Here is a 54,798-nt window from a genome sequence, read left to right as displayed (position 1 = left end):
CGTGGTTCGAAAAACTTACAGAGAAAAGAGACAACCTCACTCAATGATTGCCTGTTATGAACTGCCCTGTGCTGAATTACTTTAAACCTCAGGGGTTTATTTGGCATAAAATATTAACATGCATGATTTATATATAACAAAGGTAAATAATGAATATTCAAATATCAAAGATAGCAAATAAAAGAAATATATGAATATACATGGCAAATGAATAGTTACTATTGAATATTAATGAGCCTAAGTCAGAGGGAGAGAACTAAATAAGATTTGTTGCTCTGGGCTATGAAGCTTCAGGTGCTATGGCAGCTAACAATGAACACGGTCCCTGTGCACATAAAAGAACAAACGTTTACACCAATGATGCAGCGTGCATAACACATAATCCTTTATCTCCCCCCAAGTCTTTGGTGTGTATTGTAGAGAAGATGGCAATACGGGAACGAAGACTGAAGAAGTCAAACTAACAAAGATGATGCAACGTGGAAATGAGTCCATAAAGCTCCATGTATAAAATCAAGAACCGTGGGAATAACATAACTAACACTAAGGAACGCGAAAACAATGCGCAAAGTCAACACCAGTGCAAATAACAGGAAACTCTTGAACGCAACACTAATGTCAGTCGAACTGGCTGAAATCACATGGAATAGTCCGAGTGCCTGACGGGCTGTCTGGTGCGACGGGTAGAGCGCCGGGGTGCTGTAAGAGGAGTGCCAGGCGGAGAAGCAGCGATCAGTGCAGGAACCGTACCCAAGCAGGGGGCTGCTGGTGGTGTCTCAGGCGGCGTTGTGAGGGAGTCCTCCACGGAAGAGGGGGGATGCGTTCCACGAGGGGCATCCTTGGCTGCCTGCGGAGGTGAAGAAGCAGCAGAAGCAGGCTCACGGGGGCAGCATGGGGCGTCTGCAGTGCCGGTATGTTGCAGAGAAAGTAGCACCTGTCCCACACGGCCAGAGAGGGGTGCGGGTGCCTGATGATGATGTGGAGAGATGTCTTCCTCCATAGTCAGTGGAGGTGGGTGCTGTTGCACAGGCACATATTTCCGAAGAAATTTCCGGTTGCGTAGGGTGACTCTCCCAGAACCATCAACTCGGATGACGTATTGGTCATACTGTCGAACTTCGATCACAGTCCTGTCCCACGTGAGTGGGTGTGGTCCTGTCTGATTCTGGAGGCGGACGTGGTCTCCGACGGTAAGGGGCAGGAGCCGTTTAGTATGCTCGGACCAACGTTCTGCGTCCCTCATGTGATGGGTACGAAGTGCTTCTTCCCGAGCTGCTAGGGTCTCGCGCCATGTGTTGTGTGGTAGATATTTGCCTGGGGCAATGGGGATGAAGTCTTGGATCGGATGGCCAAAGACACACATAGCCTGGGAGAGCTTGGTGTTCCTGTCAGGAGTGTTTCGGTACTGCAGCATAGCCCGTTGGAAGGTATCAGTGTCGAGGGCACCTGCAGGGCTGGTGTTGGACATGATGAGACGTTTCACAGAGTTGACAGCCACCTCAGCACGACAGTTGCTATGTGGGTAAGCAACGGATGAAAGTCTGTGATGAATGCCCCAGTCCGTGAGGAAATGGCGTGTGGCAGCCGCTGTAAATTCAGGGCCACCATCCGATGCTAGTTCATCCGGGATCCCGAAGGTGACGAATGTCCTCCGTAGGCAAGAAATGAGTCCAGTTGCCCCTTGATTGGACCTCTCAACGATAGGCCAATTGGAGTAGCAGTCCACGATGACCAGATAGTTGCAGCCCTTGTAGTGAAATAAATCGGCACAGATGCATTGGAAAGGGTAGGCCGGAGACAGCAACGGGGTCGGGGGTGCACGTGGGTTGGAGGGTGCGACCCTGTTGCATTGGTTGCACCGGGCACGGAGAGCTGTAATGGCTGGAGTGATGCCAGGCCAAAAGACAGAGGACTCCGCTCTGGCAGTCATAGAAGTTACTCCTTGGTGCGCAGCATGCAGATGAGCCAATACTTCCTCCTGGAGGGATGGTGGTATGACAATGCGGTCCTTGTAGAGGATGACACCATCACTTGTATAAAGGTCGTCACGGAATGGGAAATATTCGCAGAGAGGTGAGGGGAGCTCATGACGAAACTCTGGCATGCCAGCTTCAACAGCATTGAGTAGTGCTTGCATGTTGTCGTCACTAGTTGTGGCAGTACGGACCCGGTCCCATGTGACTGACTTCAAGTGGAGGGATTCCAGGGCACACATAGCTGAGGAAAGCGTGCAAATCCCGACAGTGTCCTCTTGTGGGGCCATGGTTCGGAGGCCTGCCATGAGTGGTACGGAGTGCAGGAACATGGCAGGCTCACCGGTCGGGTGTCTCGAGAGACAATCTGTGGCACGGTGTCTGACACCTGGAATGTGGACCATACGGAACCTGTATCGCAGAGTCTTTTCCTTCAAATTCCTCAGGCGGGGATTTGGGATGTCTTGTAGGTCGCGATCGGCAAAGATCCTGAGAAGGGGCTTGTGATCGACAGCTATGGTGAGGTCCTCACATCCCAAGACAAAGTATCTTGCCTTGTCCAGGGCATCAGCTACGGCTAGGGCTTCGCCTTCCACTGGAGCATAGCGTGCCTCAGCAGCATGGGTGAATCTGCTCCCAACAAGGGTGATCTTCCAGCCCGTATTGCAGCAGAAGGGTTCAGTGTTTTTGCAGCTGCAGTGTTTTTGTAGGAGCCAGAATCCGATGCCATTCTTGGACCAGTCCGTCGCGAGGCAGGTGGGTTTGTCTGGATCAAAAATGCGCACGCCTTCTTCAATCTCACTGGCAATGGTGGCTTTGGACTCGTCGAAAGCTGTCTGGAGGGCTGGGGTCCATATGAAGGGTGTGTTGGGCTTCAAGAGGTCACGGAATGGGAGCATCTTCTCAGCCATACTGAAGGCGTAGGATACTTGATTGACAAGGCCAAACCAGGAGCGCACGTCTGTGATGCCAGTGGGTGGTGGGAAATCAAGGATGGCTTGTAAGTACTTCTCACATGGGCGAACGCCATCAGGAGTGATCTCAAAGCCAGCAAATTCTACGATATCCGCACCGAATGTGAACTTCTCAGGATTGAGGGTAATCCCGTTGCGGCCGCAGATATCCAGCCATTCAACAGCCTGGAAGAAACTGTCTTCCATTGTGTCAGCCCACAGGAGGACGTCGTCGACGCATTTCGTCTTATTTTGGATGCCCGAGACGATTTCATCATACCGCCTGGTGTATCCATCTCCGGAGGCAATGTAGCCCTGAGGGGCTGTCTTGTAACGGTACCTGCCCCATGGGGTAATGAAAGTGGTGAGGTGTCGGTCCTCCGGGCATATGGGGACGCTGTGATAACCATTCCATGCATCTTATACCGTCTTCTTCTTCCCGTGGGGGACAGAGCGGGCCTGAATGAAGGGTGATGGTGTATGGTGCGTTTCACGTGTAGCATGGACGTTGAGGGCCTGAAAGTCGACTGTTCGACGCGGTTTACCATCCTTTTTAGCACACACCACCATCCTGTGGCACCATGTAACAGGCTCCCCAATGGGTACAGGTTCCAGCACGCCCAACTGCACATCATGCTCCAAATCAGCCTTGACGGCATCACGCCAATGGAGTGGGACTGGCACAGGTGTGTGATGAGCGATGGGTTCCGCATCTGGGTCCACCATCAATTTAATCGGGGGACTATCCATGAGTGGCAAGGGCTGATGCTCACAGGTATTGAATGTGCTGGACTGGTAGTAATCTAGGAGATACTGTTGTAGCTTCTCACGGTTTGCGTCAGTGGCAGGAAATGGCAGTTTTGTAGGAGGCGGTGGGGGCAGTTGACGCCGAGGGCAGGGACAGGCGGCCCGCTTGGGAACCTCCTTGAGGGTGGCTGCTCTGTCTGATTGGTGTGCCCCTTGTGTCATGCCAAGATTAGGGAAGCTTTTTGAGATGATCCCCAAGGCAATGCAGACCTCTTTGCTGAGGAAGAGCTTATCAGAACTGTCGGTGACGTAAGTGAGTTGCCGTGACTCGACCATGTGGCCAAGAGGATCTTGGCCAGAGAAGCGTAGGGGGACGGCTCCGAGGATCGTAATGCCGCCCTCAGTTGCGGTGTGCATCGCCATGGTGACAGGAATGAGGTCTTGCTGACGTAACCCAAGGCGGCGGAGGACCTTTAACCCGGCGAGGCAGCTCTGACACCCAGTGTCCGCCATGGCTGGGATGGCGCTGGTTTGTGAGGGGGATGAAAGGTTAAACCCGAGGGCTCGATAGTCTTCCGGAACAGCCCTTACAGTCACATTGAGGTATGGCTGAGGAGTTGATCTCTTCCTGTGCCATGCTTGGGAAATGTCATCATATACATGGTGATCAATGGGGAGGCCATGTGATTGTCCTAGGTCACGGATAGTACAAAGGGTATTGAAGATTGCCCCCTCCTGCTCACCCGAGGAGGTCGACTGTGACGTTTTCTGCTTGACCTTGGTGCGGCAGACGTCCTCCACGTGGTGGAACTTGTTGCAGTGACCACATTTCTGTCCATAGGCCAGGCACTGCGTCTGGCGGACACGAGCTGGGGCACTCCGTCCATGTCCTTTCTTGCCACAGTAGGCACACAGTTCCTGTTTGTCCTTGGGCCCTGGGTGCGCCTGCTTAGCTTTCCTATAGGAGGAGCTGCTGGCCGTTTCCGTGTGTGAGTCGAGGAGAGAGGAGGCAGAGCGTTTACCAGCCTCTTTTGCTTCAATGAACTGGAAAACCTCTTCCAGGCCCATGTCTTGGTTTTTGTTCCCTAAAAGATCGAGCTGGATTTCAGAATCGGCAATCTCCCTGGTAAGCACATCCCGCATGATTGCGTCAGTGTAATTGACATCAGCATTACAAGCAGGGCAAGCTATGATGAATTTGCAAATATCTGCTTGTCCCCGTAGACAGGCTCCGAAGCTGCCAACTGTCTCGTCCCTGTCTTGACGCATGTTGTGAAGTGTCACGCGGGCAACCATGGTGTTCTCCTCTCGTACGGCAAGCTTCTTGATGGCTGTCAGCACCTCATCCTCAGTTTTGTTGGTGAGGCTGCCACCAGCAGCTCGCGTGAGGTCCTTCCGTAGGGGCTCGTCACAACACTCAAGAAGCTGTACAACCTTGTCTTTCCCAGTGATCTTAGTGGCATCAACGTAGTCGGACCACCGCGACTTGAAGTACGCCCATTCCTCGCTGGTGCCAGCAGCAGCAATCGTTGGTCTCTTGACCTTCTCGACCTTGGCGGCTTGTCCAGAGGTGTGAATGGTACTGTGGGCAGTTAGAAGGGCAGCTACGATGGCAGCATCACGGTCTGGTGTGGCGTAGTCACAGCCGGGAATTGGGCAGTTAACGGTAGGCATGTTTGAAAGTTGACCGTGTTCATAAATAAGAACCTTGTCTATTTGTTGCTCTTGGCTATGAAGCTTCAGGTGCTATGGCAGCTAACAATGAACACGGTCCCTGTGCACATAAAAGAACAAACGTTTACACCAATGATGCAGCGTGCATAACACATAATCCTCTAAGAACCAATCAGAGAATAAGAACTTAGCAAGAGTCAAGTATGAGTGAGCATGAACAAAAGAAAGGGATGGAAGAGTGAATCTGGCATGTTGAAAGGAATGTAAAGAAGGTGATGGAAGAAAAGATGGAATTTTGAGGATGATCAAGAATAATGAAGAACACATCTATAAAACCCTGTTCACACTACAGCTCTACAAACAATATCTCCTCTTACAAATAAAATGTCCTCATTTAAAATTGCAGTAATCTTCATCTATTAGGGAAAAAAAATATTTGACAATATAAAAATGTATGTTTTCAACTATGATATTCATGATATGATATCTGAATTAATAAAGTACATATCAAGTTTACATTTCATATCAATAATGGGGACTTCAAAATATAACGGTTTGAAGTTTTAAAAAAAATATATGTATTTTTCTTTCTTTACAAATCAATTCTGCAATGAAAGTTTTATATACCTTGATCAAAGACGTGACCCCGGGGGGGGGGGGGGGCACTCAGTATATAATGCATAGTGGGTATGTGCCGCGGAGGGGACCCCCATTTTTACACTCAAATTTCCGTTCAGAGGCATAGCATTTTTGTCTTATTGAGAAAAGAACCAAGAAAGCCGCTCCAAAGCATAACATTTATTTCTTCTCGAGAAAAAAGAAGAAAAAAAATCCGCTCCAGGGCTTCGCATATTTTCCGTTACGCCGTTCTGGTTGCAATTTTGGTGAAAAGCGGCCGCAGCTCGCTGTGCGACCATCGCCTCTGCGCTAGCGCGCCCGACAGTTGTGCCGCCGGGCTATATAGCTGCATGCACGTTCCATGGGGATGCATACGCACTTGCACGCAGGCGACCCGTTCCAAGGACCCCTGTTTTCACAAACATTTGTAGTTCCGAAGCCCGTTCCGAGGACCCTCCTTTTTACAATAAGCCCGCTCCAAGGCCCCCGGTTTTTTTTTGTCTCGCCCGAGGCACACCCCTACCACTTTTTTGGTCGAGTGCCCCCCCCCCCCCCCCCCCCCGGGGACGTGACGATCAATTAATCAACATGTTAAAATAACTGTTTCATCATAAAAGAGTATCTTTCAAATTCTATTATCAGAGAAAAACAAATTACATCAATTTGTCGAAGTCATAATCAATTTGACCTAAACTTTGAAAACCTTTTTTTTTATAAAGAGACTAAATATACATTTTTTTAGATACAATAATTATGTAGCATTGTCAAATTATTACCCAAGCAAAGTATTTTTTGTGGGGAAAGCAAACTTTTTCAAATTTCCCTAAAAATGACATTTTTATCTCAATACTTTTTTTCTAATTAAATATCACCTAAATTGAACTTTTCACAATTCAACTGACAAATCTAGTATATTACGTCATTCAAAATGTATCGAAGTTTACCTTTTGAGGCACCAGTCATTTCGATGGCGTGGGTTCCCACCGCTGCCACCAATTTGTAGAGTGGCCAGAGCAGTATTAAAAGGGCATGGTTCTATAGAGACAACCTCACTCAATGATTGCCTGTTATGAACTGCCCTGGGCTGAATAACTTTAAACCTCAGGGGTTTATTTGGCATAAAATATTAACATGCATGATTTATATATTACAAAGGTAAATAATGAATATTCAAATATCAAAGATATATCAAATAAAAGAAATATATGAATATACATGGCAAATAAATAGCTGCTAATGAATAGTCAGAGGAGAGAACCAATAAGAGAATAAGAACTTAGCAAGAGTCAAGTATGAGTGAACATGAGCATGAACAAAAGAAAAGGATGGAAGAGTGAATCTGGCATGTTGAAGGGAATGTAAAGAAGGTGATGGAAGAAAAGATGGAATTTTGAGGATGATCAAGAATAATGAAGAACACATCTATAAAACCCTGTTCACACTACAGCTCTACATTACTGTATCTGGTTTCCCATCCCCTTTATTCCATAATGTCGTTCGGCCTTATTTTCTCACAAAAGAAAATCAGTAGTCATTTCTAGTCAAATCTAGCTAAGATTAAGAAGAAAAAAAGAAGTGACCCTCCTAAGGATAGCAGCCGTGATCAATCCCCCGCCCCCCCAAAAAAAAAAAAAAAAAAAAAAATGAATGAATGTTTGCATTGATCATGGTCCTTTTTCATTAAGACGTGTTATAATAATAAATGCATACTCTAACAAGTTTACTATCAGCCAATCAAAATTAATGATCTCACTTGCTTTAAATTGTTATTGCAAATTGGTTGTTGCAACATTTGGATACTGATCAGTGACCGCTCGTGATTTGCCATAAGTTTGCGCGCACAAATAGCTTTCCATACTTCCCTTATACTGTACGCTTAACAATACAAACCAAAAAGGGAAAAATCTGAACTTGCATGCTGGCGGTCGACTCTTCTTCTAATAAAGTACAGTCTGCCGACTGGTGTATTCCGATACGGCGTGCCAATTTCCATTTGTTTCTCAATCCAACAAGAAACTCATTGGTATAAATGCAGATCTTTGCAATTTTTCCAATGTATTAATTCATCGGAGATCATTTTTGGTGAGTTAATTTCAGACAGTGCATATGCCAGCCATGGGCATGGTCACTCGTGATGCTCCCGCCCGCGCAGCGCGGCCGTGATCTGGCAAAACTATGTAGGCCCTAAGTCATTTTTGGTGTTTTTCAGTTTTTTGGAGTTTGTGCCATATTTTAAAGGGAAAAAATTAGTTTGTGTCAAGACTATGTAACTGGATCGCTATCATGTCTTTTTCATAAAAGACTTTGTATAAAAAATAAGTCAACAAAGACATGATCAGCATGATCAGTAGACCAAAAGCTTCGGTCTCTGTTATGTTGGTTGTTCAGCTGAACTCCGTTGGCTTCACTCACCAAATACAGAGACCGAAGTTCTAGCGCGATCTGTACAGGGGACTCAATGGCCATATGTTTATGTACTTAAGATCGGATAAAACGGGGAAGTGAATTTGCGCGACACCCGAGGTAAGTCACTGTTTTTGTTCCTTTTAACTTGATTTTTCTCAGTTTTTTGGCAATTGATGCCAAGAGGGAATATTAATTTGCATTTTGGTCGCGTGAATTTTCAAAATTTTTACTCATTAAAGACAAAAATTGAAGAGCCCCGACGGGGGGATTTTGCATTGCAAGTCCCCTAATGGTGGCTGCACGCTAGCGAGCCGTCTGTGTATGAGGAGAAATAAAAATATAAAAAAATGTTAAAAAACTCCTCGAAACAGACGGCTGCCAGCTGTCTACATGATCATGATGATAGCGATCCATCTTAGGCTAGCCTTAGCTCACTCACACACGTATTGCGAGGTTAGTATTAGTATACTAACCTCGAACCGCGTTTGGCAGTGGATTTCTAACTAGTGCCATAGTGGGTCGCGCGTGCTGGGATCTCACTTCTTGGGTCCACAACACACGACTTCTATGGCTTGATTTTTCTGTGCGCGGCGGCATGTAATGAACCCTGGCCTTGGGTGGCCTTAGCTAGGCCTATATATAATTTTACTGTTAGATCTCGATCTTTAACAAAGTAGATCTACTGATAGACAGAATCACTGATTTGTTCTTTCAGTCTCAATTTTTTCCATAAAAATCATGCGTGAGGTAATACATCCTTTTCAAGCGACCAAAATATTTCATATGCGAAGGGGGTGCGATTGGAAGCTGACATTGCAAAAAAAGACAAACGGATTCAGCAATTTTTGCATTTTTTTTTTATTTGTGTATTTTGGGTGAACGTTTGATGAATTTTATTAGAATAACTTTGATATTGAATTCATAATTGTTTACTTATACCAGGGACTCCCTGGTAATATGATCCATTGTACGTAGTTTTGCCCGATTAGACTTTGCAATTCGCAGGACATACGTAGTTTTGCCTGATATTGATAAAACTCTGCAATGCGCAAGGACATACAGTACTAAGTTTTGCCTGATAAAACTTTGCAATGCGCAAGGACTTCATAGTTTTGCCTGATAAACTTTGCGATGCGCAGGACATACATAGTTTTGCCTGATAAAAGCTAGTCGTCGATTTAATCAGGTAAAAGTACGTAAGTTTTAAAAATTGAAGAAAATTACAAGATTTAATGAAGAAATCAATTTTTTTTTGTCCCAATTCCTTATATATGTTCCACAGGACAAAGGAAAACAAAAAAGTCAGAAACATCATTCTCCATTTTTTCAAGAAAGCCAAAGAAGCAATTTTGAATTTTTAAACTCGAATATCTCGGAATCGCATAAAAGGAGATACGTAATTCTGCCAGATCACGGCCGAGCGGGCGGGAGCCCAGGGGCTTGCCTTACCGTGTATTTGACCATACTCACGGGACTAGCTAACCCAGGGAGCTCCCGCCCGCGCAGCGGGCGGGAGCCCTGGGGCTTACCGTGTATTTGACCATAGTCACCGGACTAGGGTGATTTATGGTCTAAATATTTCTCCAAATGAATTGTGAAAACAGAAAGTATACAATTACCACGATTATATGGATGAAGGTCTAACGAGTGGCAGTTTCCTGACATCTGGGCACAGACTGGAACCTAAAAAAACCGAAAAGTTCTCTCCTTTTACCCAGTCTCGATCGGCCATTTTGTTACGATTTTTAACAAAAATGGCCGATCGAGCAGGGGGTAGAAGGAGAGAACTTTTCGGTTTTTTTAGGTTCCAGTCTGTGCCCAGATGTCAGGAAACTGCCACTCGTTAGACCTTCATCCATATAATCGTGGTAATTGTATACTTTCTGTTTTTACAATTCATTTGGAGAAATATTTAGACCATAAATCACCCTAGTCCGATGACTATGGTCAAATACACGGTAAGCCCCTGGGTTAGGGACTAGCGTGATTTATGGTCTAAATATTTCTCCAAATGAATTGTGAAAACAGAAAGTATGCACTTACCACGATTATATGGATGAAGGTCTAACAAGTGGCAGTTTCCTGACATCTGGGCACAGACTGGACGTGGCAAATAGTTTTTGTGCCTAGTCTTTCCCTTGTAGTGTCTTTGATATGAAGATAAATCGCGCACCCTCTAGCTAATTAGACGAAAAATTTGGGAAATACAAGCAAGCTCCGTGTTTTGTCAACGAGAAGAAAATCATCGCTTAAATGACACTATTTAAGGGATGTAGAGGTGTTGTGACTCAGTGGGTAAGTCTCCGGACTGTGAACCACAAGGTCCGGGGTTCAAATCCCACCGCAGCACCGTCCTTTGGCAAGGCGTTTATCTACATTTGCCACTCTCGACCCAGGTCTAGTAAATGGGTACCCGGTAGGAAGAAATTCCTTGAAGTGCCCAATCAGGGTAGCCGTGCTAAAGCCGGGGTAATAGTATGCAGCGCTTAGAAACATTTGTATTAAGCACTATATAAATGTTGCATATTATTATCATATTCATCATATTAGGGGGAATTGACTTAACATCGTTTGGTAAGTTTCGTAGGAGGGCTTGATTTTATAAATCCTCTTCTGAAATTCATGGGAATTTGTTGCAATTTTGCATGTGCCGTGCCTTCAATTTTCCTGTACATGGCGGCAGTAATGCACCCATGGGTGCATTTTTCCTTTGCCTTTGTTTGGCTTTGCGGCGTCTCTCGACTCTCTCTGCAACTTGCAACTTGCAACTTTACAAGGCTGAGCTGAGTCGCTGATCTCTGGCATTGTGACACTTTTTTGTTAGACTTTGAGTTGGACCGTCGAGTGGCGCACCGCTGCAAAATTGTATAGAATATAGAGCTACATAAAATAAAATGCATGTTGAATCACATGGCAGAGACTAGACAGGAATAACCGTCGTTTCTTTGGATTAATTTAACAAGTTCTGACATTTTTCTAGACTATAAAATCCCCATTTACTAGTAGAGGCGCACGGCCAATATCAGAGACCCTCTCCAATATGAGAGATATTCTCCCATACTGGAAACTTGCATCACATAAGAACAAAACAAACAACACCAACAAAAGTTTTTTTTTCCACCCATGACCCCAAGTTTTGTCTCACTGAGGTCAGAAGCCCATTTGTTTTGTGTGGGTGACAACAAATATCCTTATCAAAATGAAAGTAGATGAAGTAGATGGTGAAAAGAGGTAATTTTTCATGAGGAATCTGCTGATCACATTTTTATTTGCCGCCAAGGTAATCCTTTTGCAGCAAATGTAAACAAAGGAAATGGGTCTCCCAAACTGGAGACTGTCTCTGAAATTGTGTATCTGGGGATAGACTGTTAATACAGCCATGAGAAGGGGATTGGGGGGGGGGGGGGGATGAGCAAGAATCCTACATAAAGCATGAGACTTGGTACTCGTCTTATCCTTCTCCATCCTAGGAAAATATTGGTACCTTCACTTCGGCTTCCAAGTAAAGTGATGCCACCATGCCTCAGCCAAAGATAGATGAATATTCAGATGTCCAGGTTTACTTCACAGCCAATGAATGGGCAGATATCAGCGATTACGAGAGGATTTGTATCCAGAATGTCAAGGAAAACTATGAGATGATGATACAAGTTGGTAAGTGCAGTAATTTGTCAATGGAGCTTTTGTCCATTCATTATTTCTGGGGAAAAAATGTTGAAAATTTGGGGGTCATGAGAGAAACATACTGTACAATAAGTTGTCAATAGGGCAATTCTATAATCAACCTTTTTGCACATCCGACCCCCATTTTTCTCAAGTTTTACATCACTTTATAAACTGACCAATTTATAATCATTTGAGAGCATTACAGACTGTCAGAAGAACACAAAATCAGAGACAGAAAATTTTATGAAGGTCCCACAAACATGGGGTTGGACATACATATTAAAATTGCCCAATAGAATTTTATCAATTGAGTCACTGAAGTTTGGTTCTATTATGTCTTTTCCATGCTCACAACAACCTAATGTATGTAAAGTGAGAGCTATGATGTCAGCGAACTAGAGTCTTATTTCTTTTGTTTTAGGAATCTTGAGGTGTTCTATTATGCTGCATTGGTAGTTCAAACCTTAAATAATTTGAAGCTAGGCCACTTTTCACATGTGTGAATCCCACTTCAGCCTAACGTCCTTTCGCAAGGTGTCCATCCGTACTGTGCCACTCTCCATCCAGGGCCCCCGTCGCATAAAAAGTTACCATTATGGAAACTTTGCCATGCAATGGTATCTTTCATGGATTCCTTGATTTTGATTGGCAGTTGATCATTGTTACCATTGGATTGCAAAGTTACCATATTGGGCCCAGGTGTGATATGGTAGGCATATGTGAAAGTCTAATTAGTATGCCTAAATATTGAGTCTAGGAACTCTTGTTGGAATACTCCCAGGGAGTGGAGAATGTGCATACATTGTGTGCAGGAATGAATGATTGATTCTATCGACAGGGGTAGCAATAAGTAAATCTGTAAGCGCTTAATAGATACGTTCAATGTATAAAGCACATTATAAATAATCAGATTAATTATCTTTTCATTGGAAATTTGTTTGAATAATATTCAATTTGTTTTTTGTTAATATTGGTGTTTCATACCAATGTTGATTTTTTTTTTTTTTTATATACACAGGGGTACAGGTCAACCCACCAATGTTCATGCAGCGTCAGCAGGGATTACAGAAAGAGATCTTAGAAGAAAGTGAGGATAAGGGGACAGAGTTAAGAGGTTTGTGAAATTACGGTTACACATCGTAATTCCGAAGGTTCTTTATTCCGAAGGTTCGTAATTCCGAAACACGTAAATTGCCTATACCTCGATGTTCATTAATCCGAAAACGTAAAAGGGTTCCTTAATCCGAACATTTGTGGCGTTATTACGAAGGTTCGTTATTCCGAAGGTTCGATAATCCGAAAACGAAATAAGGTTCGATGTTCCGAAGGTTCGTTAATCCGAAAACGAAATAAGGTTTGTTGTTCCGAAGGTTCGTTAATCCTAAAACGAAATAAGGTTCCTTGTTCCGAAGGTTCGTAAGTCCGAAAATGAAATAAGGTTCGTTAATCATTTAGTTTTCGGACTAACGAACCTTCGGAATTACAAACCTCATTACGTTTTCGGATTAACGAACCTTCGGAATTACGAACCTCACTTCATTTTCGGACTAACGAACTTTCGGAATTACGAATCTCATTTCGTTTTCGGACTAACGAACCTTCGGAATTACGAATGTATGCGGAAATTACCATGTTTCTACATGTATGTAACCTAGCAATATAAAATCAACAGAAGGTCACACTGTTAAATTGTGATTTGCTCTATTGACAGACATTGTTTTTGGCCGTTTATGCAAAGGTAAATTGTTTTTTGTGTACTTTGAAAATAAAATAATGTCACCTTGGTGAAAGTTACACACTGAACAGGGAATAGTTTTCCTGGCATAATTTGCTCCACATTTTTAAAGAGTGCTATGCTTAAAGTCTTTTGTACAGCATATTTTTCCATATGACTGTACATTCCTTAGTTGAGAGCTTTTCTCTTATGACAAAAAATGTTCAAATTTGTAAATCAAATTTACAAATTTGATTTTAAAGTGATTTTCAATTGTCTAAAGGTATAAGGTATAAAGGCCTATTTTATGAGTCAAGTGTTGTATGAAGGATCTCAATTGTCCAGAGTCAGAATACAATTTTTGCTGATTGATTGTAATTGAACTTGATTCATTGTTTGAACATGATGATTCCAGAAGATTATGTTACAAACAAATTGAAGTGGAGTATGTAATTTAAATGAGCAATGGCGACGGCATTAATTGATATTTAGATGCGAGTGCATTGGTAGGTTTTGTGGGCATTAGGTAACTATGGAAGTGTTAAACCAACGAGGCCCAGCCGAGTGGTTTTAGACTAGTTTCCATAGTTACTGCATGCTCAGAATTCCGACCAATGCACAAACAAACCTGTGTATCATTTGTTTTATATGATGATATAATTTTCTGGGGAAAACAAAAATTTGTACAACCATGCATAAGTAATTACCAACACCTGGCTTGCCATGCATCCGGTAAATAAAGCATGCATAAGTAATTACCGGATGCAAGGCTGGCCATGCGTCATTAATTACTCATGCATGGTACCCATTCTATAACAATATACTAGTATATATATATATATATATATATATATAGGCGAAAAAATCACAAGACGATTTGACGTTGCTTGGAAGACCACTATTTAATCAAGCTTTCGGCCTTAGGCCTTCTTCATGGGTTCTATAAACAAAAGTGAACGAAACATAATCAGTACTACAAAGGGAGGAACAGATGGACATATGGACATATAATACTGATATAATAACATATGTAACATAATCAATGGTACAGAGGGAGGAACAGATGAACATATGGACATATAATGCAGGTGTAGTAACACATGTAACAATGACGTCGTACGTATACAATATATGCAAATACATACATATACAGAATACATGCACATAAACATCTACATATATATATACATAAATATGTAAATATACACATACATACACATATACATACACATACATACACATATACATACACATACATACACAAGCCGAAAGCTTGATTAAATAGTGGTCTTCCAAGCAACGTCAAATCGTCTTGTGATTTTTTCGCCTAAGTATTTCGTACAAGACACAGTAGTCATGTTAAAGAGTGGATGCCTGTTTACATTTATATATATATATATATATATATGACTTTGTGAAGTTAGTAATCCATCTCTTCTTTTCTAGGATCTTCTGATGTTCATAATCCCAATCCATGTCATACAGAGAAGAATGAGTTACACAAAGAGAATTTGAATACAGTAAGTACGAGCATGCAGGAAAATTTATTTGCACGCCTCTGAGTTCATTGGGACAGATCAGGGCCCCGTCTTACAAAGAGTTACAATTGATGCGATCAATCGCAACTATGGAAGGCCAGCAACAGCAACATCTATAATTATTCATGTTTGTTTAAACATTTTTTAACAATGATGCATAGTCGTACATTCCTTGTTTTCTTGAAAACTTGCTGTACTTCTCTTTGTTTTCAAAAGACATTGTGCAAATTTCCTGTAGAAAAAATTATGACACTGATGGAATTCCATAGAGTTGCAATTGATGGGATCAATTGCAACTATGGAAAGCCAGCAACAGCAACATCTTTAATTATTCATGTTTGTTCAAAACATTTTTTAACAATGATGCATATTCGTACATTCCTTGTTTTCTTGAAAACTTGCTGTACTTCTCTTTGTTTTCAAAAGACATTGTGCAAATTTCCTGTAGAAAAAATTATGACACTGATGGTATTCCATAGAGTTACGATTGATCCCATCAATCGTAACTCTTTGTAAGATGGGGCCCAGTACATACTGAGCTGCCAACCATTACAAGATAGTACATTTTTTAATCAGCTAAGTTCTTGCTAATGCTTAAATAATAATCCCACATTTCTATGGTATTTCTATTCTTTCTTGCATTGTGTTGGTATACTGTTAATAGCATGTGTTTTTCTTGCATCAGTTGACTAGTCAAAATGTACTTCAATAAACATATTTTTGGAGGCTTTTTTTTCAAGTGTAAACTTTTTTTGTTGCCCTCCTTTTCTTGTAATATCAATTTATTGTATATGCGAATGTTAAATTTGATTATGTATTAATGAATAATCAAGAATAAATTGAATTTGAATCGTTGGATTTGAATTTGTCTGTTATTCTTAAGTTCTGCTGTAAACAGCGCAGACCATCCGAAAGGTACACCAATTCTTTGCGCCAGCACGCAGTCTACCCTGCCCTTGTACACAGCTCATCATATAAGGAACGCCTATTTCCTCTTTCTGTTTCGCCCTCCATCATAAATGGATGTCCAGCTACATGTAAATGCTTTTAAATCTAGCAATTTTTTTCACGTTTATAGCGCTCTTTACACATTTAGCAACTCACAATCTTACCCTTATGGGTTTTAGTATGATTTGTGATGTTGTCTTTCGTCTGCGGGTCCTTACAAGAATTTGATATTTTGTTTCTCTTGTTCCCAGGTGTTGCTTTGCATCTCATCAGTCATAGCAGTCTCCTGTCCCTTCTGCTCCCAGACAGAGCCTATGCCTTGTTACCTCGGGCAAACCTTTTTTTTTCTGATTCTTGTGCCAATGGCCAGGTGTCGTAACTTTATATGTTGCCCCAGAACACCATCGAGCAGTGCGGGTTTATTCCCCCAGCTCCATATCAGCTTCTGTCGCCGGTGTCCCCAAGCTCCAAGCAGATTAAGCGGTTCTTTGACTTTTGCTCCAGCGACAATTGCTCCGATGGAAAGTTTGCACATTAAACGAAACATAAAATCTAACCTCAAAAACTAAATAAACCTCAATCCTTATCTTTACATTATTCTGAACCAAAAACCCTATTACAATCCTAGCTCTAGTCATATGCCTTCTGAGATATTAAGACCGGAGCAATTGTCGCAGGAGCAAATGTCGTGTCACTGATTAAGCACATGCCCGCCATCCCACACTCTGGAGAGTCTCTGGTGATTCGTCATGAATTGCCGACCCACTCATCTGTACAGAAAACCCCTGCTAATACCGCTCAGCGGTTGAGCTTACTCCATTCTTGGAGCCCCGCCGGGCTTACAGGCACAAGCATCAGAGTTGAATGTCACTGAGAACGTTAGCATACCTCTTGTAGCTATGCTATCTCAGGTCAGTGAATACAGCCTACCACTGCGGCTGGTACGGCATGGTTCCCCTGATGGGAAAAGCTACTTTTTAAGTTGATTATTCCCAAGGGCATTCAAGGCTTTATCCCGGAGTCTCCCGGAAAGATAAGCACTTCTTCGGGGGAGGAGCAGCCTCATTTATGTCTCGCCTGCGTAGCGGAGCGAGACATAGGTATCACTATTTCCGGCGTCGGCGTCGTCAACAATTGTGTTGTACACCCAATAACTTTCTATATCTTCGAGGTGGGATCACCAAATTCATACCAGAGGTCCATCTCCTGAAGGCACAGGTCAAGTTCGAATATTAGTCGAATGTGAATAAGGTCAAAGGTCAATGAACTTTCCATGACTGGCACTGTGCTGTGTAGTACACACAATAACTTTCTATAGCTTCAAGGTGAGATCGCCAAATTCATACCAGAGGTCCATCTCCTGAAGGCACAGGTCAAGTTCGAATATTAGTCGAATGTGAATAAGGTCAAAGGTCAATGAACTTTCCATGACTGGCACTGTGCTGTGTAGTACACACAATAACTTTCTATAGCTTCAAGGTAAGATCGCAAAATTCATAACAGAGGTCCATCTCTTGAAGGTGCAGGTCTAGTTCAAATGTGAGCCGAATTTGAATTAGGTCAAAGGTCAATGCACTTTCCATGACTGGCACTGTGCTGTGCTGTACACACAATAACTTTCTATATCTTCGAGGTAGGATTGCCAAATTCATACAAGAGGTCCATCTCTTGAAGGTGCAGGTCAAGTTCAAATGTGAGTTGAATTTGATTAAGGTCAAAGGTCAATGAACTTTCCATGACTGGCACTGTGTTATATTGTACACACAATAACTTTCTATAGCTTCGAGGTGGGATCGCCAAACTCGTAACAGAGGTCCATCTCTTGAAGGTGCAGGTCAGGTTCGAATGTGAGTTGAATTTGATTAAGGTCAAAGGTCAATGAACTTTCACACTACTTTGTTCCTCTAGTGACATGAACTTTATAATTTTATACTTTTTAACACTAACATTTTACTTCAGAACTCAGTACTCTCTATACCTGAACCAGATTTTGTATTTTACTTGTTTATTCTTTAAAAACTGTTGTTATATATTTAATGAGCTATAGTTCTTGGCACCATTTATAATATTCACACAAATTTGCCAATGGTACAATAGAAAAGCTGTCAAAGTTTCTGAAATGTTACCCTTCAGATTTGACATGCAGTCTCTTCATGACTGCAATATGCAGGCGAGACAACGCTTGGCGTTTGCCTTGTTCAAAGAAGGGATCGATGGCCATGACCAGGTGCCAGGCTCATTTATAGGACTTCAAGTCTCCTGCCCATCGGCGCCTGTACCGAGGGTGTTCCCCAATTCCCGCGACTGCGACTGCTCTTACTCACTACGGGACTCTCGCCCCGTCAGTCTGCCAATCATAAGCCAGACCACAAGCTGAAGTTACCCATGGTGGCAAGGACAGAGGTGGGTGGTCAGCCATCACTTCGTTTACGCATGGGAATGAGTAATGCGTGACGCATTTGCCCTATCCGCCATATGGAACAGCTTCTTTTTTCTATAGAAGCCTTGTTCCAATGTCACGTCAAGGTTTGAGCCACCTCACTGGCATTCCCATCCTCCTCCAACAGTACATTGCAACTGAGGTCGCCATACTTCTGCAGTTAGGTTTTGTATTCATCTCCCATGTCTCGCTTGCTGGGGCATGGAGTTAATCATTCTCAGCCAGTTCACTCAACCCATTTCTGACTGGGTACGCTCAATCACAATGGCTGGTTTAGCGAACATGTTGTCAGACTGTCGCCTACCCTTTAGGCCATTCCAGAGGCATCTTCTTTGCCATTACAAGCCTGACGTAGACCCGCTGTTTTGGATCCCCCTACTGACGGTCATCCATCACAGCCTAGCCACATAGACCTGCACGCCGTTTGGCAAGTTACTTCACACTTTTCCCCCGCCCACTTTGGTGTCGACGGACTAGGGCGGTCACTATGTGGGAGAGATGGTATCGGGGATCTGATATCAGCCGCACACACATATGATTGTGCTGGAGACACAAGCTGTCCTCAGCTTTCCTTGACACTGTCCAGAAAATATTGGTTGGCTCAGGCTGGTCTGTGTTAATCCTCTCGGCAGACAAGTCTGCTGCGGCTTACAGAAACCGGCAGGACAGCACTAGTCGAGCTCCTTAGTCATGCTTGCCTGCCCTCCGAGAGTTCTCTCCACTTAGAGATTTCTTGATCGATCCAAGGCCTTTTGTGCTGCTGGAATTAGACCAGGTTGCTGGTGTTCTGTTCTTGGGTGAAAGAACAGAGACTGCCTTCATTGATATATTTTCCCTCACGGGAGGCATCTGAGATGTTTCACTTTCCTCTGTTTGCATCATTATCGCTTGATAGTCCCCATATGGCTCAGGAAATTGTGGTTCCCCCGACTCCTCTCCCTACTTCAGGGGGAAGCCTTCACCCTTTCCAATGAGGGCGGACCTGGTGTCTCAACCCCTCTCGGAAATTGTGCATCTGGAGCCAGCAGTACTTGGCTGCTCTCGGGGAGGATGCGGGGCCTTAGAGTTCTCCGAACAGGTGGCTTAGTTTTAGCCGTTAGCCCGAGAGACTCGAGTATAGGCTTATACATTTCTCGACCTAGTCTAGCGTCTCCTATCGCAGGGTTTCTTGTCAAGGTTTTTTTCGACAAAGATGGTTCGTTTTAGACCATCAATGGCTATTGCTCAGCCATTGCAGCCCTCTATGTCTCTGCTCCGAATTTTTTGTCTGGATTTTTTTCTCTTACGTCCGTCTAAGTTAGTTTTGCATCGTCATGGGGCCTAGAAGCCGTTCTTTAATCTTTGACTGAATTTCTTTGGAGCCATTGGCTTAGGCGTCTGCTTATTTTATCTGTCAAGACAGCCTTTCTTTTTCAAGCGCCTCCGTTCTGAGACGTAGCTCATTACATGTTTGTGGATTACACCTGGTGTCATTAGGAGGGAGAGGCGTGGAATCCGCATGATTCCCACACCTTCGTTTAGACGCGAACCAACCAGTCGCGCCTGGTTTTGTGGAGTCATTTTTTACTCCCCTACAGATTTTTCCTTCTCTTGAGGATAAATATTGGTGTCTGGTCTGGTCCGTTTTGGTACCTCGTCTAGACAGAGTTGTTCGTAATTGATCGACCCTGTCTTCTTTCGTCTCAACAGCTTCTCGCGGCTCCTCTCACGCTGTTATGAGGAAGCAATTAGATTGGCAGGCGAAGGCCCACTATACTAGGAGTATCGAGTCATTGTGAACCCCTTCCGTGGAATTCCACTTGACGATTTTTCCTTGGACCTCTGTTGGCATTCTGCAAATTCTTCACGTGTTTTTATTTTAAAACTTTCTGTCAGATGAGGCGGATCTTGCCTTCACAGCTATGAAGGCAGCGGCCTTCGTGTCGTAGTCTTCCTAGTTTTTGCGCTCTTACTTGTTAAGACACCCCCCCACGGCTAAGTATGTGTTGGTGTAGCATGACATGCAGGTGTCATCTGGTTATTGAAGTAAATCATGTCTCAGTGTCATGGACTCAACATGAGGAAGTATGTTGTTGTTGCTTATATGATGGTCTGCGTACAAGCACACGGGGAAACTGTGTTGAAGCAAAGAATCAGTGTACCTTTCGGATGGTTTGCGCGTAAACAGAACTTAAGCATAACAAGCAGGTATTTTCATAGTATTTTCATGTTTGGAATGTTTAGTAACTTGGTTCTGTTTTATTTTCTTTTTTCACATTTAGTTCACTATAAAAGTAGAGGCCGAGTATGATGATGATGGCAATCTGCTATGTGAGGCTAATCATGATGCAGAAGGGAAAATTACTGGTCTGGAATGGAAGAACTATGATGAAATTACTCAGACACAAACCAATCCAATATTATTAGGTGACCAAAGTACCAAGTCAGGTGATCCTATCTCTCTGTCATGTGATCAGAAGGCAGAAATATGCGAGGCTAATCACTATGCGGAAGGGAAAATCAATGATCTGGGATGGAAGAGCTATGATGAAGTTACTCAGGCACAAACCAATCCAATATCAGCAGGTGATCAAAGGATCAAGTCAGGTGATCTCATCTCCCCGTCATATGAACAAAATACAGAAATATGTGAGGCTAATCACAGTGCGGAAGGGAAAATAAATGATCTGGGATGGAAGAACTATGATGAAGTTACCCAGACACAAACCGATTCAATATCATCAGGTGATCAGAAGGCGGAAGAAGCTTCAGGAGGCAGCAAGACTCCAACCCAATTCCAATCCATGTATGAAAAGGGTAAGCGTGTGTGGCCTTAAACCATACCCTGAAAAAATGAATTTGCTTATGACTAAAGGGGCTTGATGATTTAGTCCATCTAATTTGGCTCTTAAAAACTAGAATGCAAGAGGAATATTGGGGTCTGGAAAACTAAAGTGGGAGGAGTCACATAGACAAAAGTTTTGGAAACTCTTTAGTTCAATATGTTATGAAATAAATGGTAATATGGGGTCATTATGGTCTTGTGGTTACTACTCTCGTCTTTCAATCAGAAGCATGTGGGTTCGAATTTTAGCCATGCTGTGTTTTCCTTCAATAAATATACCCACATTGTGCTGCACTCAATCCAGGTGAGGTAAATGGGTGTCCAACAGGATTAATTCCTTGAATGCAAAACACAAAAAAAAAAAAAAAAAAAAAAATTAATTCCTTGAATGCAAGAAGTGCCTTTAGCAACTGAATCTAAAGCCAGGATAATATAAAGTGCGCCATTGAATAGGCAACTAGATGCTATCATTAGTTTCATTATTATCAGAGAGGACTGGAATGATCACACACACTTGTTATCTGTGGAACAGATCAATTCATTGCCCTCGGCTACACCTCAGGCATCTTTAAAGGGGAATCCAGCCTTGGCCATAAAATGTTTTGTTGGGAAGGAGAAAAATAAATTAAACAGAATGGCGAAAGTTTGAAAGGAATCGGACAAGCAATAAGAAAGTTATAGCTGCTTTAAAATTGAGATCACTATTATATGTAGATTTCAAATTGGCAACTGGGTAAGTAAATTATGACAAGGGGCAAGGACAACTTTCCCATAGGCCATGTACTTTATTATCAGGGATTTGTGGTTTTCTCCTAAGTACCCATTCCCCTGGGGCAGTAATCTAAATATAACCCAGGTAGTATATTGCTTAATGTACTCATGAAAGAAAAATATAATTTGAAATAAAACTTTTGGGAAAAATGACATTTTAGCCATAATATGTATTGGAGTACATGGAAGAGTAGTCCTTGCCTTACATCACTATGACATCCCATATGCGGCCAATTTGAAGTCTCCATGAGTATAGTGATTACCAATATTTACAACTTTTAAAAATTCATAACTTTCTTGTTGTTTGTCCAATATTGTTCAAACTTTCACCTATCATCTTGTCTGATTTTTCTTTTTCTTATAAAAATAAGTTTTTGTTTGGGTTTGATTCCCCTTTAAACTGTTCTAAAGGGTACTTTGCTCCCTAACAAGAAGAACTCATGATACTCGTTGCGCAGGATTACATAAGTTAGAAATTGGCCTGTCCGCTGCATCCGATCTGGCGCACCGTATTGTGAATCCATCCATTTGAGTGCACTGTACAACCAATAGACCTCAGGCAGGTCATGGAAGGTTAAAGGAGAATCCAACCTTGGTTATAAAAAGTTGTGTGAAGTTTGGCAGAGAACAAGTTTTTCCTGTTAGTCCATTGGTCTGTTTGTAGGTTTGTTAGTCTGTTCCAAACTGTGGAAGTTTTTGTTCAACTTGCTCTTATTTATTTGTGAATCAGTTATGTTGATACTTGGACATATGATCCTTGGGTAATACACATTTGACCCCATGAGAATGATGGGGTCCAAGGTCATCTAGGGGTCAAAACGTCAAATGATATGAGGTCATGTTCATTCTTATTTAAAGTTTTTTGTTCAACGTTTCACACGTTTCTTTATTTCTGCATCAATTTTGATCACATTTGGTTCAAAGGATCCTTGGGTAATACCGCATGAGTGTGTTGTTGAGTATGATGGGTCAAGGGTCAACTAGGGGTCAAAATTACAAGTTTACTTTCGTATTGCTCTCATTTCTATATTTCTGCATCAATTATGTTCACACTTGTTACGTATGATCCTTGGGTAATACCGCAAGTTTTTTGCCGAGGATGATGGTGTCAAAGGTCATCTAGGGTCAAAAGGTCAAGTTTTTGTTCAAACTGCTTTAATTTCTTTATTTCTGCATCAATTCTGTTTACCCTTTGATCTTTGGGTAATACATGTACCACATGTGAGCCTGTGAGAGTGATGGGGTCAAAGGTAATCTACATGTAGAGGGCAAAAGGTCTATTTATATGAGGCACAAGTGATTGCTGCTGTCCTTCAGTGACGGCTTGTTTACGATCGGCTTGATGGGCGTCAGCTGCCAGCGCTCTGTTTATAAATGGATTAGCGGCAACGGTCTTAGGCCCAAAGGAGGGGATTCGTTGAATGTCCAGTTGGAGTAGGTCCATGATTATACTAAGCACCCAAAATTAAACCATCATGTTTTCTCATTAAACACTTTTATAAAAATAAAAATTTAGGATTTTTCCTGAGTGTCAAAATAAAAAATTGCTTGTTACAAACTTCCCCTTCCTTTAGACAAACGCCATAAATAAAAAGAATTAAGGACATCTACTTAAATTATCTGCACCTACATGTACATTCTCTGTTCCCTTTATATTGATGATAATAATAGGCATTTATATAGCGCCATCTATCTAGAAATATTCTATTCCAAGGCGCGTTGTTATTATTATTACCTCGGCTTTAACTCGAGCTGCCTTGCAGCGCTCTTGCATTCTAAGGAATTACTAAGGAATTAATCCCGCCGGGTTCCCGTTCACCTCACCTGGGTTGAGTGCAGCACAATGTGGATGAATTTCTTGCTGAAGGAAATTGCACCATGGCTGGGCTTTATTACCTGAATGCTGTGCATATGCTTCAAATCTGAGCACCAAACACAGAACTCTTGGATTCTTTAGTTGTGGTTTTGGTAGATAAGACAGAGGATGATGATCTGGGTCCCATTTCATTAAGACTTGTTTCTATGACAAATTTTGAATCAACCAATCAAATTGCAGGATTTCAGTAGCTTTAAAGTTGAATTAAGAAGGGGGTGAGTTTCCATAAATATGGGTTCCACACACAATATATAGTACACTACTCAAAAAAAGTTAAGGACCACTTTTTAAAACGTACATAAAGATTTTATACAAGGTGTTTTATTTCTGGAAATACCTCAGTACAACTGTCCTAAATGTCCTTAAACACGCTGTAATCAATTTCACGCATGGGTGGTTTCAGTTGTTGCACAATGTCTCTCGCATCACTGCACATCCTGAAAAGTGGGCCCCGAGGGGTATCAGCTACCGACATGAAGTGGTAAAAACGAATGTCTGAGTGTCTTTCAGGCAGTTCAGTAACGAGTGTGACCACCTCCTGCAGCAATAACGGCTTCACAGCGCTGTCTCATGGAGCTGATGAGGCGATTGATGTCTCTGACGTCCAGTGCATCCCATGCAGCCTCCAGAGCCACACCCAGCTGCTGCAGTCCAAGTGGATGGGCTTCGAGCTGCTCGAGACTCCTCCCCATCATGTCCCAGACGTGCTCTATCGGGTTTAAGTCCGGGGACCTCGCTGGCCACTCCATACGCTCAATCCCCTGGCCCTCAAGGAACTCGGTCACCACCCTAGCTCGGTGGGCACGGGCATTGTCATCCATGAAAATGATGTTTTGTCCCACATTTTCTGCAAATGGCACCACTATAGGTTCAAGGACCTCATCCCTGTACCTCACTCCTGTCATTGCTCCCCCTGGGACCACGTAGAGACGAGTACGGTTGGCGTAGGTGATGCCTCCCCACACCATGACGCTGCCTCCCCCATAACGGTCATGTTCTGCAATACAGGGGTCTGCAAATCTCTCTCCTGGTCGCCTCCAGACTCTCGAACGTCCATCATTGTGGTCAAGGGAAAATCTGCTCTCATCTGTGAACAGAACTCTACGCCATTGCTGTCTGGTCCATCTGACATGCTCCCGGGCCCAGTTGAGACGAATTCTTCTGTGAGCAGGGGTGAGTGGGACACACTGAGCTGGCCGTCTGGCATACATATTGGCTCTGTGAAGTCGGTTACGGATTGTTTGAGTGGAAACAATCACTCCAGTTGCTGCAGCGAAGTCATTGTTGAGGCGGCGTGCACTGTGAAAGCGGTTGCGGAGGCTGAGATTCGTCAAGTAGCGATCATCTCTAGGGGTTGTCGAAACTGGTCGGCCACTGCGGGGTCTCTCGGAGTATAGCCCTGTCTCTCGGTGTCTTTGATTTGCTCTGCTAATGACACTGTGTGACACGCCCATCATTCTGGCTACTCTTCGCTGACTGAGGCCAGCTTCCAGCATCCCTAGGGCTCTGGCTACATCTGTTTCACTTAGGTGGTGTCTTGGCATTGCTGTTGTAGGCAAGTTGTTGATTGTACAGACTAAAGACGGAAAATGCTTTGGAAGACACTTGTCTTATGGCCCACTGCAATGATGCCAGAGACATCATGAAAGAACTGCATGTGTGAAATTGATGTCATTGTGTTTGATGGCATTCTGGACAGCTGTATCTTGGCATTGCTATTGTCAGCAAGTTGTTGATTGTAGAGACTAAAGACAGAAAATGCATTTGAATCCACATTTGTACCACTTCACAATGGGCCCACTTTTCAGGATATGCAATAATGCGAGAGACATCATGCAACAACTGAAACCACCCATGTGTGAAATTGTTACAGGGTGTTTGAGGAGATTCAAGACAGCCATATTCGGGTATTTCTAGAAATACAACACCCGGTTTGAAAATTGTATACACACATTAAAAAGTGGTCCTTAACTTTTTTTGAGTAGTGTATATATCAGTTGTTCAAACAGATAGCATGTCACAAAAATCCTCTGCCTTCTCGATATTTTGCTTTGAAAGTCTATGAAATTAGCCACCTGTCAGAGCCCGAGAGACGAGTGTACAGAAAAATCTCTCTGAGTGTGACGTCACCGGGGGGAATTTAGTATAAGAGGTGTCCGGATATAATACAGAAATGCCATGCAGAGAGAGAAAGATGATTTAACTTTTTTTTTCAAAGCAACTCAAATTAAAAAAATAGGAATCGTATGTACAAATCTTTACTTTCCCTGTATAAAAAACAGTATAAATAACTATCATGAACTCTTAAATCATGATGTAAGATTGCAAACAGTGAGTTATTGAATGATATTTTCACTATTTCTCATTTATTTTATCACGATGTTCCATCAAGTGAGTAGCTGGAAAGTAATTCCGGCGGCTAGCTCAGCTCTGCGCGCGCTGCACGCCTATACAATACACACAACACCGCACATCACCCAGGCATTGAGTGTACTGTAGTGGTCTGGTACCGGTACGGTATGTCGACCCGCAGTTCATGACCATGCAGCGATTATGGCGATACCCTGGCGTATTTTTCTTCATTCCTTTTGTCTTTGACTCCATTTTTATATCCTCTGGATCATTTCCACTCATAGCTCATTCCACAGAACGATCTTGAATCAAACGCACTATTCTTCTCGGCCTTCTGAGTTGTTTTCTATATTTAATTACGCTAGAGGTCATCGTCACACATACAAACGCAATTCGCAAGTGAGTTGAAGACAGCAAGAAAGGTATGCGGTATAGTACGGTAGCTCGACAGCTAGCTGAGCCGGAGCGGGCGGCCGGTCGGCACAAAGCAATTCCGCAACCAACTGTGTTTTTTGCAAGAGCCGCGTCACACGCGGATAAATATGTCATAATAACACGTCTGCTACGTTATCGACTGGTGAGAAGATCTCGATCAAATTTCATATTATTCTTGAAAATCCTTGAAATTATTCCTTTAGGGTCTATGGTATCATTCTGAGGGAATTTACATATTAGGAATAATAGTACGGCCATAAACATACTTTTAATCATTTCCTCTTTGCAAGTTCTCCGGCTCGCAGATACAACTTCAACTGCAGTTTATTCCATTATGACTTGTTTCGCCACGGACCCAGTCCCGAACGAAAACAAGGCATTAAAATCGTCTAAAATCGCTACAAAGAAGAACAGTTGTTTTTAACAATGTAGGGATATATTATTGACTATATGTCTTTAAATAATTATTACTTCCTTTCAGTATCGTTTACATAAAATCAATAGCGATAAAATGAAGTTTTGACACAAAAGTAAATATGAAGGCGTACGTACATAGTACACAAAACGGCACTGCCTTGTTTACTACACCTGGACCGAATACCCCCCGGTGACGTCACAGTCAAAGAACACCCGTCTCGGTAGGCATTGCAGGAGCGAACTCAGGGAAAATGGGTAGGGATAAATCGTTCAATTCACTATTTTGACAAAAGAAAATGGGGGGTCGAATCACCTCTAAGTGTTTTGGGGGTTGTAAGGTTGCTATTAATGTAAATATCTCAATATTTGGAATCGTCTTCTTAATTCAACTTTAAATTGTTATCACAATTTTTTTATTATAATGAGCCTGATGAAACAGGACACAGTTTGGTATCTGAATTTCTTTCTGCACAAGTAGTAGGAAAACTTCTTAACTGCCCATGCCGAAGCTAAGCATTCGCGCTCAACCATGGAGTACCTTTGCTTGCGCTCCTTAACTACCCATGCCGAAGCTAAGCATTCGCGCTCAACCATGGAGTACCTTTGCTTGCGATCTAGCAGCTTACGATATGCATAGTTAATTGGAAACAAGTCTCCATCTTGTGACAAATAGACCAGTTCATAGTTCATGAAATAGAAATTTGTGGTGCAAAAGATTGTAGGCACACCCCATTGTAATGGCATGCATTTCATGACAAGCTCACGACGGTTACTCATACTTTGCGCATAGGTTAAGAATAGTTCACAAATGATATGCGAAAAATTGTTTGTGCAGACCACAAGATCAGTGTAAGAAGTCCTTATCAATGAACGTAGAGGGCGTCAACACCAGAATGTAGGAATATTGAAATTTTGGCAAACTACATCACAGAATAAGGGTGTTGGGGAAATTTGCTGAAAGCACGTGGGGACAGTGCATGAACATTGCATGAATAACGCGCAAGCAACGCGGAAACATGTCGTGAATGTGTCGGGACAATGCGTGCACTAATAAAGGGAAGTCATGCCATAACATTTCCCATACTGGCACGCATCAATGCGGGCACCACAATGCGTGCAAAGGCCAACCTAAGAGAATTATTTGAATAGTTAAGAATATGTATCGTCTTTTGCGGAAACATGTCGTGAACGTGTCGGGACAATGCGTGCACTAATACAGGGAAGTCATGTCATAACATTTCCCGCATTGGCACGCATCAATGCGGGCACCACAATGCGTGCAAAGGTCAACCTAAGAGAATTATTCGAATAGTTAAAGGAGAATGACACCTTTACAATGTAGAACAAGATAGCTTGTGTGAAAACAGAAAAATCAAAGAAACAGTTAATGAAAGTTTGAGAAAAATCAGACAAATAATGAGAAGGTTATGAGCATTTGAATAAATATTGCGATCACTAATGCTATGGAGATCCTCACACTGGCAATGCGACAAAGATGTGTGATGTCACTTGTGAACAACTCTCCACATTACTCGAGTATATATTTCACTTAAATTGCCTCTTTTATCTCATAGATCAGTAGATCATGAGTTCTTTCTATCGGAGGGCATGTAGTAGAGATTTTTAAAGAATACATCATGGATAAAGAGTTTTATCACCATAAAAAAAGCAAAACAAGACATTTTGGTGGTATTTTATAGTTTATCAAAGGGAAAGTTGTTCACATGTGACATCACATATCCATGTCGCATTGCCAATGGGAGGATCTCCATAGCATTAGTGATTGCAATATTCTAATGCTCATAACTTTCTCATTATTTGTCCGACTTTTCTTAAACTTTTGTTGATCTGTTTCTTCAATTTTTCTGTTTCGACAAAAGCCTACTATTCCAAAGTTTTCATTCCCCTTTAAGAATATGTATCGTCTTTTCTTGATAGATTCTGGACTGTACAGATGTGAGTACTGTGGATCAGTCTATGCTATTCCTCTCATCTTAGCAAGGCATCTCAAGTACAAACATGGGCTCAATGGTGTTGTCTTGCCGTCGTATGCGTCAAAGGAAAGCATTCTACAATTTGTCGAAGGAGAAATACAAAAATCCATTTGCAAAACTAATGATTTTACACATGGTGAAAAGAGAATTTTTAAAATACGAAACAAGGAAAATATACTTGAAATGAGACGTTATGTTTGTGATCAGTGTGGTAAGGCATTTCGTCAATCTTATAGTCTCACAACACATATACGAATTCATACAGGTGAGAAGCCCTATGTATGTGATGTATGTGGAAAGGCATTTAATGTAAAATCCCATGTCACAGAACACAAACGAATCCATACAGGTGAGAAACCCTATGTATGTGATCTATGTGGTAAGGCATTTCGACAAGAAAATGGCCTCAAAAGCCATAAACGAGTCCATACTGGTGAGAAGCCCTATGAGTGTGATCAGTGTGGTAAGGCATTAAGCGATAGAAGTGCGTTGAGAAGACACCAACAGATCCATACAGGTGAGAAACCCTTTGTTTGTGATCAATGTGGTGAGGCATTTCGCTATGTATCTACTCTCATAACACATAAACAAATGCATACAAGTGAAAAGCCCTATGTATGTGATCAATGTGGTAAAGCATTTAGTCACGAAATTCGTCTCAGAAATCATAAACGAATTCATACAGCTGAGAAGCCATATGTATGTGATGTATGTGGTAAGGCATTTAATGTAAAATCCCATGTCACAGAACATAAACGAATCCATACAGGTGAGAAGCCCTATGTATGTAATTTATGTGGTAAGGCATTTAGGCAAAGAAATGGCCTCAAAAGCCATAATCGAACTCACACAGGTGAGAAGCCCTTTGTGTGTGATCAGTGTGGTAAGGCATTAAGCGATAGAAGTGCGTTGAGAAGACACAAACAGATCCATACAGGTGAAAAGCCCTATGTTTGTGATCAATGTGGTAAGCGATTTAAACATGAATCTAATCTTGAAACACATAAACAATTCCATACAGGCTTTGTGTGTAATCTGTGTGGTAAAGTCTTAAGAGATAGAAATGCATTGAGAAGACACAAAAATATCCATACAGGTGAGAAACCCTGTGTTTGTGATCAATGTGGCAAGACATTTAGTCGTGTATCTACTCTCAAAACACATAAACAAATCCATACAGGTGAAAAGCCCTATGTATGTGATCAATGTGGTAAGGCGTTTTTTGAAAAATCCAATCTCAGGATCCATAAACGAATTCACACAGGTGAGAAACCCTATGTATGTGATCAATGTGGTAAGGCATTTAGGCAAGAAAACGGCCTCAAAAGCCATCAACGAACTCATACAGGTGAGAAGCCCTTTGTGTGTGATCTATGTGGTAAGGCATTAAGTGATAGAAGTGCGTTGAGAAGACACAAACAGATCCATACAGGTGAGAAGCCCTATGTTTGTGATCAGTGTGGTAAGGCATTTCGACATGAATCTAGTCTCAAAGCACATAAAGAAATCCATACAGGTGAGAAGCCCTATGTATGTGATCAATGTGGAAAGGCATTTATCAGTAAAACTCGTCTCACAAGCCATATACGAACCCATACAGGTGAGAAGCCCTATGTGTGTGATCAATGTGGCAAGACATTTAGTCGTGTATCTACTCTCATAACACATCAACAAGTCCATACAGGTGAAAAGCCCTATGTATGTGATCAATGTGGTAAGGCATTTAGCCAAGGAATTCATCTCAGAATTCATAAACGAATTCATACAGGTGAGAAACCTTATGTATGTGATCTATGTGGTAAGGCATTTAGGCAAGAAAACGGCCTCAAAAGCCATCAACGAACTCATACAGGTGAGAAGCCCTTTGTGTGTGATCTGTGTGGTAAGGCATTAAGTGATAGAAGTGCGTTGAGAAGACACAAACAGATCCATACAGGTGAGAAGCCCTATGTTTGTGATCAGTGTGGTAAGGCATTTCGACATGAATCTAGTCTCAAAGCACATAAACGAATCCATACAGGTGAGAAGCCCTGTGTGTGATCAATGTGGTAGGGCATTAAGTGATAAAAGTGCATTGAGAAGACACAAACAATTCCATACAGGCTTTGTGTGTGAGAAAACCTGTGTTTGTGATCAATGTGGCAAGACATTTAGTCATGTATCTACTCTCATAACACATCAACAAATCCATACAGGTGAAAAGCCCTATGTATGTGATCAATGTGGTAAGGCTTGGACATCAGTCAGACTGCAGGTCCCAAGAAAGTGGCTTCTTTCATCCAAGTGATATTCATGACTTGAGATGTTTTGCATATTTAATTAGCTTGATGCGGACCAAAACACCTCTTTTCATTCGGTCATTGCTGCTCTAATTGTGCATCGAATTTCATGAATTTGGTACCATTGTAAAGAAGAAGAATCATTCTTTCAGGTCATGTGTTTGGATTTATTCAAAGATTTTGTAATATAGGTGAACATTTTGATCTAAAATATGCTACAAAATAAATATTTTCACCTGACAAAAGCTGCTATTTTCACACTTTATTTTTGTTTGAGCCCAAATGATTTTTATATCATGATAAAGCTGAATATGTATGCTTTGAAATGATATAGGTTTCAAAATAAGAATTGGTTTAATCGGGTCAAGATCACACTTTTCATTTGCCAAGTACATAAAGCAGCTTGAAAACAAGAATACTGCACTCTGATTGGTCAAAGAGACCACACAATGGCAAATTCCAACGGTTCCAGTGCCTGGGTTCGTGGGAAGGTCACACTTCCCATGTGGTAATCTCCTCAAATACCCCGCGACTGTTGTTCTGTGAACCTTATCCAGCCAATCAGAACTCTGGATTTCATGCAAGTACAAAATTTCAGAAATCTCGTCTTGTACCTTGGTGGGAAAAGTGTGATCTTGACCCGATTAAAAGGTGCCGCATATCAACAGTGGCATTGTGAGAAAGTACAGATGTTCAGCTTTATGGTGATATAGATATCATTGAGGCTCAAAATATAAAGTTTTGCACAATTTGCAAAAGAAAACAGAGGAAGAAAATTCCGTTGTTAGGCACATTTTCAGGCCAGAAATTTACTTATTTAACAAAATATTGTATACAAAATAAATGACCAATATGAAAGAGTAACTTTTACTCTACCTGATGGTGCAATAATATTTCATTTAACTTGAGGTTAAAACAGGTAAATTCTTAGAGAAAGAAAATCTCACGAATCACGAGATTTTGCAAGGAGGAGGATTCAGCCACGAGATGATTTGGATGAATCTGGCCTTTTTGCTCATTAGCATAGGGACCTGCGGTCTGACTGGACATCATCTCACGCTACATAAACGAACCCATACACGTGAGAAGCCCTCATGTATGTGATCAATACGGAGCCCGCCAGGTGACATGAAGGAGAAAAAATTCTCCGTACAGTATTTCGTTCCCACGAAATAATATTTCGTGGCCACGCAATATTATTTCGTTCCCACGCAATACTATTTCGTGGCCACGCAATATTATTTCGTTCCCACGAAATATTATTTCGTTCCCACGCAATATTATTTCGTTCCCACGCAATATTATTTCGTTCCCACGCAATATTATTTCGTTCCCACGAAATACTATTTCGTTCCCACGAAATACTATTTCGTTCCCACGAAATACTATTTCGTTCCCACGCAATACTATTTCGTTCCCACGAAATATTATTTCCCCTCTCTCCGATCCGCCGTGCCGCACCAGCCGTGTATAACACGTGCAGCATAGCAACATGCTTTGGTATGGTATGCGCTGATCGGGGCGCTGATGATGATGTTGGTAATGATGATGAAGGTGGTGATTATGATGCATAGGCTGATCCAGGTGGGGGCCCGAGGTGCCCGCCCCTCCCCCTATTGGCGGAGCCCAAAAAAAAAAAAAAAGGGAAAGAAAGAAAAAAGGAAGGAAAAAAAATTTCATGTCACTAAATAAAATTTTCGCTCGCGCTTCGCGCTCGCATTGTCTGTTAGGTGATTCACATATCTTGTCTGTTTGCATTTATATACATATCTTGTTCAACATTAATGGTTAAAAATATATCAGCTGATTACTGATGCATCCTATTCATAATAAAAAAAAGTGCTTGAAATGTACAGTGTTCAGGCCATAATGTCATCAGATTCCGCCCCCTCATTATGCAATAATAAATAAGATATCAATTTAATAATTAAATTGTCCCTTTTGTTTAATCTCGCGCTTAGCAAGATAAATAGGAAGATATATAGTCATCATATTCATATGATAACATGTCCTAAGGATGTAATAATGACAAATATCAGCTCTTTATCAAGTGCAATTTATATCCACCTTACAATTTTCCTACAAAGTGTTTGAAATATGAAGCTGAAATTTACCCCCTTTTTCAGATCGGAATATCAAATATTTTAAGCTTGCGCTTCGTGCTCGCTTTTATTTTCATGTATTTAGAATGCCTGGATTCTAGGTCTAAATCTGAAACACACGCGCGCATGTTCATTCAGTTATCCAGTTTCAGATCACAATATCAAAATTTTTTGCTTGCCCTTTGTGCTCGAATTATTAATGTAAGAAGATTCCCCCTTTCTCACCCCTTTCATGATCTACGAAACATGAATAGAGTGTCCCTCCCGTTCTAGGTCTTAATCTCGAATTTTTCCGCTCGCGCTTTGCGCTCGCATTGTTTGATTGTTGAAATATGTAACGTCTTCATGGCTAAGTGCAAGCAGTCCTTAAAAGGCACTTTTCGATCAGTTCAAAACATTTTCTGCTTGCGCCAATATCTTGTTAGAAACAGTATGCTCTTCAGTAATTATCTGTCCAACCTACCGGGTAATGTTTATATTGATAAAACCATTGGAGTAATTTTGCTTGCCAAATTTTATAGGCAATTTTATATCTTGTATTTGTTTTCTTGGTCTCTTCTCAATGACAATAAATTGTTGTGGAAGAACATTATATGAATCAATGTGATTGCAGAGGTGAATTTCACTATTTTATATGAATTCAGTTAGCTATTTTATTCATAAAATCATACTTTTTGCTCTGTGATACAGGAAGCTTTTACAAAGATACTTTTTGGTGTAAACCTTTTTTATAGCAGTTCTTACAATAGTACTTAAATAATACTGGGACCGAAATCGAGTTTTAGGTATTTTGTTTCTTAAATTTTTTATGTATTCGTTATTTTTACAAAGTTTGTTTTGAAGGCTTATTACAAAAACTGTTGGGGGTGGCCATAGTGCTCCCCCCCCCCCTCCCCTGCGTCCGATACTATTAGAATTAAAAGGGAACCTTATCTACAAGCATATTGCTACTAAGGATTCCTCCACGTTTCCAAGTCATATACTCTGATCATATTGATATTAATTGAAAATAATTGTATATATTTGTCTGAATGTTCAGCTTTTGAAAATTGTCATTTAGTGGTAGTAAAACTGTTTGATTTTTCAAAATACACCTGAATGACATGAAATGAAGATAAATGCCAGTTGTGGTAACGACCTCTGAATGTTGGCTATTTGCAAGCAATATTTATACACTTACACTGTCCCACATTTGCTTTTTTATGTTAGTTTAGTGATCAGCAGAATTATTGGTTTTCTTGTAAGTTTTCACAATTTCTCAAAGATAACTTTATTACAATCTACCAGATCTAGAATTGTCATAATATGGTTGCATTTAATCTTGATTTTAAAGACCCATTCATGTTGCAACTACATTGCTTTAGCTTTAAGCCAATCATTACACAGTATAAATTAAAGTATTTTTTTATTTTCACTGTAGATGAACAAAGGTTTGTTATTCCGAAGGTTCGGTAATCCGAAAACGAAATAAGGTTCGATGTTCCGAAGGTTCGTTAATCTGAAAACGAAATAAGGTTCGTTGTTCCGAAGGTTCGTTAGTCCGAAAACGAAATAAGGTTCGTTAATCATTTCGTTTTTGGACTAACGAACCTTCGGAATTACGAACCTCACTTCCTTTTCGGAATTACGAACCTCACTTCGTTTTCGGACTAACAAACTTTCGGAATTACGAACCTCATTTCGTTTTCGAACTAATGAACCTTCCGAATTACGAACCTTCGGAAATACGAATATTCGGAATAACGAACCTTCGGAATATCTGAACCTTCGGAATAACGAAGCTATGGAATTACGAATGTATGCGTTCTGACTCAATCTTTTCTACCAGTCAGTGAGCATGATAATGAACTTGGCCCCGATTCTCATTCTATGTGAACAATGCGGTTATTACATGAGATTTAATTGATTGTTTCTATGTACAAGTACTTTGTGTTATTTACTTTGGCCAAACATGATTTGCAGAATTTGTCTTTTTTTTTCTTAATCATGTATTTTTTTCTGAGTAAAAAATGAATATAAATACGGGCAAAAATTTTAAGAAAAGGTAATTATTTTGAGTGGTTATTTCTTTATCCAAATTAAGCCATATAACCTACGGGAATTGAAATACATGCTATAAGCTTGTGAATTTTATTATACGCTTAATTCAGCATATATATTCAGAAATGGTAAAATAATAAATGCTTTTGCCACAGGACGCTAATGTAATCTCCATTACTAACCTGCAATGTAAATGCATTAATGATTTAACTTTAACATAAACAGCAGACTATTTACTGCCATAAGTTTGGTAACAACACATATTTAGCGCGTTTTGATAAAAGTGCATAAATCATATTAAAGCGTAATTAGGGCATAAATTATGCATAAACCGTGGTTTAGAAACAAACCACTATAGTGAATTCTGGGCCCCGTTGTACAAACAAAGAGTTACGATTGATCCAGTCAACCTCAAGTATATGGAAATCCATCAATGTCATAATTTTTCTTTACAAAATTTGCACAATGTCCTTTGAAAACAAACAGAAGCATTACTGAATATTGTCAAGGGAACAGTAAATGTATGAATATACATCATATCTAGAAAAAAAAAATTTGAACAAATATGTAGTACAGGTCACACAGGCCTATTAACAACGGGAAGGAAGCTTCATTCAAGCCAACACATTCTCATTTTTTTTTTTTTGATATGGCTGATTGACAAAGTGTATGAATTATGATTGTCCATCTAACTCTGATTCTATTTTTGGTAATTACTCAACATCCTTTACCCAAATTGGGAAGAAATATAAACTTTGAAACTATATTTTGACTGGCGGAAGGATTAGGGCTCTTTCACTGTTTTTGGTAATGAATTTGATCCCTCAGGAGATGCCTTTATAAATGCCGATTTATTTCTAAAACTAGCCGGTTGAGGGATCCTTTTCTGGTCAGATATGGATTGTCAGATATATATATATATATATCCTATCCACTGGTAGTAAACATTCGACCCCCGAATTTCATCCTTATTTTTGATGATTTTTTTTGCAAGTGCCATGTTAACACACGAGTCTATGGGAAATGTTTTAGGCCCGTGAAACCTGTAGATGTTGACGTTGATGGCTTTCCATAGTTGTGGTTGATTGGATCAATCATAACTCTTTGTAAGACGGGGCCCAGGTCAGATTCTTAGTAGTCGTAAGGATGAAAACAAGAGGGATAGTTCAATGACATTTGCTCCGGCGACAATTGCTCTGCTGCAAATTCCACACAATGGAATGACCAACTTCAACCCTGGATTTAACACTATACCCTATCCTAAACCTAATATAAAGCCCTACTGCAAGCCCCGGGAGCAAATGTCGCCAGAGCAAAAGTCGTGTCACCAGTTCCACATCATAAATGACATTTTATTGTCCATTTAGGGTTTTTACTGTTAAAGGACAAGTCCAGTTCACCCCAACAAAAAGTTGATTTGAATAAAAAGAGAAAAATACAAGAAGCATAACACTGAAAATTTCATCAAAATCGGATGTAAAATAAAGTTATGACATTTTAAAGTTTCGCTTAATTTCACAAAACAGTTATATGCACATCATGTCTGGTTTGCAAATGAGAAGACTATGACGTCATCAACTCATTTCTTTTGTATTTTATATGAAATATGAAATAATCTAATTTTCTCATTGTCAAGTGATACAACGTTTAATTCCTCCCTGATGAACATGTGGAAGTAGCATTGTTCAATACTATATGGTTCCGCCAAGTTAGTCCTATGGTCAAATCTATAAAAAATGAAACATTGTATAATTCAAACAATAAAAAACAAAAGAAATAGTGAGTGAGGGACATCATCGACTGACTCACCTATAGTTGTGCATAGCACTGTTTTGTGAAAAAGAAGCGAAACTTTAAAATGTCATAACTTTCTTATTTTACATCCGTTTTTGAGGAAATTTTCAGCACTATGCTAGTTTGATTTTTCTCTATTCAAGTCAGCATTTTCCTGGGATGGACTTGACCTTTAAATAGCATAAAATAAAATGATACAGGATTGCGCAAGTATCCACCTTGATATCGGTGCTCAAGGCGCTCCTATTATTACCCCGGCTAAGCTAGTCTTCCAATTCTGGTGCTGACAGCCCTTTGAGGAATTTCTGCCGGTGCCCATTTACCTCACCTGGGTTAAATGCAGCACAATGGGTAAATTTGTTGCTGAAGGAAAACACTCCATGGCTGTGGAAAATCGAACCCACGTCCCTCAGATTGAAAGAGGAGAGGTTTAACCAATAGACCATGACACCGTAAATGAGAAATTCACCGTGACGATAATTTGATTTTTAATAGCAAACTATAAATTATAGGAAATATTGGTGAAGGTTTAGTGAAAATCCGTAATAGAATAATTGATTTATGAATTTTGAAAGTTTTGATTTGCGATGTCACAGACAAGCAGCTACTCCCAATGTCATGTAAATAAATTCCCAGATATGAGATCTAAAAGAAAAAGAGTTATTTCATTCCATTTCCCGACCCCTTTTATAGGAAATATGTAATTCGTGGTGTTCCATTGAAAAAATAAAAATTGAATGTTTATTAGGCCTACATGAGACATGGCCCGAATTCACAAAGGTGTTAAAAAAACCACGGTTTGACTTTTTAAAAACCTGTAATTCACAAGCGATGGTTTCTAAAACCCACGGATTAAACCATGGTCTCAAATGAAAACACAGTTTCAGCAGTGGACTCAAATGAAACCATGGTTTCAACTGTGGATTTTACCTCAAAACCAGGGATTTCCCCTTTTTAGCATGTACTGAGCGTGCTCAGTGCATTGAAAACTACATTCAACAGCTAGCACTGGCAACATTTTCCTTGTCCAAAATCTTAAAAAAAAAAAAAAAACATTCTCTCCACCCCCCCCTAAAAAAATGTGTTCCTGCCCTGGGTTTATGTACAAGTCACATACACACCCATAACACACACACACAACCACTGCATGCAATTTCCACCACACAATTAACAGATGCTGCTGCAACTTCCAAAATGGCAAAGCAGGGCCAAAACAAATGGCAAAACAGCGAAATTAATATATCTATTACAACTGTGCAACAATTCGGAGACACGTCAAAAAGCTAATGATGCGAAGAAAGATGCCTGGACGAAGATTAGCGATTAATCGTATGCTTGATTTTCACGATTGATAGTACATTGTAGTCTATGCAATCAATCGTAGAAAAACATTCTACGATCATTGCTAACCTTTGTGTTACGGTTCCTGGAGTGCTGTGCATCAGCATTTCACCCAAAGATTTGGAGCAAAATCCTCGCTCATAGAACCCAGTCTGTTTTTGTTAATGGCTCTGAATCGATTGTCAGCTCTTCTAACTTCGGAGTACCTCAAGGGTCCGTTATCGGTCCGATAGCATTTACACTCTTCTCATCTCCATTAGAGGATGTTATCAAACACCATGGAATATCATGTATGACTTATGCAGATGGCACTCAAATTTACCTTGTGTTGAAGAAGGAGGACCACGCTGTGACGCTACAAAGACTCAGTGCATGTCTTATAGACATTAAGAATGTTCCATACAGAATTGAATTAAAGTTAAATGAAAGTAAAACAGAATGTTTACACTTTGTGAGCAGGCATAGGACTTGTAGTCCGATTGGCGATATTTCTTTTGATAGTTCTGATATAGAATGCTCTACGGCTGCTAGAAACCTAGGGGTCACGTTTGATAATAATACTAAAGACCCATGTGAACAACGTATGCAGATAGATCTGCCTCGTTTGCATTGCATAAAATCGGTAGCATCCGTCAATTTCTTACAAAAAAAGACCACCCAGAGGCTTGTTCAGGTACTGGGGTCCGTTGCAGAAAGAGTTGCGTTTAAACGCAAGTCAAAAAATCAATCGCAAGTCCAAAATGCGCGCGGTTGATTGGTTGAAAATCAAGTTGCGCGTGATTTTTAGAGTTACGTTTGATTGCAATTTAACTCTTTCTGAAACGGGCCCCAGGTCATGTCGCACATTGACTTTTGCAACAGTCTTCTGTATGGTCTACCTGATACACAAATCAACAAACTGCAGAGAATACAAAATTCAGCAGCTAGAATTATTGCTGAACGTCGTTCACGTGAGTCTGTCACTCCACTGCTAAGGGAGCTTCATATGCTAAGGGTTCGAGAACGAATTGATTTTAAGATCCTCTAGCTTGCTTACTTTCCAATGTTTGATAAAAATCAGCTCCTGACCAGTCTATCTTCAACAGTTAATAGAAGAATACTCACCCTCCCGCAACTTGAGCTCATGCAAAAAATCACTCTTAGAAGTTCCTGCCATCAACACCCAGTCTTAATGGTTCCCGATCTTTTTATTCAGCATCCCCTCAACTTTGGAACAACCTACCTCAGAGCATAAGACAAGCAGACTCAACTGACAAATTCAAATCTATGTTAAAAACTCACTTTTTCGGTAAAAGATCGTCCTTAGCATAATGCAGCTTCAACTGTCTACTTTTAATTGTCGACATGTATAATTTGATTTTAGCTGAAATTTCTTGTCTTTCTATTTATTTTCCTTAAGCACTTAGAGATATTTTTTGTGATAAGCGCTATATAAATGATGTTAGTTATTATTAAAATGGACCGTACATCAAATGAAAGAATTTTGGAAGAGGCAAAGGATACTTGCCAAGAAGGAATATTATAGTGAATATCGCAGAAAGCAAAGAGAAACCGGTGAAGGTCTACCTCCATCTCCACTGAAAGCGACTACAGTCCTCATCAAAGAGATTTTGCCGTACGACTTTATTCAACTCCAAAATCCCTATGATGACGATTTCGTACTTCAGAAGGACCAGGCCATTTCAGCCCTGGAATTCATCCGTGGCGACAAAAAGTAAGTAGACCCTCTTTGCAATATTGTTAGTCAAGAGATAGATCTGTTTTTTCATATTTTCATGTTAATTTTGAAGTTGAATCTGTACACCTATGGCCTGTGGGCAATCCAGAATATCCTCTGGATCCTGGACTTAATTTCATTTTTTATAATAAAAAAGAATACGAGGAATTTAGTTGACATATCAATACCCTATAAATGATGCTCGCATATGATGTCACAAATTGAAAACTAAAAATTCATCTCTTATTCTTTGATGAATTTTTGTCTCGTATAGGCGCCGCTTTTCCGACTGCGGCAACATTGAAATCTTAACCAAGGTTAAGTTGTTTTTTTGAAATGTCATCATAACTTAAAAGTATATGGACCTAGTTCATAAAACTTAAACATAAGGGTAATGGTGTACACTGGCGTAAATCCGTGTTGATGGGTGGGGGGGATGACTGAAATATTTTGGCATTTTTTGCAATTATGTTTTTAGATATGCAAGGAATTGTCATTGATATGTCCACAGTTGCCAGTTATACTGACCTAATAGAGACATTTTAAGGACAATGTCATTAAACGGATATGTATCTCACTGATCAAATAATGCGAGCGCGAAGCGCGAGCTGAAATTTTTTTGTATTCACACCTAAAAAGGGACATTATAATCAAATCTGTGTAATTATGATAGGTACCTGTCTCGCTAAACAATGCGAGCGCGAAGCGCGAGCTGAAAATTTAGATAATTCAGACCTGAAGTGGGGCATTCTAAGGTTTCTTTGTAGGAATTAACTAGGACCATACGTATTTCATTAACCAAATGATGCGAGCGCGAAGCGCGAGCTGAAAGTTTTTGATATTCAGATCAGAAGAAGGGACATTTTAAGGACTGATTTTGGGAATTCATGAAGAGCAGACATATCTCACCAATCCACTAATGCGAACGTAATCACGGACAGGAAATGTTTCATATATACGAAGACCTTAACATGGGGCAATCACTTTTTGAGAAATGAAAAAGAAGCATATATGTCACAACGTAAAACAATGATAACTCAAGTGCTAGGAAATATATTTGGTTTGTATTGACTTGAAAACGGGATGTTTTAGTACAACAGGATTATATATCTCGTTAAACAGACAGTGCGAGCACAAGGAACAATGAAGACGTAGGCCCTGGGCAAGTCATAAAGTTATGATAAAAATGTTTCGTATGTAATGTAACATAACATAATTATAATATAATATTATAATGAATTATATTTTCTTCTTTCACTATGTTTCTCTTCCTTTCTCCCTCTTTTCTCCTTTTCCCCGTTTTTTTTTTTTGGTCAGCCGATGGGGGGGGGGGGGGATGTGCCCCCCATGTCCCCCGTAGTTACACCACTGTATGTCCATATTGCAAATACCCCTCCAATATTATTATCTTTTTTACCCCATGATGGTTTAATGGTTTTATTAGAGATTACATTCATATTTTTTTGACATTCCATCTTAATCCCTTCCAAAGACCCTAACATTGATGAATTGGAAGGAACGGGGGTTTCTCTTCAATGTTATAATAAGGACAAAAGTATTTCGTTTGGAAATGGTGAACTGGCTCTTTATTTGCATTTTATGATTCAATAATATTGTTTTATTTGTTAAGCGGTATTTTAGGAAGAATTTTCACCAATAAAACAATTATCTCTTGTGATTTTTTTCTTCATTTCTTTTGTAAAAAGTGGGGGGAGGGGGATGTTTGTACAGGCCACCCCCCTCCTCGAAAAGTGGGGGGGGGTATATATCCCCCATCCCCCCCCCCCCCGGGATTTACGCCAGTGATGGTGTAATGGTGTATCACTCAAGATCCTGCCTGAGTTTTAGGACACATGACCAAGGTAAAAGGTCACTTATGCATGGTCAACGAACTTTGGTAACGTTGCGGGTATTTGTGGAATTGTCATAACTTTAAAAGTTTAAGGATCTCGTTCATTAAACTTGGACATATTAAGCAACCATTTATCCCTGAATATTTTGTGCGCGTTTCAGGAACATGACTGTTACAATATCTGCATGTTTATGAGATTTGAGGAGCATGTAATGATCCTGCCAAAAGAGGGCGCTACAAACGTTTACTTATTAAATGCTACTCTCTCGACTATATACAGAAGCTGTGTAATTCTGTTTGATTCTGACTGATAATATAACTTGAAACATGATGGCAGCGGTGAAAAGTTACCTATTTCCGTAGAACAGTTAATATTCTTCTCTCTGAACTCTGTTATGTATCTGCAAACTGTGATTTGAACTGGATTTCGCCAGCTTTCTGAGAGTCATTCCTGCATGTGTCCCACATATGTAAGTCTGTGTACTGTTTTCTACATTCGGTATCGCTATATTGGTGTGAATTATCATTCTGACTTACTGTGACTACTGTTGATTGCATGATGACTGATGATAATCATAGTGATGGGTCTCCTTCCGAGCTTCAGCATGGAGCTACTTATGCTAAGCCTTCCATTCAACCCCCTGGGCATTTTAATGCGTCTGCTGGAAATAATGTCGCAGAGGAGTGGAAAATGTGGAGCCAGCAATGGGAAAATTACTCTATTCTCACAAATCTCTCTCAACAACCTGATCGTTATCAGACTGCCCTTCTCCTTCACAGTGTTGGACCGGAATGTCTTCGCGTCTACAATGGCATGAAATTTGCTACTGAGGCTGATAGCATCAAATGTTCTGTGATCATGGACAAGTTTAACACACATTTCCTTGGAGAGAGCAGAGAATTCTTTGAGAGATTTAAATTCAACCAGCGCAATCAAGAGAGTGGTGAATCCATTGAGCAGTATGTCACGGTTCTTCGTATGATGAGCAAAACGTGTGGATTCTGTGATTGTATGAAAGACAAGCTGCTTGTTGATCGTGTCCTACTCGGTGTGCGTGATGATCGAATGAGAGAACTACTCATTTCGAGATCTGACCTTGACCTCACGACTGCTATAGACGTGTGTAAAGCTGTAGAGGCTACTTCTGTCCAAATGAAAGCTCTGAGTCAGAAGAATGAAGACATACATAAGGTTGGACAGAGACATTTCCCAAAGTCTGGAAGAAAGAAGTATAGCACGCAGAAACCAAAAGGGAAAGATCTACAGAAAGGTAAATCAGAGGTTAAGAAGTGCAAGTTCTGTAACAGGGTTCATGAGATGAAAAAAGAGTCCTGTCCAGCATGGGGACAAAAGTGCAAAGCTTGCAGTAAGCCTAATCACTTCAAGGGATCTTCAGTGTGCAAGACCAGGAATGTTCACCATGTCGGAGATGATGACTACTCATCCTCAGCTGAAAGCATTAGTTTTGTGCAAATTAATGCAGTGGATATGGACAAAGAGCCAATTATCTGTAACATGCTTATCAACAATCAGAGGGTACCGTTCCAACTGGACTCGGGTGCAACAGTGAATCTTCTTCCACAAAAGTATCTAAAAGAGGAGGATGTAGTTCAGAGTGCAAACATCCGTCTATCTATGTGGAATAAAGCTACAACTCAGGCTATTGGCAAGTGTAAGGTGATAACCAGAAATCCTGCTACTGGCAAGAAATACAAAGTTGAATACATTGTAGTAAAGGAAGATCTACCTCCACTGTTGAGCAAAACAGCAGGGGAAAAGATGCAGCTCATTACTGTTCATTATGATTCCCTTGAGCTAGTACGCAACATAGTTCCTGAGGACGTTGCTGAGATAATTCCTGACCAATATCCTGATGTGTTCTCGTCTTCTTCAATTGGCACTCTGCCTGGAAGTCCTGTTCATCTGACAGTTACGGATGATGCAATGCCTACTGTTTGCCCAGCTAGAATCATCCCTGAATCCTTGAAAGGCAAAGTAAAGGATGCACTTGATGATCTTCAGGCAAAAGACATCATCGAAGAAGTCAGCTCTCCAACTGATTGGGTAAATCAGATGGCTGTGGTGCAGAAAAAATCTGGTAAAGTACGTGTTTGTCTAGACCCCAGACCTCTCAACATCGTGCTTAAGAGGGAGCACTATCCCTTACCTGTCTTAGATGATATTCTACCTCAGCTTTCAGATGCTACAGTCTTTTCAATCAGTGACTTGAAAGACGGATACCTTCACTGCAAGTTAGATGAAGAGTCTAGTTTACTGACTACTTTTGCCACACCCTGGGGAAGGTACAGATGGAAACGTCTTCCATTTGGTTTGAAAGTCAGTAGTGAAATCTTCCAAAAGAGGCTTCACCAAGCACTTGATGGTCTTACTGGAGTCCGCTGTGTGGCCGATGACATCATCATCTGGGGCAACAGTGATGCTGAGCATGATGCCCGACTACATTGTCTACTGAAGAGATGTCAAGCTGTTGGCATTGTGTTGAACAAGGAGAAATGTCAGTTCCGACTGAAGGAAATCACATTCCTTGGCCACATCGTATCCAGCTCTGGACTCAAACCTGATCCATCAAAGATCGAAGCTATCCTGAACATGACTGATCCTTCTTGTAAAGATGACATCCATCGCTTGCGTGGCATGGTAAACTACCTATCCAGATACCTACCTAAGTTATCAGATGTGATGAAACCTCTCAATGACTTGACGCATAACAACTCAGCGTGGACTTGGGACTCCAACCACGACAAAGCTTTCAAGGTGTTGAAAGAGATGCTAGTGCAAGCACCTGTGTTGGCCTTCTACGATCATAGCAAACCGCTAGAAATTCAGACTGATGCCAGCTCCACAGGCGTAGGTGCGGTTATGCTACAAGATGGAAGACCGATAGCCTATGCTAGCAGAATGCTGAGTGATGCCGAATCCAGATACTCTGTCATTGAGAAAGAAATGCTTGGTATAGTATTTGCACTGGAGAAATGGAATCAATACACCTATGGCCGTGAAATAGCTGTGTTCACTGACCACAAACCTCTTGAAAGCATCTGCAAGAAACACCTGGATAGAGCTCCAAAGCGTCTGCAAGGGTTACTGCTACGAGCTCTTGCATATGACATACAAGTGAGATATCTCAAGGGCAAGGACAACGTCCTGGCTGATGCTCTTAGCCGTGCTTCTCTTCCCTATGAGAGTGGACAACATGATCTAGAAGTGGTGAATGCTGTTAACCACTTGGCACTCCCTGATGACAAGATAGCAGAGATAAAAAGACAGACTGCCAATGACCCTACTCTCTGCCAACTCAAAGACACCATTCTTGAAGGGTGGCCAGACCACAAGTCACAACTTCCTCAGTCACTCACCCCATACTTTGGTTTCAGAGATGAACTTTCTGTCAGTGATGATCTAATCTTCAAGGGTGAACGGCTTGTAGTCCCAAAACAAGTCAGGCACAAAATGAAAGAGGAGTTACATCGTGGTCACAATGGTGTCGAGTCAACTTTGAGGAGAGCTCGTGATCATCTCTACTGGCCGGGCATGAGTAAAGAAATCAAGGAATTTATTTAAACATGTGCCACATGCCAAGAAAACTCCAGCTCACAGCCTGCCCAGCCTCTGATGTCGCACCATATTATAGACAGACCATGGGCTAAAATAGGACTGGATCTTTTCCATCATAGTAATGACACATATTTGATCATGATCTGTTACTACTCAAACTACTTTGAGATAGAAAAACTACAGAGGACAACTGCCCCTGCAGTCATCAAGAAACTGAAACACCAGTTTGGGAGATATGGAGTACCTGAAATCATCGTATCTGACAATGGTCCTCCTTTCTCCTCTAACGAATTTGCTGAATTTGCCAAAAAGCTTGGAGTTCAGCATAATACCATCTCTCCATACAACAGCAAAGCTAATGGCAAAGCAGAGTCTGCTGTCAAGACTGCAAAAAGACTACTTACAAGATGCAAGGATACTGGAGATGATGTTGATCTAGCCTTACTCAACATTCGCAACACCCCTACACAAGGTATCCAGAGTAGTCCAGTCCAAAGATTCATGGGTCGTCGGACTCGTACTCTCCTCCCCACTTCGACTCGGTTGCTTGCACCTGATCGCAACCCACAGGCTGATCTTGAGAGACTGAAAGAAAGCCAGAAACGTCAAGCAAAGTATTTCAACAGAGATACAAGAAAGTTGAAAGATCTCTCACCAGGAGCAGTCGTAAGAGTCAAGCCATTCAACAATAACAAGAAGTGGAAGAAAGCAGTTATCCTTAAGAAACTGGATGACCGTTCCTATGAAGTTCGCTGTGAGGGCCAGGTTCTCAGAAGGAACAGAGAACACCTCAGAGCCACATCTGAACCACAAGATGTACATGACACTGGTCCTGCTCTTTTCAACTGGAGACGTTCTGATGGTAATCCTCAACCTGATGTACCAACTACTGAGCGCCATACGTCCTATACCAGGACCCAGATATCCCAGAACGCGGATATTAACAGTCCGGAGAAGTCGCGTGATCCAAACTTGAATACCTCAGAAACGGAACCAACCAACCCAGCTTCCCTAAGACGATCTAGACGTCAGCGACGCGAACCGCTTAAGATGAGGGATTTTGTTACGTTTTGAACATTTAAACCGAAGAAGGAAAGAAAGTGAATGCTGAAATAAATAAACTGAACACTAACATTTCTTTAAACAAGTTTTTTTGCTTTTTTTTTTAACTCAAGCAAATTTTGAAGTCAGAACTGAAGCAACAACCAACTCATTTATCAACTCATCTATCTGGACTTTTTATTTTGTGAAATCAACCTGGACAATTTAACCTGGACTTTTAAAACATTTTGTTTGCAACTGGAAGAACTGTTTTTAACTCAATTATTCTTTTTTGCAAGTATATTTTTTGTGCAACTTCAAAAATGTGAAAGTCTCATAAACTGGTATTTTGGTTTTATATTTTGGAAATATTTACATACATTTAATTGTTTGGTTTATTATTGATTCTTTTCAATTATATACATTCTCTCTAGCACAAAGCTCAAAGAAGGGAGGATGTTACAATATCTGCATGTTTATGAGATTTGAGGAGCATGTAATGATCCTGCCAAAAGAGGGCGCTACAAACGTTTACTTATTAAATGCTACTCTCTCGACTATATACAGAAGCTGTGTAATTCTGTTTGATTCTGACTGATAATATAACTTGAAACAATGACTAAGGCAAGGTCAAAGGTCATTCAGATCATTGAACTTTGGCCGTGTTGTGGGTATTTGTTGAATTGGCATCATAACTTCAATTTCAATTCATCTACATGTATTTCCTCTTTCAATCTTTTTAGACTTACAGTGATAGTGCAACATACATATTTACAAAATATGACATTTAAATAATTTTTTTGTAATACAATAATACCATAAAAACGAAAGTGAAGGAGACCAACTGCAGAGCTTGTAGGGTGAAGGCCCCCTTTTATAAGTACATTTTATGAATTAAAAATAAAATAAAGAAATAAACAAAACAAAAAATATAATGAATAAAAAATAAATGAATAAATGATTCAGTATACAAAAATCATAAAACGATTAAGCATATATACAAAGAGAAATTTATAAACACGTTTACATATTTAGTTCTGAATAACATTACTTTGGGAAAAGCGATAATGTATATGAATTCAGAAGATATTTTTTAAGTTTCCCTTTGAAATTTTGTATTGAATTACATTGCATAATATCCTTTGAAACAGAATTCCACATTTTGGACCAGTAAAAACAAATGTCTTCTGTGCAAACGATGTTCTCTTCAGAGGTAAATGAAAGGAACTCGCCTGGCGAGTGAAGTGCTTATATGGATCGTATCATTTTTTACAAACATCATTAAATGGTAATGGTAATTGTTTATTGATAAACTTGTACATTAACTGTCCGAGTTGAAAAGATCTTTAACCTTCAAGACTTTATTTCTAAAAAACAGAATATTTGTGCCCTGAATTCTGCATTACTAATAACAGGAATCACTCTTTTTGTCTCGCCTGCATAGCAGAGCGAGACTATAGGCGCCGCTTTTCCGACGGCGACGGCGGCGGCGGCGGCGTCAACATCAAATCTTAACCTAAGGTTAAGTTTTTGAAATGACATCATAACTTAAAAAGTATATAAACCTAGTTCATGAAACTTGGACATAAGGTTAATCAAGTATTATTAAACATCCTGTTTGAGTTTCAGGTCACATGACCAAGGTCAAAGGTCATTTAGGGTCAATGAACTTAGACCATGTTGGGAAAATTATTTTCAAAATCTTAACCGAAGGTTAAGTTTTTGAAATGACATCATAACTTAGAAAGTATGTGGACCTAGTTTATGAAACTTAGGCATAAGGTTAATCAAGTATTAGTGAACATCCTGCTTGAGTTTCAGGTCACATGACCAAGGTCAAAGGTCATTTAGGGTCAATGAACTTTGGCCAAGTTGGGGGTATTGGTTGAATTACCATAACTTTGAAAATTTATGGATCTAGTTTATGAAACTTGGACATTAGGTTAATCAAGTACCACTGAATATCCTGTGAGAGTTTCAGGTCACATGACCATGGTCAATGGTCACTAGGTCAATGAACTTTTGCCGTGTTGGGGGTATTTGTTAAATTACCATCCTAACTCTGAAAGTTTATGGATCTAGTTCATAAAACTAGGACATAAGAGTAATCAAGTATCACTGAACATCCTGTACGAGTTTCAGGTCACATGACCATGGTCAAAGGTCATTAAAGGTCAATGAACTTTGGCCGTGTTGGGGGTGTTTGTTGAATTACCATCCTAACTCTGAAAGTTTATGGATCTAGTTCATAAAACTTGGGATGTAAGAGTAATCAAGCATCACTGAACATCCCCTGTGAGTTTCAGGTCACAAAACCAAGTCAAAGGTAAGTTAAGGTCAATAAACTTAGGCCATGTTGGGGTAATTGTTGAAGTGCCATCATAACTTTGAAAGTTTATGGATAGAGTGAATGAAATGTGGACATGGGTGTAGTTGACAGTCTTAAGTCTCCGTTCAAATGTCATTTGTGGTCAATGAACGTGGTATTATGTCATTATATGAATGATGTTTTTGTGAATGATTATTTTATAGTAGTTTTCAACGTTAGCACTGCTGCTATATTAAATTGCGTAATGCAGGCGAGACTGCCAGAGGCGTTCCACTTGTTTGTAATATAAAGAGTCTATTAATTTGAGAATTCGCTACGAATTTTATGCAATCCATAAACTTAGAAATTTTATGGATCATCTATAGCATAGACATATAAGGGTAATCAAGTATATATAAATGATTGTTTTGCACACATCTTAGGTCACATGACCATGGTCAAAGGTCATTTTGGGTCAATGGAAATAATATTTTATCATATAGATGTTTTCTTTGGTGAATAATCATTCAATAGCTGTTTTCAAAGTCAGCACTGTTGCTATATCGAATCGTGTAATGCAGTGGACTGAGGCGTTTCAATTGCTATCAAATTTTCATCAAGCTTTTTCCTCTAATTTTCTGGAGTTATTTTTCAAAACCTACTTTTTGTCAGGGAATCAATTCCCCTTTAAAGCAATAGAGTTATGGCAGTATACCCAAATATAGTCTACCATAGATCATACGAATTCCAAAATATATACTGTATGACGCAATGAGAGTAATGCGATGCATATTTTGGATTTGAAAGCTTTGCACAATACTGATAGCATTTTTAGAGTATTTTTTATGGAATTTGTTTTCTTGTCAAAACTTGATTATTTTCATGATGCAGAAATAAAGAAATGAGAACAACTTGAAACAAGACATTATCCAGAATCCTTATGAACACACACATGTAGCATTGGCGGCGGAAGCCAAAAATTTTTAGGGGGGACCACCACACTTTTTTTTGACAAGCAAAAAAAAAAAAAAGGTTATCAACCACAGATTATAGGAGGGACGCAGGAAAAAAAATTGACAAGCAAAAAAAAAAAAAAAAAAAGGTTAAAAAAATCGTCCCCCACCTAAAATTTAGGGGGGCACGTCCCCCCTCTTCCGCCGCCTATGACATGTAGTATTAATTACCCATGCAAGGATCATTTGTACCAAGTGAGATCACATTATTGATGCAAGAAGAAAGAAAGAAACGCATGAGAGCAAGTTAAACCAAAACTAACATTTTTTTTTTTTTTTTTTTTTTTCATTTCATTTATTTCCACAAAATTAAAATATATACAAAGCAATATACAAGTTCATTTTAAAATAGTGGTGGACCAAATGAAAGCTCATCAGGCTTGTTTGGATGGCCCAAAATAATATTCATAAGCGCACATAGTACGTAATACATAAAACATAATACATAAAACATAATAAATACATAATCATTAAAATGCATCCATATAGTCCAGGAAAAATAAGGTTTGACCGCAAACAAATTGCAATATAATTTTTTTCAACGCAATGCATTTCCATGAAGTCCCCAAAATGACATACTAAAAGTCCAGAAAAATCCATTTAGTGGAAAGATGTCTAATTTGCATAAATCCAAAATGGCGGCTACCGTAAGAATTTTTGATGATTATTGATAGTAGTACAAACATTGTTCTGATCATAGCACTTTCAAAAATTATGATAAAAGCATGAAACTTTTACCAATGTTATATATTACCATAGGCTTAATTTTAAAATCAGAATACAAGTCGCATTTAACCTCCGCTGACCTCTAGAGGTCAATGACCTTAAGGTCAATGACCTCTAAATATAAGAAAATTGATGCTTTGCATCATTAATAAATAATAAATATGGTTATAATGAAAACAAAATGATTCAATATTGACTTTCAAGGTATCTTGATATTTTAGAAAGAATTTGGTGGGTTTTAAGTCTTGACCTTTGACCCTGGAGAGCTGGAAAAGGTCAATGACCTTAACATCTTAGAATATTGACAAGTAGCATCTCGGATTTATGAACAAGCTTCTAGTGTAAAAATTGCAATACAATTAATTTGAGCACGATGCATTTCCATGAATTTACCAAAATGACATACTAAAAGTCCAGAAAAATCCATGTAGTGGAAAGATGTCTAATTTGCATAAATCCAAAATGGCGGCTACCGTAAGAATTTTTGATGGTTATTGATAGTAGTACAAACATTGTTCTGATCATAGCACTTTCAAAAATTATGATAAAAGCATGAAACTTTTACCAGTGTTATATCTTACCATAGGCTTCATTTTGAAATCAGAAGAAAGTCATATTTGACCTCCGCTGACCTCTAGAGGTCAATGACCTCTAAATATCAGCAAATTGATGTTTTGCATCATTAGTAAATAATAAATATGGTTATAATGAAAACAAATGATTCAATATTGACTTTCAAGGTATCTTGATACTTTAGAAAGAATTTGGTGGGTCATAAATCTTGACCTTTGACCTTGGAGAGCTGGAAAAGGTCAATGACCTTAACATCTTAGAATATTGACAAGTAGCATCTCCGATTTATGAACAGGCTTCTAGTGTAAAAATTGCAATTATTTGAGCACGATGTATTTCCATGAAATTGCCAAAATGACATACTAAAAGTCCAGAAAAATCCATGTAGTGGAAAGACGTCTAATTTGCATAAATCCAAAATGGCGACCATCATGAAAACTTTTTATGATTATTAGTACAAGCACTGGTCTGATCATAGCACTTTTAAAAATTATTATTGAAGCATTGAACTTTCATCAGTGTTATATCTTACCATATGCTTCATTTAAAAAAATGAATGGAAGTCCGATTTGACCTCTGCTGATCTCTAGATGTCAAATACCTTAAGGTCAATGACCTCAAAATATATTTTAAAAAAAAATGTTTTGCATCATTAGCTCATGATAAAAATAGTAATAATGAAAACAAAATTATTCAATATTGACTTCCGAGGTATTGGCTGGTATTTTAAAAATAATTTGGTGGGTTATAAACTTTGAACTTTGAAAACTGGAGAGCTAGAAAGGGTCAATGGCCTTAACATTTTGGAATATTGACGCTAAGCATATATGATAAACAGGCCTCAATGTGTAAAAATTGTAATACTATTCCTTTCAACACATTGCATCTCCATGAAGTCTCCAAAATGATATATTAAAAGTCCAGAAAAATCCAAGTGGTGGAAAAGCGTCTTATTGGCATCAAAAGTGATCAAATATGATTAATCGTAGTAGTACAAATACTGGTCTGATCATAACACTAAGAATATGATTAAAGCGTAAACTTTCATCACTGTTATATTTTATCATCTAGGTTTCATTTTAAAAATCGGATGCAATTTAGAATTGACCTGTGCTGAACTCTAGAGGCAATGATAATTGAAGTCGGAATATCATAAAAAATTATGTTTTCATCAAAACAATTCGTTAACTTATAAGGCCCCTTGATAAATGAGAAAATTTGCGAGTATTAAAAGTTGTGACCTTTGACCCTGAAACTTTCAAAGGTCAATTCATTTAGAATATTAAACTTAACTAGTTTACTATGTGGATATCTTCCATGGGACCAGTCCAATTGAGACTTCACCTGGATATTGAAATTGAAGGAACAAAAAAGGGAAAGGTAGCACGCTTCGGTGACACCACTCTGAGTAAATGAAACATTTTGATCTGCCGCCCAGATGTTCATTTAATCATCTCCGATTTCTCGTCATGTCCGCATACGGAAAAGGATAAGATGGCAATATCTTAGATTTCGTCATGTCTACATCCTGTGTGAGAGATGATCAGATGGCAAAATCTTGGATCTCGTCATTTTTTACTTCCTGTGGGAGAGATGATCATATTGTCATCTTATCCTTTTCCCTAAGAGTTGTAGACATGACGAGATCCCAGATCTTGTCAGCGATCATCTCTCTTACAGGATGTAGACATGACGAGATCCAAGATCTTGCCATCTGATCATCTTTTCTAAAAGATGTAGAAATGACGAGATCACAAATCTGGTCATCTCTTCTAAAAGATGTTGACATGATGAGATCACAGATCATGTCATCTGGTCATCTCTCCCACAGGATGTAGACATGACGAGATCCAAGATCTTGCCATCTGATCATCTCTCACACAGGATGTAGACATGACGAGATCCGAGATTTCGTCATCTTATCTCTTTTCCTTAAGAGATGTAGACATGACGAGATGATTATATGAACATCTTAAGCTTCCATACTTCAGAATAGCTTGTCAGCCTGTTTAACAATGTGCTACACAAATCTCCCAGAAATTTTGAGGAAGGCTGAAGTACTTCCTCAAACCTGGGAAAGATCCAAATGTGCCTAAAAGCTACAGGCCAATCACCCTTTTCTGATATCTCTACAAGCTACTTGAGCATCTCATCCTAAAAAAAAATGGTCCCATTATAGAACAACATATCATATTCCTAACCAGGCTGGTTCTTAACTTTGGAAATAATATACAGGCTAGGTTCTCAACCAGACTCAGTTCACTGAGGACTTCCGATTTGATACGGTAACTAACTAACTGGTGTAGAAAATTGTTGAATTAGCAGCTGCATCTGATACTGTGGTCTACCCGTACAACTATACAAATCATTGATGACATTCATCTGACCAAAGTCATCAAACTTCTACTAGAAAACAGACATCTCTTTATGGAGCTCAACAGGAAGACCAGCAGGTAAAGAATTCAAAAGAACTGACTCTCTCAGGGTAGCTTGTTCTTGCTTGAGTCCAGTCTTCAAACCCAAAGACCAAGGTTGGCTTGTTTCATACCCACAATCCTCATGCTTTGAGGAAACTCAAAACAACCTATAGTTTTAATTCCATTCCAGCACTGCGACCATGCAATATATCTTGTTGTCAACCTTGATCAGTCACATTTAGAGTGAAGGTGGAAAGTGAGGATCCATAATAACCTTCTCCGGAACTGACAAACTCCTCCACCAATACTCTGCTACAGAGTGTGCATGTGCTGTCTTGGACACATCTTCCTCTAGACAACACTTGTGGGACTATCACAAACTATCTAAAGCCAAAACAATGTGAAGGGTCTGTATTTCCTGTCAGGTAATTGCCCATCTGATATACGCAGACCAGTAGCTAGACCACAGAGCTCTCAGCGAAGATATAGCGTCCATCAAATCTATGATGCCAAACTAGCTGAAAAAGCCTAAAATCTAGGAAACATATTTTTAATTCTGTGAAACCACTGACAGAGTCACCATTATGCAAGTTATGGGAAGAGAAGTGCAGTGCCAACCAGCATCGTGGTAAGCTGCATCTCCCTTCTAATGAGCAACTACACCAGGTTACA

General features: G+C 40.2%; 3 protein-coding genes across 3 annotated transcripts; 2 read left to right on the top strand and 1 right to left on the bottom strand.

Moving 5' to 3' along the window:
* Positions 1-3,346: 3,346 nt before the first annotated feature.
* On the bottom strand, positions 3,347-10,115 carry LOC135154494 (uncharacterized). Its single transcript, XM_064100700.1, has 2 exons — positions 9,991-10,115; positions 3,347-5,447 (listed from the first exon to the last, which is right to left on the bottom strand). Exon 2 carries the CDS (start codon positions 5,345-5,347, stop codon positions 3,347-3,349), a length of 2,001 nt encoding a protein of 666 aa, XP_063956770.1. The 5' UTR covers positions 5,348-5,447; positions 9,991-10,115.
* On the top strand, positions 7,779-33,254 carry LOC129263854 (zinc finger protein 665-like). Its single transcript, XM_064100825.1, has 6 exons — positions 7,779-8,047; positions 11,842-12,025; positions 13,056-13,151; positions 15,198-15,271; positions 20,939-21,473; positions 29,291-33,254. Exons 2-6 carry the CDS (start codon positions 11,890-11,892, stop codon positions 31,384-31,386), a joined length of 2,937 nt encoding a protein of 978 aa, XP_063956895.1. The 5' UTR covers positions 7,779-8,047; positions 11,842-11,889; the 3' UTR covers positions 31,387-33,254.
* Positions 33,255-46,186: 12,932 nt separating this feature from the next.
* Positions 46,187-47,122, top strand: LOC135154493 (uncharacterized protein K02A2.6-like). The gene has a single exon (XM_064100699.1). It carries the CDS (start codon positions 46,187-46,189, stop codon positions 47,120-47,122), a length of 936 nt encoding a protein of 311 aa, XP_063956769.1.
* The last annotated feature ends 7,676 nt before the right edge of the window (positions 47,123-54,798 follow it).

Source organism: Lytechinus pictus, chromosome 6 (assembly GCF_037042905.1).
Source record: "Lytechinus pictus isolate F3 Inbred chromosome 6, Lp3.0, whole genome shotgun sequence".
Lineage (NCBI taxonomy): Eukaryota > Metazoa > Echinodermata > Echinoidea > Temnopleuroida > Toxopneustidae > Lytechinus > Lytechinus pictus.
The sequence above is the reverse complement of the archived record's forward strand: the minus strand, read 5'-3'. Positions and strand labels throughout refer to the sequence as shown.

Bases quoted from the DNA above. Each gene is read 5' to 3' on its own strand.
- LOC135154493 (XM_064100699.1), top strand. From the start codon at position 46,187: ATGATCTGTTACTACTCAAACTACTTTGAGATAGAAAAACTACAGAGG.
- LOC129263854 (XM_064100825.1), top strand. From the start codon at position 11,890: ATGCCTCAGCCAAAGATAGATGAATATTCAGATGTCCAGGTTTACTTC. The intron at 12,026-13,055 runs GTAAGTGCAGTA...TTATATACACAG, and splicing joins TGAGATGATGATACAAGTTG to GGGTACAGGTCAACCCACCA. The intron at 21,474-29,290 runs GTAAGCGTGTGT...TTTTCTTGATAG, and splicing joins CCAATCCATGTATGAAAAGG to ATTCTGGACTGTACAGATGT.
- LOC135154494 (XM_064100700.1), bottom strand. From the start codon at position 5,347: ATGCCTACCGTTAACTGCCCAATTCCCGGCTGTGACTACGCCACACCA.